Below are 72,089 nucleotides of genomic sequence, written 5' to 3'. Positions count from 1 at the left end.
CTTTCTGCTGAGTTCAATGGAAATAAAAATTGTGAGACATGTAAAATAGGTGGCCAATTCACTATTTCAGAATGTCGGTATTACATCCACAGTATAATGGCCACAGCATTACAGCTTAATCCGGCAAAGCTGGTGCTAGAAGCTAAGAATTACTACACCCGTGCCATTCTAAATTAACCTGTGTCTTTTTTTAAATTGTCCACAGGATGTGAGTGTTGCTGACAGGGCCAGCATTGCCCTGCCCATCATTAATTGCTCTTGAGGAGGTGGTGGTGAGATGCCTTCTTGAGCCGCGACATCCTATGTGGTGTAGGTACACCCACAGTGCTGTTAGGGAGGGAGTTCCAGGATTTTGACCCAGTGAAATTGAAGGAATGGCAATATAGTTCCAAGTCAAGATGGTGTGTTACTTGGAGGGGATCTTGCAGGGGGCAGTGTTAGATTTTTTGCCAATGGTAATCCCTAGGATGTTGATGGGGGTGGATTCAGTGATGGCAATGTCATCCACCTCGGCCTTAAAAATATTCAAAGGCTCTGCTTCCACCACCTTTCCAGGAAGAGAGTTCCAAAGACACACAACCCTCTGAGTGAAAAAAATTCACCTCATCTTTGCTTTAAATGGTAAGCTTTGCTTACTTTTAAATAGTGACCCCTAGTTCTAGATTCTTCCAAAAGAGGAAACATCCTCTCCACATCCACCCTGTCAAGATCCCTCAGGATCTGAAAGGTTTTAATCAAGTTGCCTCTTTTCTAAACTCCAGCAGGTACAGGCCTAGTCTGTCCAACCTTTCCTTATAAGGCAACTCACTCATTTGAGATATTGGCCTGGTAAACCTTCTCTGAACTGCTTCCAACGCATTTATATCCTTCCTTAAATAAAGTGACCAAAACGGTACACAGTACTCCAAGTGTGGTCTCACTAGTGCCCTGTATAACTGAAGCATAACCTCCTTACTTTTGTATTCAATTCTCTTGCAACTGAACCGGTTTTGTGTCACCGAACTAAAGGGTTATTAACCCTCTGTGGTCTGGCATGTTATAAATTTATTTTTGTGGTTGTTTAATGTGTATGTACATTTGTATTATGTTTGAGACTTTAAACTGGTTTAAATTCTATTTTGTTTTTATTTCTCGCCCCCCTGGAACTCGCAATTTGGGGATACGTTTGGCACTTTGAGTTTAGCTCATCACAGGAATTCATATTTCTAGGGTGCATGGAAATATAAAAGTGTGAATGTGACTGGTGAGTGTGTCTATGTCGATTTAATATAAGGTTTAATTGTGGATTTGTGGGAACTCAATGACCAGTTAAATGTGATAATTATAAGCATGGTCTAGAGGGATGTGGAATTAGTGTTGGGGTTTTGGTTATCACATCTCTCAAAGATTAAAAAAAAAAGATTGTGCAGGATGTCATGATGTGGTGGGTGAGAAGCGGTTTGAGATTTTGAATCAGTACAGAATGGGTAATGCAGATAACATCGAGATATGGAAGTTGGTTCAAACGGGGAAAAAGAGAATGGAAAATTCTGTGTGTTTTTTGTTTCGTTAAGGGGTTGTGAGGCTGTATCGTGTTCTGTCTCTTTAAGAGCCAGCCTGTAGCCTGTAGCTGTGAGAGAAAGCTCAGACTTGACTGCTTGAAGTTTATAAACTGCGAGGAAGATTGCTTTTGTTTTGTGTGGAAGCTTAAAGGTTTTTTTTTTATTGTTTTGCACTAAATGTGTTAAGGTTTTCTTGCGAATTAACCTTGTTTTGAGTTTTAATTACAGGCAGTTCAGAAGTTTAAAAAAAGAAAGATAAGTAAACAGCACGAGCATTTTTTTGTCCGTGTGTGTGGAATAAACTGATTTTTGGTTGAATAACGATTGCATGCTTCAAGCTTTAATGTTTTTCTTCTCGATATTGTGATTCTGTGATAGCAGTTTCTGTGCTTTAAGTTGAAAAGCTAACAAAATGGAAGTGTAATTAATAAAGTAAAATTTTCAAGTCAAGGACCTGGAGTCATAGTTCCTGGACAGAATCATGATTCCAGAGTATTTTGAGAAAGGTGGGTATTTTAATCCAGATAAAAATACACACGTCTGAGGACCAGGTAGTCTTAATGTTTGATAGGTTGATTGCAATTGAAGTAAATAGAAACTTGTGGCAAAGTTTAAAGATTTGTCCCTGGCACAATTGTCACGAAGAAAAAGGAAAATTTTGCAATTGGATACTGCAAAGAAACAGTTTGAAAGGAGAGATTAAGGTTTTCCTTCGTTCAAAAATACACAGTTCACACTGGCCCACGAGCCCCGGACCATCATTGTTTTCTTTTTTAAAATTAAAAAAAGGGTGGTGACATCATTATGTCCACTTGAGAACTTTTGCTCCACCCCTTTCCAAGCTAGCGGAGAATTAACGTTTTTTTGATAACAGCTTAAGCTCACCAGAGCTTTTGCTTTGCTGACTGAAAGTGTATTCGTTTAGTTATATCTGGCATTACAAAATCTTAAGGCAGAACTTTTCGCTCGCCGGTTGGTAACGCACCCAGTCCAAAGGAACGTAAAATGATGCACGGTGACGTCGGGCGAGCGTCCTGACATCATCGCACACTCACACGATATTTCGGTCGGCGGGCGCGCACAGGAGTCCGCAGCACGCCTGCCGACAATTAAGCGGCCTATTAAGGCCATTGATCAGTTAACTGACTCAAATTTTTTGTTGCCCAACCAGCCGTACAGTTGGCGGGCAGGTGAAAAGGCCAAGCGGCCTTTGCAGTTTTGGCGAAACCTCATCCACGGGCAGGATTTAAAAAAATTAAAAACTTATAACACTCATGTTTTACATGTCCCTGCTCATGAGACAGAGTCACATGAGGGGACATGTTTTCATTATTTTTAATATCGTTATTTTTATTGTTAAAAATCTTCAGCTCCCTGAGTCAGCTCTGTGCCTTCAGGGAGCTTTTACTGCGCGCACCCCCACGCACGGGCGAACTTCAGCGCTCGCGTTTGTCCCAGCCCCGCACAGGCAGCGCTGCAGCCCGTGTTTCATGCTGGCTGCCCGCATAGGCAGCGCTGCAGCCTGCGTTTCATGCTGGCTGGATGTTAATTGGCCCACCAACGTGAAATCACAGTCAGGGCCCGACATAGTCATGGACTAAAGGCTTTTTTCTACAAAAAACACAAAAACCAAGAGGATCTTTCAATAAGATCACATGAGAGTCGAGAAGGTGTGGCATGACATTTGGGACACTGCATATGCGTGTGCAGAAGAGTTATCTGTGAAGTAACTAACATGCAGTGAATCAGTTCAAAAGGGCCGGGTAAAAGGTTGAGAAGTACTTGGGCCAGAATTTTGTCACTCGTCGGTCGGGCATGCGCGCGACCGGAACGAACGTAAGATGACGCGCAATGATGTCGGGCGAGCTTCCCAACCTTATCACGCACTCGCACGATATTTCGGCCGGCGGGCGCACACGGGAATCGGCAGCGCGCCCGCTGACAATTAACAGGCCATGAAAGTACCAGTTAAATCAAATTTTTTGCTGCCTGTCCAACCTTACGGTTGGCGGGCAGGCGAAAAGACCAAGCGGCCTTTGGATTTTTTTTGGGAAACCTCATCCACAGGCGGGAAGAGGTTCCCAACTGCAATTAAAAATGAAACAAAAATGTTAACATTTCATTAATAACATGTCCCTGCTCATGAGACAGAGTCACATGAGGTGACACTTTTCTTTAACCATGTTAAAATTATTTATTTATTTTTTAAAATCTTCATCTCCCTGAGGCAGCTCTGTGCCTCAGGGAATTTTTTATTGTGTGCACCCGCGCACATGCGTGAAGTTCCCTGCTCACCCTCCTCGCCCCCTCCCCCCCACCCACTACACAGGCAGCGCTCGGCACTGCAGCATGCGTTTCATGTTGGGCGGGCCTTAATCGGCCCGCCAGTGTGAAATTGCGGTCATGGCCCGACCACGGGCGGTGGTCAGTTTGCCGATCGCTCCCGCCCACCCCCTCCGAGCCCGCTTAACGCGGGCAAAATTCTGCCCTCGGAGAAACGCACTGAGGAACAGGCCTCAGGCATGTGCACTACTTGACAAACGGCCTGGCATGAATAAGTTAATGTGGCCAGCAGAGAGAGACAACAACCTTAAATCATCAAGGCACTGACACACACTCCATAGAGAATCTGACATTAAAACAGTTAGGATAGAATGAAACACACTGACACCTGTCAAAGCGAGCAACATTAAAGCAAAAGGGGAGGAACATTTTGATTGGAATAATTAAGGGCCTGGGAGTGAGTACATGATACAGATGTAGGCAAAGCCGGAGAATCTTTAAAGCCCATGCACTATGTTATTTTAATGTTACCAAGCGAGGTGATCTGCAGGTGGGGAGTGTCAGACCAAAAGGAGCATCAATTTAAGCTGATATTATTCAGAGATCACGTTCAAGATGCAATGGTTAATGGAAGTTAACACAAGTAATGGGAAGACGAAACTGAAATCTAAAAAAACAAGTAGAAACATTTTCTGTGCAGATCACCCCACTCATGGGCTAGAGAAACAGAATGGTCAAGAACAATAATGAGACAAGGGATGAGGGAATAAGGTCGTTCCCTATGAAAACTGAAGATCCCAAAGAATGGTTTAGTGATGATGGCCTGAACCTTCTGGTTGGCGTGCAGGGGTGAGCCCCGCTTGCCGACATGTAAATGACATGCGGTGATGTCGGCCGTGCGTCCCCATGTTACCGCGCGTCATTCTGATCCTCAGTTCGGCAGGCGTGCAGCGGAGTCAGCTGCGAACCCACCAAACTGTCAATGGTCTATTAAGGCCATTAATTAACTAATTTAACTGATTCTCAGAGCTGCCCGTCCAACCTTGAGGTTGGCGGGCAGGTGAAGAGCCCAGGCGGCCTTTGCATTTACCGTGAACCCTCATCCACGGGCAGGGTGAGGTTTCATGAAGTGTTCATTAATTAAATAAACATTTTTATTAAAACTCATTGACATGTCCCAGCTCATGTGACATTGTCACCTGAAGGGACATGTCTGAATAATTTTTTCTTTTTGAAGTTTTCATAAAGAAAATAATCTCTCTTAGGCAGCTCCATGCCTCAGGGGGATTCCTGCACTTTAATGCGCGCATGTGCAAAAGACCACAGGCCCTGACTCTCCCTCCTCCCCCTGCCCGCACAGGGAGCGCTCAGCCTTAATTGGCCCGCCCACATAAAATGGTGGCACTCAGCCGATCACAGGCAGCGATCGGCTGCACACCGACCCGCGCCTGCTCCCGCCCAGCCCGCCCGACGGGGAGAAAATTCTCCCCAATATCTCTTGGTGAAATATTGCATCGTGATGTGGACCATGAGGTGGCACTGGTGATATTGGACTTAACAGAGTCAGGATTATCGGATCGTTGTGGTAAAAAGATGAGAGGCTGTCGAACCAAGTGTTGAAGCCATTGGCCTGGAGACCGGGGTAGTGGATGGGAAACAGTATTACAAGTCTGCCAAAAATGGGTTAAAATGAAGGGAATAAAGAGATCTAACCAATGATGCTGCCATGAAATTTAACATAGGGTACCTTGCTAATGAATAGTTTGGATTTGGCCTCCCAGAATGATACCACCCAAGACTCTGAGCTAACAGGGGACCAAATTATGACTGTCCACCTGAAAAGGGTGGTAGAACAACTGGAGAATCATGCCAGGACTATTAGTAAACTTATCTGGAAGGATAGGAATGCCTCTGATGAGGCAGCCCGGAATGATGCGTGTGTTATGTATTGGCTTCTGGTCGGGAGAGCAGACCCGGGAAAACAATAATCATCTACAAGCCAAATATGGAAACAACATCACTGCGTGCCAACTCAGAGGGTTGTAATGTACTGTACAGACAGACTGTAAAAGGAGAGAATCTTAAGGGTGATTTAAAGGGAACTTAGAGATAGTATGTGGAAAAGTTTGGGTATGACTTACTCCACTACATGAGCATTTGACTAGTTTACAAGGGACGATGGATAAGACCCAGAGAAGCATATTATTAAATGTGACAAGCCAAACATCCAATTTTGCAAAGACTTAAAGGTATCCCGGAAACACGTTGATGTGATGTTGGGGCTAATTTTGCAACACGTTCCTGCATAAATATAATATTGCATGTGCTGGTAGTGGTACAGCTTACAATTGTAAGGCATTTAGTATGTAAATCTTGTACTTAGTCAAGAAAAAAGTGTAATAATGTTCTCAGGTGAAATTATACACTTAAGGGTGGATGCTGTAAGCCGACGTATTATTTACCTTTCCATGTACAATCGCTTCTTAACTATGTAGCTGTTTCTTTATTTCTTTTATATTAGTTAGTGTAGACTGATTATGGTGTAACCCTGTGTGTGGGCTGGGATTTTCCATGCCAGCCAGCATCGGGCGTGATTGGTGGTGGGAGCGGACAATATGGCACGATCGGCTTCACGACAGCGTGAAACCAGTTTGCGATTGTCCGGTCAGCCCGCTGATGGCAGGCTGCGTTCTCTGCCATCGGACGTCGGGAACCTCATCGTAATGCATCAGCATATCATTATTAGGCCTGCCCGCCAGAACTGTCCCCTACCACGTCAGCAGGAAAACACACCGACGTGTTTCACAACAGCACATAAGTGACATGCGCTTGGCAGACTGCACTTCACTTGGGGCTTCAAGGTTTGTTTGCCTACCTTGCTTCGGTCAGCACTCGCAGTCATCAGCGCCAGGCTTCACAGACAGCACTACATCACTTTTAGGGGCGCTCATGGATAGGTCTCTACCTACCAGACCAGCCACACGTGGGCAGCTTTTCAATGGCTGCAGGGCAAGGGTTTGCTTGGTGAAGGGGGAGAAGTGGCCTCAGGCAAGGGAAGCATCTGCAGGACGAGGGCTGTACTGGGGAAGGAGGGTATCCCAGGATGTGTGTGGGGGCAGATGTTGATCTGTGCAAGTGGCCTCAAGATGGTGAGGGCTGAGGAGGCAGTCTCCAGAGGGGATAAGGCCAGATGGACATGTGAGGGTATGTGTGTGAGAATGGGTGGTGATGTCCCTGGGGCTGGCAGTGAGTGAGATGCCAGTGACTGTGTGATGGGCTTGAGTGTGTGAGTTTAGAGTGATGAGATGGTTGCCTTACCCTAGCTGCGCAGATGAGATCATTCATCCTCTATCTGCATTGGATGGCCAACCTCTTCTGTGCAACATTGGCACTGATCACCGCTGCCATCACCTACTAAGCCGCAGTGGTAATGCTGCTGCCCCTCCTGTGGCCAGAGTGGGGGTCGATGATGTCACAGCGGGCCTCCACGGCGTCCAAAGTGCGCTCGGGGACTCCAGTCTTCTTCCCTTTCGTGGCCATGTCTTCTTTGCTGCAGTCCTGGGCTGGAAGTCCTGAGCGCGGCTGAACTTTAAATGTGGTACCTGGCGTGATGAAGTGGGGAGGTGACAGTGTGGCAGGCAAATCGGCACCCGCCTGCCATGGAAACGGCGTGTACCTTGGGAATGCATAATTCACGCGGCGGGTTTGGGACGCTACGGCATGAAAAGCTGCCATTGGGGTCAGTGGGTAAAGCATCGTTTTTCCCGCCCGCTACCGCACTTAGTGCAAATCTGGGACGATTCCGTCCAATGGTAAATCAATATCCAGTAATTTTGAAATATTTAAAATAATTAGTCTTTCACACTTCAGATGTCACACTTTGAAAGTATCAATAGAAAAGCAGTAATTCTATGCTGATTTCCTCTGACTTGGAACTAGAAACTTGCTAGCACCTGACAATCTGGAAACCCTTCTCTGCCATTCCAATTAACTTGTAGTTGACCTCAGGATGTTTAGTGGAGACAGTAATTACACCTTCTCGAGATAAAATATAAAAATAAATCAGATTAAACACAGCTGGGAAAACAGCAGAGAAATACATTGCAGGGAAGGCTCAGAGGAGATTAGATAGAGGTGTTCAAAATCATGAGGGGGCTGGGTGGAGTAGATAGGGAGAAACTGTTCTCATTCATCAAGGGATCGAGATCGAGAGGGCAGGGATTTAAGGTGATTTGCAAAAGAAGCAACTGTGACGTGAGAAAATAACTTTTTCACACAGCAAGTGGTTCGAGTCTGGAATGCACTGCCTGCAAGTGTGGTGGAGGCAGGTTCAATCAAGGCATTCAAGAGGGCAATAGATGATTATTTGAATAGAAATAATGTACAAGGGTACAGGGAAAAAGCAGGAGAATGGTATAAAGCCACAATGCTCATTTGGACAGCCAGTGCAGACACGATGGGCTGAATGGCCTCCTTCTGTGCTGTAACAATTCTGAGATTCTTTGATTCTGTGATATTGCATAATATAAAGCTCTTAGCATTACAAAATGGTATATCATCTGATAAATCATGATAACTGCCACAGTAGGTCTGGTTGTGTCTTATATTTTAAGCTACAACAAAAGCTTGAAACTAATTCTGAAGGACAGATAAAGAGAGATTAATAAAATGTAGACAGGTTACCCCAGTGTTCAGTTTTTAAATGGAGTGTGTGTTATATTTTCTAAACACCTACGAATTGTTTTATTGCTTTATGACAATGAGTCTATTTATGGCAAACTGCTCAGTGATCAAAATTTACTGAATTTTAGCAATCAAGCTGAACTAAACTTGACAGATTGTAACTGAGGAATATGTGAACACGAGAAGAGAGAGAATAAATGGACTTTGGCAGTCCTAACACGGTGTCACTGTAGTTTGAAGCTTTGTCTGCACAATTATTAGTCTGACAATAACTGATTGGTCAGACTTAGATGTGCCCTGACCTGCACCAGTTTGACAAACTCCCAGCAGCATCTATGTCAATAACATGTATTCAGGCTACAGAATAGCTTTCTGTTTATGGTTGATTTTTTTTTTTAACCTCAGTAGATCGGATTTAGCAACCTGAGTCCACATCCTCTCTGTATTGATTGCTAAAACCCAATATCAATGGGACTAATAGAAGTCACAGGGTATTGCTCACCTTTCGATAGTATGACTAACACAGTACTTGTGGCTGATCAGTGATAATACGATATTGCCAGCAAAAGGCCAATGAATCTCAATTATAATACAGGCTGTAGCTGCAGGTGTCAAAATAATTTCAATGAGAGGACATTTTTAAGCTGAACTTGCTGCATGATTAGATTTACTTTTCAGAAAATGCTGTTTGTTTACTATACCTTCAATACTACCATCAAGAATTGTATTTTCTTTTCACGTTTTTTTTCTGCTTTCAGTCGTGTTTATCTGTATAAACACTGATTCATTAGTAGCGGGAGGAAGGTCATTAGTTATTACAAGTAATTTGGTGTAGGATTTAACCTTCACTGCCAGACCAAAACTTGGCTGTTGTGGGTTGGTTGCCTGCTAGGCACCCCGTCAATGTGCCCTTTATTTTATTTTTGATGTGTGCAATGCGTGGCAACTTTAACATTTTTGTGTAGTAAAGGGGACAACTTGTAAGCACCTTGTGCTTTATCTCCCTGGCTGCTGCCCTGCCAAACACACCTGCACATAGTTTAAGGGAACTGTCTGACCTATGCCACCTTCAATCCAAAACCGAAATCACTCCAACCTCAGTCATTGAGCTTCAGTATGCAGATGACGCTCGTGTGTGTGCTCATGCACAAACTGAGCTCCAGGTCATTGTCGACTCCTTCCCTGCAGCACATGAGAAAATGAGCCTTTCACTAAACAGCTGGAAAGCTAAGGTCCTCTTCCAGCCAGCACCCAAAGCACAACACCTGAACCTGTCCATTAAGATCAACAGTGAGATCCTGGAAAATGTGGACCAATTTCTGTACCTTGGGAGCCTTCTTTCAACTAATGCAGACATAGACGACAGAATTCATCATCACCTCCAATGTGCCAGTTCCACCTTCACTTGACTGAGGAAAAGAGTATTTGAGGACCAGGATCTCAAACCCGAGACTAAAGTCATGGTTTACTGGGCAGTTGACCAATGCACTCCAATATCCTTCAGGGTCTTGGACAACCTACAGCAGGCACCTCCAAGCACTGGAGAAGTACCATCAGTGGTGCCTTCACAAGATCCTCCAAATCCAGTGGCAAAAAAAGACGTTCCAACAGCAGCGTCCTCCTACTAGTCAACATGCCCAGCATTGAGGCGCTAATCACTCAAAACCAATTCTGCTAGGTAGGGCATGCCTTTACATTTCTCAGGAAGCCACATCCACGGGCAGGATGAGGTTTCCGTTATTAAATTTTTAAAAATAAAAATGTACGGACAGAATTTTCATCTTGTATATGTTCAGGTGAGTGGTTCTGATGCTGGGAATTTTTTCCGGATTTTAAAATCTGTTTTTATTGCATTTAAATTCTTCAGCTCCTTGAGGCAGCTCTCTGCCTTCAGGGAGCTTTCATTCCGTGCTCCCCTGCACCCACGTTGACTTCAGTGCTCGCCATCCTCCCGCCCCCACCCCGGCAGCGCTGAGCGTTTCAGCGTGCGCTTCATGCTGGCTGGTCGTTAATTGTCCAGCTAGTGTGAAATCGCGGTCAAGGGCCGTTCGCAGGCCCACTGATCGTTCCCGCACGCCAACCTAAAAATCCTGCCCATAGGTACGAGGAGACATTAGATCTCTGATATTTGGGCTTGACTATGGGCCTACAGCTAAGCAAAACCTGCATTATCCACAGAAGTCAGTTAATCATATTCACACCTCTTAAATGCTTCCTAGATTCCTTCTAAATTATCCATGCATCTTGTATTAAATTTCTTGAACCCTCTTTCTTGTCAAAGCATTGCCTTTTCTTTATAAACACTGATTATTTATTTGCACAGAAAGTCTTCTCTTGTGTTACAGACAGGAGGGGGTTCAATTTAAACAGCCTTGATTTCTCCTCTCACCGCCCATCCATAAACAGAAAGATGTTATGATTTTGATTTCCCCCTTTATAAGCGGTGACATATTTCCAAACCCTTCAGTTCTGGTGTCATCCAAATTCTATTCACAGCAAACTCGAGTTATGGTAAACTCAAGAGTGTTAGTTTATTTTGCACACACTCAAAATGCAGGAGGGGGTGTTACTACGTGGCCCCCAGTGCATTCATACAATAAACAAGGGATAGAGAAAGGGGATAGAGAAAGAAAGATTTACAGGGCCAAGACCACAGAATAAAGAATTATTATTTCACTCGAATTCAGGGACCGGAATCAAAGCCCAATGGTGTATTCCTTCACAGAGGTTGGCAGGTTGAAAACTGATGCTAAATAATTCCCTTTTCCAGGAGAGACGACTTCCATGATGAAATAGTCATGCAGAGATAAGTTAGTCTTGTAGGCAATGATGTAGAAGTTCAGGGGTTCCAGTAGAAACAGTGTAGATGGGGGTGAGGCATTCAAACGTGGACAGAACCCTTGTTCTGTGCTGCTGCTTGTTAGATGAAAGATGGCAGACTGATTTGCAGTACAGCAAGACAGTATAATTGGTTCTCCCAGCTAGGGGGATCATGTCACATAACTCTCACCTCTCCACTTTGGCTTTGGTATTCCTTTGTCTGGGTTCCTGAGATTATCAATGTTCTAACAATTAGGAATTTCAAAGGAAGGTTGCAGAGCTCTTAATCCTAGCAGACTAGTAGTCTCTGGTGGCCAGGCCTGGTTTATGAAATGTAGATGGCCTTTGTATAATTCCCTTTGAATTTGGTCTCTGCAGCCCACAGGGGTTGTTAGCGTATCTTCATAGATAACGAAGCACAAGGTGCTGTGATGCTGTCCAATAGCTCTTATTGTTCAAGGGTCACAGCCAGACAAAGCTTCAGTCATTTTAAAAGGTCATTGTTCAGTTTTTAAAATTTAGAAAATAGCTATGAGGATATGTATATGTATATATTTTTTTAATAAAGATATAGAGTGTGAGGTCTTAACCCCTTTACATTCTTCACATTGTTTTTCCTCTAACAGAAAACTATAGTTCCCTCCCTAGTGTCTGAATGAATATGCTACACTCTATTCTTTTAAACATATTGAATCTTTACCGCAGCTATGTTGCATGGAAGCCTTTAGCCCTACAATACTCCACCCAAGAACCTGTTATTTATGTTTGAGTCTTGGCAGGGAATGTTGACAGGCTAAGAGATTACAAATTATCCAATCCTCACTAAACACAAACACAAATATTTGCAATAGAGATCTCTCAGTAGCATCCAGAAGCTGAGGCAAATTATAGTGCCCAACCATCATTCTGGCAGCAACTGGCTAACTTAGTTGGTCAGTTATCAAGGTATGACTTATCCATGTGCACTGAATAAGTTCACTGATCCACTGGGGTAAGGAGTGGTGCTGAAATTGCCAGTATACCAGTGGTCAAAGTTACCAGTGGAAGCCAGCAACAAAATTGAAGAGTGCAAGGTAATGTTTATGAGCTTAACCGCCGTGGTCCGAAGCTTATTTCTGAACTTACCATTTTTAAATATTAGTGGTTCCACAATGTGCATTTTAATTTCTACCATTTTTGTAAAGATATTAATGTCCTGTCTGCAATTCTCAATTGGAAAAAATTAATCTCAGTCTGAGACCAGTAAGCAAAAGAAAAGGGAAAAAGATTTGCCTTTATTTAGCACCTTTCATAACGTCAGAACATCTCAAGAGCTTTGCAGACAAGGAAAGATTCTGAGGTATCGTTACTATTGTAATGTAGAGAATCCATCAGCCAATTCAAGTACAGGATAATCCCGCAAACAGCAATTATGACCAGAGTATCTTTTTTTAAGTGATGTTGTTTGAGGGACATACATTGGCCACGACACCAGGGACAATTTCTCTGCAAATCTGCCAATTAGTATCATGGGCTGTTATCACCTACCTGAGAGAACACACAGGGTCTAGTTTTAACATCTCATCCAAAAGATAGCAACTCCAACAGTGAAGCATTCTCTCAGTAATAGGCTGGAATGATTGACTAGATTTTTGAGCTTAAATCTCTGGATTGGGACTTGAACCCAGCTTCTAACTCTGAACTATGAGTCATTACAAGTAAGTATTAGAGAAATATACAGAGCTTTATATTAACCTACAAGATTTTTATTAGGTAAGTATTAAACATTATGAGACCAAGTAGAGTAGATGGAGTTGGAATACAGATCAGCCATGATCTAACTGAATGGTGAAACAGGTTTGAGGGGTTGAATGGTTAACTCCTGTTCCTATGTTCCTAAGTAAACAATAGGATTTCAAGCGAGTACTGTAACCCTGGCTGTGCACTTACATCCTGTTCAAGTACACGACAATACTTAAATATGAGATAATTCTAATGAGTCCCTATGTATGACCCTTCTGGCCATTTTTCACAGAAAGAATCATCAATAAAAGAGAGCTGTAAAATTAACTTCACCATTATTATGTGACTCCTACAAACCATGAAGTTATGTGCTTTGTTGCTATAACACCTGGTTTATAGGTCTTTTTAAACCAGTTTGTGCTCTGGCATTCAACTTAAGGCAAAGTGCGAAATATAGAGAAATTATGATTGGATGAATGTGTAAAACTAGCATTTACCATCGGACACTAAACAAAGTAAGAATTTCAATGAAGCTGAATTATATATGCAATGTGCTTTCCTTACCTCTGTGCCCAATTATTTACTTTATGCACAGGAGAATTTGGCACAGTAGTGAACACTCAGAAGGTAGGAACAATTCATTTCTGCAATTTAAAAGTTTTAATTAAAAAGATTCCACAAAAAGAAATTTATTTCCGTGCTTGAGTTCCATTTCTTCTGAAAACTAACATTGGACTCTAAAGAAACCTAAGGATCATGTATCAAAACATGCATTTATATCACGTGAAATGAGCTTTCCTGAGCCTTTGTGCAAGCATGAATTAATACACTGTACTGATTCATTTCAGAGCTGCCGTGCTGTTTATTATGGAATGAAGGAATTTACACTTACGCAGTGCCACTCACAAGCTCAGGGCAGCCAAAGCGTTTCACAGACAATGAAGAAGTTTTGAAGTGTAATCACTATTGTGAAGTAAAGATATTCGTCAGCCAACTTGCACACAGCAAAGCTCCACAAACCAGACAATCTGTTTTAGTGATACTGGTTGAAAGATAATGTTGGACCGGTTATCAGGAAAACATAGAAACATAGAAACTAGGAGCAGGAGTAGGCTATTTGGCCCTTCGAGCCTGCTCCACCATTCAATATGATCATGGCTAATCCTCTATCTCAATGCCATATTCCTGCTTTCTCTCCATACCCCTTGATGCCCCTAATATCCAAAAATGTATCACTTACTTTCTTGAATATACTCAGTGACCCAGCCTCCACAGCCTTTTGTGGTAGAGAATTCCATAGGTTGACCACCCTCTGAGTGAAGAAATTTTTTCTCATCTCAGTCCTAAATGGGCTGCCCTATACCCTGAGACTGTGGCCCCTGGTTGTAGACTCCCCAACCAGAGGAAACATCCTCCCTGCATCTAGTCTGTCTAGCCCTGTTAGAATTTTATACATTTTAATCATTCTTCCAAACTCTAGTGGATACAGGCTCAGTCGAACCAATCTCTCCTCATACAACAGTCCTGCCATTCCCAGTATCAGTCTAGTGAACCTTTGCTCTACTCCCTCTATGGCAAGTATATCCTTTCTTAGGTAGGGAGACCAAAACTGCACAGTGTGTGGTCTCCAGGTGTGGTCTCACCAAGGACTTGTATAACTCCAGTAAGACATCCCTACTTCTGAACTCAAATCCTCTTGCAATGAAGGCCAACATACCATTTGCCTTCCTAATTGCTTGCTGCGCCTGCCTGTTTACTTTCATTGACTGGTGTACAAGGACACCCAGATCCCTTTGTGCATCCGCATTTCTGAATATATCACCATTTACATAATGCTCTGCCTTTCTGTTTTTCACACCGAAGTGAATAACTTCACATTTATCCACATTATACTGCATCTGCCATGTGTTTGTCCACATCGCCCTGAAGCCTCCTTGCATCCTCCTCACAACTCACAACCCCGCCCAGTTTTGTGTCATTAGCAAATTTGGAAATATTGCATTTGGTTTCCTCATCCAAGTTATTTATGTATATCATGAATAGCTGGGGCCCAAGCACGGATCCCTGCAGTACACCACTAGCCACAGCCTGCCATCTGGAAAAAGACCCATTTATTCCCACTCTCTGTTTCCGGTCTGTCAACTAATTCTCAATCCATGCCAGTATATTACCCCCAATCCCATGTGCTTTAATTTTGCCCACTAGCCTCTTATGTGGGACCTTATCAAAAGCCTTCTTGAAATTCAAGTAAACCACATCCACTGGTTCTCCCTTATCTATTCTACTAGTTACATCCTCAAAAAACTCCTGTAGATTAAGCATGATTTTCCTTTCATAAACCCATGCTGACTTTGTATAATCCCATTAATGCTTTCCAATTGTTCTGTTACCACATCTTTTATAATAGGCTCAAGCATTCTCCCCACTACTGATGTTAGGCTAACTGGTCTGTAATTCTCTGTTTCTTTCTCTTCCTCCTTTTTTAAATAGTGGGGTTACATTTGCCACCTTTCAATCTGTAGGAACTGCTCCAGAGACTATAGAATTTTAGAAGATGACCACCAATGCATTCAATATTTCCAGGGCCACTTCCTTTAGTACTCTGGGATGTAGATTATCAGGCCCTGGGGATTTTTCAGCCTTTAACCCCATTAATTTCTCTGGCACCATTTTTTTTACTAATACTGACTTTCTTCAATTCCTCCCTCTCACTAGACCCTTGGTTCCCTAACATTTCTAGGAAATTATTTGTGTCCTCTTTTGTGAAGATAGAATCAAAATAAGTGTTCAATTCTTCTTCCATTTCTTTGTTCCCCATCATAATTTCCCTGGTTTCTGAACATCCATGGGTATTCAATATTTAGAAAGGATAGACAAATAGGGAAAGGAGGTGAGGCAGCATTGTTAGTAAAGGAGGAAATCAATGCAATAGTGAGGAAGGATATTGGCTTGGAAAATCATGATGTGGAATCTGTTTGGGTGGAGATAAGAAACACCAAGGGGCAGAAAACGTTGGTGGGGGTTGTCTATAGGCCCTCAAACAGCAACGGAGATGTAAGGGAATGCATTAAACAGGAAATTAGAGACGTATGCCAATCTATTTGTCCAATCTATATGTAGATTAAAGTCACCCATGATTACAAAGACATTTGTCTTTGCTAATCTTTTTCTCTTTACATATTTATAGAAGCTTTTACAGTCAGTTTTTATGTTCCCTATAAGTTTACTCTCATACTCCGTTTTCCCCTTCTTGATCAGTCTTTTTGTCCACTATTGCTGAATTCTAAACTGATCCCAATCCTCAGGCTTGCTGCTTTTTCTGCCAGTTTTATATGTTTCCTCTTTAGACCTAATACTATCCCTAGTTTCTTTTGTAAGCCATGGCTGAACCACCTTTCCTGTTTTATTCTTGCACCAGACAGGAATGAATAATTTAAAAGCAAAAAACTGCAGATGCTGGAAATCCAAAACAAAAATAAAAATACCAGGAAAAACTCAGCAGGTCTGGCAGCATCTGTGGAGATGAACGCAGTTAACATTTTGAGTCCGTATGACTCTTCAACGGAACTAAGTAAAAATAGAAAAGAGGTGAAATATAAACTGGTTTGATGGGGGGGGGGGGGGGGGGGGGGGGGGGCGGTGAGGGGGTGGTAGAGCTGGATTGAGGGTCGGTGATAGGTGGAGATAGCCAAAAGATGTCATAGACAAAAGGACAAAGAGGTGTTGACGGTGGTGATATTATCTAAGGAATGTGCTAATTAAGGGTAGAAAGCAGGACAAGCAAGGTACAGATAGCCCTCGTGAGGGTGGGGTGGGGTGAAGGGAAGGGATCGAAATAGGCTAAAAGGTAGAGATAAAACAATGGATGGAAATACATTTAAAAATAATGGAAATAGGTGGGAAAAGAAAAATCTATATTAATTGTTGGGAAAAAAAGGGGGGGATCGGAAAGAGGGTGGGGATGGAGGAGAGAGTTCATGATATAAAATTGTTGAACTCAATATTCAGTCCGGAAGGCTGTAAAGTGCCTAGTCGAAAGATGAGGTGCTGTTTCTCCAGTTTGCGTTGAGCTTCACTGGAATAATGCAGCAGGCCAAGGATGGACATGTGGGCATGAGAGCAGGTTGGAGTGTTGAAATGGCAAGCGACAGGGTGGTCTGGGTCATGCTTGCGGACAGACCGAAGGTGTTCTGCAAAGCGGTCACCAGTCTGTGTTTTGTCTCTCCAATGTAGAGGAAACCGCATTGGGAGCAACGAATGCAGTAGACTAAATTGAAGGAAGTGCAAGTGAAATGCTGCTTCACTTGAAAGGAGTGTTTGGGCCCTTGGACGGTGAGGAGAGAGCAAGTAAAGGGACAGGCGTGGCACCTTCTGCAGTTGCATGGGAAGGTGCCGTGGGAGGGGGTTGAGGTGTAGGGGGTGATGGAGGAGTGGACCAGGGTGTCCCGGAGGGAATGATCCCTGCAGAATGCCGCCAGGTGGGATGAAGAGAAGATCTGTTTGGTGGTGGCATCATGCTGGAGTTGGTGGAAGTAAATAATTGAATGAATAATTGTTGTAATTCATGCATGCGTTCCTTATATATTAGCCATTTCCTATCCACTGTCAACCCTTTTAGTAAGGTTCTCCAATCCATCATTGCCAACTTGCGCCTCATACCCTAGTAGTTCCCTTTATTTAGATTCAGGACCCTAGTTTCATATTCAACTTCGTCATCTCCATCTTAATGAACAATTCTATCATTTAATGGTTGCTCTTCCCCAAGGGACCCCACACAAGATTGTTAATTAATCCTTTCTCAGTCTAGGATAGCCTGCTCTCTAGTTGGCTCCTCAATGTATTGGTCTAAAAAAACCATCACGTATACACTCCAGGAAATCCTCCCCCACAGTGTTATTGCTCGTTTGGTTTGTCCAATCTATATATAGATTAAAGTCACCCATGATTACAGTTGTACCCTTATTGCATGCGTCTCTAATTTCCTGTTTAATGCCTTCCCTTACATCTCCGTTACTGTTTGGGGGCCTATAGACAACCCCCACCAATGTTTTCTGCCCCTATCTCCACCCAAACAGAGATTCCACATCATGATTTTCCGTGCCAATATCCTTCCTCACTATTGCATTGATTTCCTCCTTTACTAACAATGCCACCCCACCTCCTTTCCCTATTTGTCTGTCCTTCCTAAATATTGAATACCCCTGGATGTTCAGTTCCCATCCTTGGTCACCCTGCAGCCATGTCTCCGTAATTGCAACAATATCATAACTGTTTATATCTATTTGCGCTGTTAATTCATCTACCTTATTGCAAATTCTCCATTCATTAAGAAAAACAAATTCTCCATTTGTTTTTCCCCCTTGTTCTTTCTGCCTTCCACTTTTGCTTCTTACTTTTCTGTCTTTTGTTTCTATCCTTGCTTCCCCCTCCTCTATCTCCCTGCTCAGGTTCCCATCCCCCTGCCATTCTAGTTCTCTAACTCTATATTAAAATAGCGAAAGGGCAGACTTGAGCCTTGGCTTAATATCTCATTTGAAAGATGGTACCTCTCTGTATTGCATTGATGCTCAAATCTCAAGTCACCTGCAAGAATCCATGACCTTCTAATTCAGAGGTAGGAATGCTACCACTGAGACAAGTCCAACACTTATACTGTAAATGGGGTACCTCAGAGCTGACAGATTGATACCTGGAGTAAGTGATTCCAGGTTCCTGTGCAAACAAGGATTCCTTTAACCTATCTGCATATCTGTTTTCACTCAGACACATACCATTAAACAATCTATATTAAATAACTCTAATAAAATATGTTTCAAGAATTAACCCTTCCAAGCATAAGTTTAATATAGCTGCCAAACACAGTTTCAGTAATCACAAGCCCCCTTTTCATTCATGAGAACAACCACTTATTAATAAAATGCAATCCAATATAAATACACAGACATCCATAACGTTGCAAATCAACGCAAAATATCAAACTTGGAAATGTATTTCAATTTCAGCTAATGTCAGGTAATAAAATTAGCAGTTTAAACATAGAATTCTATACTGTCAGGCATTAAACCTGGAGGGCAGGGCATATTATTGTGCTGTCAGGCATTTGTCCCCATAATTATTTGAAGAAAAGTTGATTGTCCTTTATTTTGTTTGAATTTTTAATTAAACCTAATCGTTAGTCTGCAACATGTTAATTTCTGACATTTGTTCATATGGATTTTTATACTTTCAGTAGGCTAATGTTCAATAGCATATAATTGGTATTCTTGTAAAATAATGGAATATAGGAATGTGCGGAAGTGGAACAGACATTGCAATCCATTTTTCCAATCCTTTATGAAAGCGGGTTGAATATCTTGCTGTATTTTTAACTGTTAAATTCTGGGGCAGAAGGTAACTACCAGTTTGTCATCTGTAACTGAAAATTATGAATTGGCCTTTCATTATGTACTCCACCCAATTTCCTTTTTCAAATCTGCATCCCAACTTTTGCGCCAGCCGACATATATGGGAACCTATATGTGATAGTTAATGCTATGTGTCATATAAATCCCGTAGATTTATTTGCATAGTATCAGTTAGATTAGTGCTTGGCAATGTTGTTAGTCTTTGGTGTTAAGCACAGTTTTAAGAAAATTATCAGGGCAAAGGGAATAGCCGAAGGTATATCACAAGTAAAATGACCAAAAAATGTTGCTTTTTCATATTTTGCATAAGCCAGTAGCTTTAAACCCTCAAAGGTTTATTCTTTAGATTGCAAAATGCCAATACAATAGTGGGGAGATATGCTTTCTGCACCTTTTAAAAATCAAAATATTGATGCCATTTAGTGGTATTAAGCAACAATGACATCAATCCGTTTACATATCATTTTAAAGTTTGTTTCTATTTTCCATTTTGTGCATCATGCTATATTTCAGGTGCCACATATATACATATGCAACTGATTGGGTAACATTTCATATTCATAAAATAGGATGAAACTACATGTGAAGGCATATGGAAAGAAAAAAAAAATCAAATGTGAGGAAAATGGGTAGAAATACTACCAAAGAAGAACTAGTGATGAGTCTATCAATGAAATGGAGATTAAATCAATGAACTGGTCGTGCATACCCATATCAATATACATACAATTATACATATACAAATATAAGCACATGCACATACACACACATTAAAGTCCCAAATTTAATTGTTTAACTAGAACCATTTAGACTGGTTCCTGAATGAGAGGGTTGTCATGTGATGAGAGACTGAGTAAATTGGGCCTCTGGTGTTTAGAAGAATGACGGATAATCTCATTGAAATATGCAAGGTCCTGAAGGGACAAAAGCAAAATACTGCAGATGCTGGAAATCTGAAATAAAAATAGAAGATACTGGAAATACTCAGCACATCAGGCAGCATCCATGCAAGTGGAGAGTATTCTATCACACTCCTGACTTGTGCCTTGTACATGGTGGACAGTCTTTAGGGGGGGTCAGGAGGTGAGTTACTCGCCACAGAATTCCCTGCTCTTGTAGCTAAAGTATTAACATGGCTGGTCCATGTTTCTGATCAAGGTGTTGATAGTGGAGGACTCAGCTATGGTAATGCCATTGTAATACCAAGGGGAGATTGTTGGATTTTGTCTTCTTGGAGATGGTTACCCCCAATCCTGTCCTTATGATGGAGGGAAGGTCATTGATGAAGCAGCTGAAAAGGGTCGGGCCTAGGACACTACCCTGAGGAACTTCTACCGCGATGCTCTGGAACTGAGATGATAGACTTCCAACAACAGCTATCTTCCTTTATGCTAAGTATGACACAAGCAGTGGTTGTGGGTAAAGATGAAAAACATGTTTATTGAGCATAAAGATAAAGGCTGCAAAACTCAGCTCCTTAGTACCCACTTTTCGTGGTACTATGAATGCTATATTTTCTCCAAAATGGCGTCTGCGGTGCATATGCAGCTTTGTGCTGCGACCCACACTGGACACCATATTGGTGAGGCCATTGGCGCATGTGCAGCAAGCGATCTCCAGAACTATGCAGAGTAGGAATGATCTTGATGTCAATCAGCGTGTAATGCTGATTTGACACTGGCGCTGTCACTTTGGTGATTACCTGTGCCTTCTCTTAATCCTGTACAACTCCACATGCATTCAGCAGCAGATGAACACCCAGCAGTGCTATTGAATGAGATCATCAACCATTTTCAGGTTAATTGCTGATTGACCTCCAGCACTGGCTTGTGCTGCAATCGTGAAATGTTTTAGTGGTTTCTAGAGTTCTTTTAAGTTGCTGATGTTTACAGGGAGTGGCATGACAGGTTTTGCACAAACCATTGTTTCTAGATAGTTGCAGTGGTAGGCACTCCCCTTGGGCATTCTCCTTGGACATTCTCCTTGGCATTCTGCTTGAGCTACAGCATGAGAGGAAGAATAAGAGAGATAACGTAAAGACAGACAAGCTAATGGAAGAGGAAGAAGGAGTTGGGGGGAAGGGGCACTCAGCAGGAGACCATATCGGCCCAGAATGAGCAGGGAGCAATTCCTCTACCTGAACCTTAGCAAGAAACAGTGTGAGATGTCTCCGCTTCACTAGGATGTCCTCACTGAAATCTGTCACCTGTCGCTGCCACAACTGCAGCCTCAGAGCAGGATGAGGGAAAACCTTGCGAACAGCTGTGAAGGTGGCCATGGCCATGAATCTTTATGTGTCTTCCAGGCTGGAACAGGTCTTATTTGCAACCTCCCCTAGTTTGCCATTCATTCTTGCATATGGGAGGTCACTGAGACTCCGTATTCTGAGAGAGCTGAATGTATTTCATTCTTTCTTGCCAGAGAGAAGCAGGCAGATTAACCACATGGGCTTTGTGACAATGTCAGGCTTCCCCATGGCGCAGGGTGCCATTGACTGCATGCACATTGCTTTGCGGGTGCCGCATTTCAACTCCGAGATGTAACACAACTGAAAGGGATTCAACTTGCTTAACATCCAGCTAGTGCGTGACCATAAACAGTTTTCATTGCAGAGCAATGCCTGATATCCTTGCAAAAGTCATGATGCCTTCATTCTGTGGCAGTGCACTTCACCATCTGCATTTGAATCACCAGGACAAACCAGAGGGTGATTTCTGTGGGACAGGGCTTATCCTTTGATGACGTGCCTCATGACTCTGGTGTGCAATCCATGCACACTCGAGAAGCAGGCTTACAATGAAAACCATGAGGCCATTTGAAATGTGATAAAGCAGGTCTTTGGGGTGATTAAACAATCCGTCCACTGCCTGGACCACTCTGGAGGAATTCTACAGTATTCAGCAAAGTGTGTCAAGATTAATCGTGATCTGCTGCATGCTACACAGCCTCAAGATCATGAGGAATTAGTCCTTACTGTCAGCTATGTGGTGAGCAGCTGAGGGGGAAAAGGAAGGGGGAGGCAACTAATACGGACCTTTTCTGACCAGGCTGTCTGTGATCAACTCATCCGACTGTGATACCAGTAAACACAACCCCAATTCCCCATTCACCAACAGTCCCAGATCCTACCTTCTCTCAGTAACTGACAATCACAGCCTCTTCTTGGGCACAATACTGAAATAAAAGCTCCCTAAACTAAATTTATAATTCAAACCATGCATTATTGCATACAGACAGCAACTAATCATCTTTGTGCATTCCCTTAGTGTGTGTCTTCTGTGTGTCTTTGCCTGTCCTGGTGCTCCTATGCAGTGCTACCCCTATGACTGCAGCATGGCTTGTGAGAGGCTGCTGACCTTCAGTGGGGGACACTGCAGATGGACTTGCAGGATGCCCATGAACAGCTAATGTTCGCCTTTGGACCACACCATCTCGGCATGGGTGACAGCAATCTGAGCCGGCTCACAATAGCATGGGCACTGAGTGGAGTGACAATGGTGGGCAGACAAATACTCTCATCCTGAGAGCAACAGCAGTTTCATGCTCCATGTTGCGACTGCCACTCGCCTGGTGTGGCACCTTAGTATTCCTAGTGATCTGCTGGAGGACAGACTCCTGTGCCACCTCACAAGCCTCTTTAAACATTAGTAGCAGCTATAATGACCACATGGAGCTTGTGTGGCAGCAAGCTAAACTTGCATGATTTCATTCTGAGTTACCGTTGCAGCAGTCACACACTGCTGGCTTCTGCTTGTGCTCCATTGGAAGCCGAGATGTTGGCCGTCAGACACTGCGTCATGGTTGGGGTTGCAGGTATACTCATTGAATTGGTCAACACTTCCACACTGGAATGAATGGGCACCAAGCTCTGTAAAGAGCTCTCTGCTGTGTTGGTGCTAATATCCTCCATGTACACCGACATTGACTGTTGGATTGCTGGCAGCTTACCAATGCACCAAGGAGCATCTCATTGTACATACCTTCATCTGTATGCTGCCCCATCAAAGTCCGCATCTGAGTCCTGCGCATCAGACCCCATGTGCAATCTCATCCACTGGCGAGCTGGTACCTGCAGTTTCCTTGTTCCCTGCTCTGGCTGCAAACCACTTATGCCTGGTCACATGCTGATTCCAACTCAGTTATCCTCCAAAAGAGACACAATGCCAGTTTCAGAACTGGCTATGAGTCTGGGAGTGAATGACAGTGTTTCTTCTTCACTTCTACACATTACAGTCATCAAGGGAAATGGGGATGGTGCAGGGCAATGGCCTTGAGGTAGAAGATCAGCCATGATCTAGTTAAATGGTGGAGCAGGCTCGAGGGGCCGAATGGCCTTCTCCTGCTCCTACTTCCTATGTTCCTCGTTGCTGTCTTCCTGCTCTTCTGCTTCTTGCTCTGCTGCCTGTGCCAGCTAGGTTGCTGCCCTTGGGTATCTGAAGGGAGAAAGGCACAAATGTAAGATTTTGTGAGAAGTGGGAGAGAAAGTAAAAGGTGCATGCTTATATCATCTACAGCTTGTAAATCTGAAGAGGTTATGGGATAAGTGGGATGTGGGAAGAAGGATTAAGCATGAAGATCCCATCATCTTCAATGGTTTCAGCCCCACCATTGGCCATGGATTCAGTCATATTTGCCCCACTGAAAGCAACCAGCATCTCCCCCAGTTGGGGTAAAGACATACTGCTATAGCTGTCCCCCAACAGTAAGGGGCTGCTGCCTTCAGTTATGTGCTAACTTGTCTTACGGGAGAGAGAGGGGAACATGAGTGAGCGTGGTGCAGTATGCTAGGATGATGTGGCTGTCATGGTTGAATAGCTGATGGTGTATGCAACCAGTGAGGTGTAAGTGTGAGGCTTGCCAGAGTGCAAAATGTATGAGGGTGAGATGAGCTGATGAATGTAAGGTATGAAGCATAACTGATAGAGATTGTTGGTTGGTGAGTGATGGGGGTGTGGTGAATTGAGCAGTGTCTGAGGCTCATGGCACAGTTGGTGGGATATGGCATTTGAAGATACATTTGCTGACCTTGGCCACTTGTGTGAGGACATTGAACTTTTTGCGGCATTGCGTTCAAGGCCTTGGAGCTGGTCTCCTGGCATTGACAGCCGCAGCTATCTGGTCACACTGCCTCTGCAAAGCATCGCTGGAGGGCCTCCTGGTCCTCTGTGGATAGATAATTTGTCTCCTCCTCTCCAGCTCTAGCTCCTTCACCAAGTTCTCCAGTGCAGCATTGAGAAACCTTTGAGCCCATTGTCCACCATTATTCAGTCATTATTGAGTGTTCTCCATTCAAAATCACTTTTAGAATATTTTCTGGCACCTGTTCCAGCCACAATGCGCCTCCCCTTTAAGGGTTTCAGGTTGGATTTAAGTAGTGCGGACTAGCTTCTTGCAGACTAGTTTTGTGCAGAGTAGTTTTGTGCAGACTAGCTTTGTGCAGACTAGTTTTGTGCGTATTAGTTTTGCGCTAGCCTCTCACAATTTGGCACCCCACCTGCTGAAGCTTGCAGCCATTCCACAGTGTGCTTGGTACTGACTACATGCTACACTTTGAATCAGCAGCCAGAATAAAGTTTGCATGCTGCTTGCATCAGAAGCTACAGGCAAAGGGTACATGCATCGCAATTCTGCAGTAAAAATGCCAACCATATAAAAACGCTTTGGGCAGAATCTTGTGGAAGTGACAGGTTCTTGACCACCAACTGGAAAGCTAGCGAGACCCCTGCGTCTGCTCTTTTCAAGAAGGCTTGTGCCACTCAGGCGCTTAACAGGCCAGCCACAGGCCTTTCCCCGTGATCAAGGACCAAGGAGGGCGGAAGTCCAGCCTGCCGAGTGTTGCCGGTCAATCAGAGGCAGGTAGCTCTTCTGTACTCGGCAGCACCACTGGGGAGGCAGGACCACACCAGCACTCCGAGGCCTCGGATTAAAGAGGGTCCCAGGCACATGTGAGTGATGGCAGTGAGGTGCTGTTGAGCGGGGTGGGACATGTGGGGGAGGTGCAAGGGGGGTTGGCAGCAAGGGCCGAGGTTGGCGTTTAATGGCACCTCCTTCCTGATGTTGTGTCCGTCGATCAGGCCTTTAAACGAGGCCCAACCCCAAACTCCACCCCCACAAGAAGCCTGCAAAAAAACAGCCCGGGGTTTGCTTGTCATGCTCCCCGTAAGGTGAGCTCCCTGACCATTGCTGGTTTAAAGCAGTGGGCATTAATTGCTCACTTAAGGGCCCTAATTGGCAGTGGGACAGGAAGGCCACAGACATAATTGGGGCGGAGGTGGGAAAGTGGCTGGGTCTCCAATCCACTACCCTCCTGCACAATTAAGTGCCCCCTACCACAAACTCACAAAGGGGGAGGGCACAAGATTCCCCCCCTTCATTTTTCAGCTAATCTATTAAAAGCTTCTTTCCAAAATCCTTTCAGTAAACCCCTGCCCATTTCTATTTTCCAGCATTTCCACCCTACAACAAAAGCAGTACAACAGGTGAACACCTAATGAGAAAAATTCCTGCACTTAATGGGTTTTCATCACACCTTAGATATTATAGATCAACGTTTTAAAAATATGACTTTAGGGGACTTTAGCTACAGGTTAAGTTGGAGAAGTTGGGGTTGTTCTCCACAGAGCAATGGGGATTGAGGGGAGATTTGACAGAGGTGTATATGATTATGACAGGCTTGGATAAGGGATCTGAGGCAGTCTTGTTCCCATTAGCTAATGGTGCAAGAATAGGAGTCACAGGTTTAAGATTCTGGGACAAAAGATGCAGGAGGAATGTGAGGAAGAACTTTTTTGCACACAAGTGGTAATGACCTTGAACTCGCTGCCCACAAGGGTGCTGAAAGCAAAGCTGATCAATTATTTTGAAAGGCAATTGGATGGGCACTTAAAGGAAATAAACTTGCAGGGCTACAGGATAGAGCAGGGGGAATGGGACTGATGGAAATGCTCCATGGAGGGCTGACATAGACATAATGGGCTGAATGGTCTCCATCTGTGCCGTAAATGACTCAGTGTGAATGACTCTATGAAAACAAATACCTGCAAATGATCTCAAGAAATGGCCTTTCCCCAAGGGTTGGAACCAACTTACAAAAATATCCCTTACAATAATTCACTAATTAACTTCAAATGCATATATTTAGAACACTTCTCAACAAGGAATATCAGAACAATGACCATACAGGGACAACACATGTTAAATATAACTCTATCTTTGTAACTACATAACGTAAATATTGCTTCATAGTTTCAACAACTAATGAATTAGAACATAAAATATTGTATATAGAAAATGCTGAGGTGAGGCTGTCACACACCCAGTGCCACACTTTTTAAACATGTAAATTATTCTGCCAAATTTGCTTTTTAAAACAAAGCTGTCAATCTCCATCCAAGGGAAAACTTTTCCACCAACAAATATTATATACAAATTGACTTCAGGGTTGATGTTCAGAAGATTAATTAGCTGCTAATTAACCTCAGCATATGAACAGCAGTTAGACATTGGGACCTTAAGGAGACAAAGTTACACAAAAAATTCTTTAGCGGCAGAATGATATATCATAAAATACACATTGAAAGAACCTTCCATTGTGTTATGTGGTACTACCACTGTGCTAAATGGGATAGATTTTGAACAGACCTAGCAACACAAGACTGGGCATCCATTAGACACTGTGGGCCATCAGCAGCAGCAGAATTGTACTCAAACACAATCTGTAACCTCATGGTCCAGCATATCCCACACTTTACCATTAATACCAAGCCAGGGGATCAACTCTGGTTCAATGAAGAGTGCAGGAGGGCATGCCAGGAGCAGCACAAGGCACACCTAAAAATGAGGTGTCAACCTGGTGAAGCTACAACACTGGACTACTTGTGTGCCAAGCAGCATAAGCAGCAAGTGATAGGCAGAGCTAGGCGATTTCACAACCAAATATCAGATCTAAGCTCTGCAGTCCTGCCACATCCAGTTGTGAATGGCGGCAGACAATTAAATAACTCACCGGAGGAGGAGGCTTCACAAATATCCCCATCCTCAAATGACAGGGCAGCCCAGCACATCAGTTCAAAAGGTAAGGCTGAAGCATTCACAACAACCTTCAGCCAGAAGTGCCAAGTGGGTGATCCATTTCGGCTTCTTCCAGAGGCCCCCAGCATCACTGATGCCAGTCTTCAGCCAATTCAATTCACTCCACATGATATCAAGAAATGGCTGAAGGCACTGGATACTGCAAAGGCTATGGGCCATGACAATATTTCAGCAATAGTACTGAAGGCTTGTGCTCCAGAACTTGCTGCACCCATAGCCAAGTCGTTCCAGTGCAGCTACAACACTGGCATCAACCAAGCAATGTGGAAAATTTCCCAGGTGTGCCCTGTACACAAAAAGCAGGACAAATCCAACCCAGCCAATTATTGCCCTATCAGTCTACTCTTGATCGTAGTGAAGTGATGGAAGGGGTCATCAACAAAGCTGTTTCCTTTAAATTTTGTTTTTTGTTTTTGCAGTTTCCCTTTAAGAGGCTGACTTTTACTTTGTCCCTGATTTCGTTAATTTAGTTTATTTGTTTGTAACGCAAAAGAGTCACATCTTCTTAACCTTCCTAACACTGCCACTACATCTTGGTGCTCCCCGGACATCCACAGCAGAGGTGGAGGCAGCCTGCTGACTGCGATACCCTGTCTGCGATGACCTTGGCGGGCGTTCTCTGAAGGGCTGAGACTTGGAGATCCCCAGCCTGCTTTCAGGGTCGTGCTGTATGGCAGTGGCACCCTCCTTGCCTGTGGAGCTGGAGCTGCTGAGGTCACAGTAAGAGGGGATTCAGATGGGCTGGGCACTCCCTGGGTCAGCTGGATAGATATACCTGCTGATTCTCCTCCCTGTGGGTACCCAATGGCCCCTGGCTGACTCCTTGGGAAGGGGTAGCTGGAGTAAGATTGGACTTCCCCGCACCCCTCTCGCGTACACACTGTTGGAGGCCAACAATGGCATCAGCGATGGTGTTCAGCCTGCGCAGTAGCGCAGGAGTGACGTCCTGGACAAAGGTCTCCATGGCAGCCGTCATTCTACCAGTGTTGACCTCGGTGCACTGGCGTGCCTGCGCTATTGCCTCAGTCTGAAGGTGGATGGACTCCACCATCGTGCCTTGCAATCTGAGGAGTGCAGCGGACATCCTTTCCTGATGTTCCTGAGCTTGCCTTTGCAGCTCCAGCAACTGTGACTGTGATATGACCGAGTCCAGAGGCTCGTCATCTGACTCGGAGTTAGCAAGTATCTGGCCTCCAGCAGTCCTCCGAATGTCAGGGACCTGGGAAGTTCCTGCCGCCGCCTGCTGTGGATCAGAAAGTGCGATATGCTCACCAAGTTGTGATTCCGAGACTACTCTAAATCTAGGCCCCACCTAGGTGTGTGTCTCTGCGCTGGTGGAGGGCGTGGGTGAGCGCTGTGACGGGACTTCAAGGAGGGTGCCTTCAGATTCCTCTTCAGAGATTTCTTCGGTGCCATGTGTCATGAACTCCGTCGGCTGTTTTCCAGATGTGCCTGCGGAAGCAAGGAGAGATAATTGGTGCATGGCAGTGGCCTGTGAAACAGAACACATCACTCACGGCATGGTTGTCTGATGGATGTTGCACTGCTGGACCCTCACTTGATAGAGCACTGCTGACCTCACTGTCAGCACAGGAACGGTCCAGATCGTCACCAGCCAGCTGGATGACTCTATTTTCAAAGTCCGTGAGGACCTTGAAATCAGGCATTCCTCCACCAGTCTGTGACCACTCCCTCTTGTCATGTGCCAGCTTGTCCTGCATGAATAGAGATGGAGAGAATGTAAGAAGGACACCTGCCAAGCTAGATGATAAGTATGCCTGGCACGTGTGGGTGATGAGTGGTACCATGAATGGCATGAGAACAATGAAGGTGTGTGTGAGAGAGTGAAAGGTGATGTCCCTTGAACTGGCAGTGAGTGAGGGCCCTGTGGATGTGCGATGCGTGAGCGTGTGAGTTGAGAGTGATGAGAAGAGTGAGTTATCTTGGTGGAATGGAAGAGATCATTCATCCTCTTGTGGCACTAGATGGATGTCCTCTTTTGCAGGACGTTGGTGCTGACCACCACTGCCACCACCTCCCAAACTGGATTAGTGGTTGCTGCCCATCCTGCGGCCAGAGTGGGGGTAGAGGACATCATGTCGAGCCTCCACTGAGTCCAAAAGGGGCTCGAGGGATGTGTCATTGAACCTGGTGCCTACAGTCTTTTTGCCTTTCAGGGCCATGTCCTCTTTGCAGCAGTCCTGGGCTGGAAGCAGAGTGGTGTGCGTGCGGCTGCACTTTAAATATTGCGCGCGGCGTGATGAAGCAATGAGATGATGGTGTTGCGGGAAAATAAGAGCCAGCCAGCCATGGGAATGGCATGTTTCCCAGGAATACATAATTAATGCAGCGGGTTTGGGACGATATGGCATGAGAAGCCGCCACTGCGGCCAACGGGTAAAACGTCGTTTTACCCACCCGCTACCACACTTAGTGCAAATCTGGGACGATTCCGCCCTCAGTTTTGGTTCCGGCAGGGTTACTCAGCTTCTGACCTCATCACAGCCTTGGTTCAAACATGGACAAAAGAGCTGAACGCCAAATGTGAGGTGAGAGTAACTGTCCTTGACATCAAGACAGCTTTGCCCAAGTGTGGCATCAAGGAGCCCTCAAAAAACTGGAGTCAATGGGAATCAGGGGGAAAATTCTCTGCTGATTGGAGTCATGCCTAGTACAAAGGAAGGTGGATGTGGTTTTTGGAAGTCAATCATCTCAGCTCTAGGACATCACTGCAGGAGTTCCTCAGGGTAGTGTCCTCGGCCCAACCATTTTCAGCTGCTTCATCAATGACATTCTTTCTATCATAAGGTCAGAAGTGGGGATATTTGCTGATGATTGCACCATATTCAGCACCATTCACAACTCCTCAGATACTGAAGCTGTCCATGTCCAAATGCAGCAAGACGCAGACAATATCCAGGCTTGAGCTGACAAGTGACAAGTAACATTTGTGCCTTGCAGGTGCCAGGGAATGACCATCGCCAACAAGAGAGGACCTAGCCATCACCCCAGCATTACCATCACTTACCCTCCACTGTCAACATCCTGGGGGTTACCATTGACCAGAAACTGAACTGGACTAGCCATATAAATACTGTGGCTACAAGAGCAGAGACTAGGAATCCTGCGGTGAGTAGCTCACCTCCTGACTCCCCAAAGCCTGCCCATCAAAGGCACAAGTCAGGAGTGTGATAGAATACTCCCCATTTGCCTGGATGAGTGCAACTCCAACAACACTCAAGAAGCTTGATACTGACCAGGACAAAGCAGCTCACTTGATTGGCACCCCATCCACAAATATTCACTCCCTCCACCACCAACACACAGTGGCAGCAGTGTGTATCATGTACAAGATGCACTGCAGGAACTCACCAAGGCTCCTTTGAAAGCACCTTCCCAACCTGTGACCTCTGCTATCTAGAAAAACAAGGGCAGTAGGTTTATGGAACACCACCACGTGAAAGTTCCCCTCCAAGCCACACATCATCCTGACTTGGAAATATATCGCCATTCCTTTATTGTCACTGGGTCAAAATCTTGGAACTCCCTCCCTAACAGCACTGTGGGCGTACCTACACCACAGGGACTGTAGCTGTTCAAGAAGGCAGCTCAGCACCACCTTCTCAAGAGCAATTAGGGATGGGCAATAAATGCTGGCCTAGCCAGCGATGCCCACATCACATGAATGAATTTTTTAAAATGACATTAACATAGTTTTCAGAACCACTTTACACACTGCCCCAAGGTATATGCCCAGGCTCCAGTGCTGAAATGCATGGCAGAAGGTACCAGTCTAAGTGGATTTGGGTTATAATAGTGAATAATAATATGCCATGATTAATCTTGTAAGTCTCTTTTTTATGGTGTCCTTGTATCATTTGTACTGATCACCCTGATGTTTTTTGCCCTGAGGCAGTTCACCATAGAAGATTTACTTGGGGATTCTGCAGGCACCCATGTGGGAGACATGGTCGGCCCATGTAAGTTGCATTTCCTGGAGTGTGATCTCTATGCTGTTGAATCCAGCAGGATAAAGGGTTTTGTTTTTTGTGATTTTGTCCTGCCATCAAATTCTCACAATTGTCCTCAGCTGTCTTTGGTGATAGAGTCCAGAGTTTTGATGTGGTGCCTATAGCGGATCCAGGAGTCTACACCATACAGCAGGGTGGGATGGACAATGGTATGGTAGAGTTTGATTTTAAGTCTTCAACTTAGTGCCATGCTGCTCCCCGACATGATCGTGGAGTTGGCTGTAGGCAGAAGTTGCTTTTGGGATGTGTGCACTGATATCTTCATCAAGCATGACACCCCTAGAGAGCACACTACCAAGGTATGAGGATTTAATAGACATCCTGGGATAGTGCAGGCGCAAACACCAAAACTGGTTTGGTAAGAATCATGAAAACATCTCCCATCTCCTCAAACAGAAACATTTCACACATACAAGTCTTCTAGCAGCCTCACAGCCAACAACTAGGCATCAAGCCTATAAAAATGTTGAACACAAGTTTCTAATTTTAAGAGTTATAGAAAGTTTATGGCCCCACTTTCTTGTTAAATGACCTCTCGTTCATTGGATGAGCAGAGTGCCTTGTGCTAGGGCAGGTAATAGTTTATTTGATTTTTACCAGTAAAAGAACCTGCCTAAAGCTGATCAAGGCAATGAAAACTATGAGGGCACAGCTAAAAGGGCATCTTTAGTTGAATGTGCAAAAGTTATAATCAATAATTTTACTTTCAGGTATTGATCTTGTATTGTGTGGGTAGTGACCTACAACTTACCCATTAAGAGGTTTTCTGTTACACCTTTAGGGTCTAAGCAATAGATTGGCTGGAAGCAAAGTAATACTCTAGAAGAAGCTGAGAACCTGGTGGAGCTGCAACCAACTGCGACCAGAATGAAAATCATCTTGATTGCTGCACTTTGTTCAGTATTAATTGTAGATACCTTGCGTGGTAAGTGATCGATCGTCTACTCTCACCTTTTCCACTCATTTTTACTTTTTATCTTTTTTAAAAAATTTCCCCTTTCATCTCTGAAAATTGCATCTGGTATCATCCTTGTTTGCTCCTTATAGAAATGCTGGAAGATACTAATGGCGATTTCCAGCTTAAAGATAAGCGAGGTAAGAGGCATTGGGTGCCACTAAAGAAGGTACTCACACTGAGATCTCTACACCAGAGTTACAATGATTGCTCAGTACATTGCATTGTTTCATACAGAAACATTGTTCACACTCCTAACTCTCTGATATTCACCAGGAAGCTGTGAGCTCCCTCGCGATATGCAAATGTTCCATTTGATTGCAATGGACCTATTGCCAGGAGTTCGCAGCTGACGGAAACACCAACGTATACAGCCTGGTAGCAAAAGTAGAGCTCCAATTATTATTTATTTTGGAGAGTTTGGCATTTTGAGCTTCTTTGGCTTCATATAGGTTGACATTTCACCATGCAACCTTACATTATAAAGAACTTCTGCATATCAGCAAAGACCTGGGTTTTGTTTAGAAATGGCAGTATTTAGTAAAATGTAGAAATAATTGGAATAGCCTAGGCACTTAACCGTGACTGTAATCGTCTTCAGGCTATATATTGCGATTCAGCCTGTAAAGAAAGGTGTGTGGAGATAAATTAACCTTGATTTTTTCCAACTGTTGAGATCTTGATTTAGAAGTCAAGCATGTTTATACCTTATCCGGTTTCCTTAAAAAAAAAAGCGACTAGATAGATATTGAATATGACGGATATCAATAGAAAGAGCTTTAATCCCAAATTTCTAATGCTGCTTTGTATTGATGTTCAATGATTGTGGTTATTAAATGAACAGACCCATTTTATTCTGATGCAGGGCTGACTACAGTCAGGTCAGGCTACAGTCGCTTGTGGTCAGCATGAAATAGCAAAACCGAAATATTTAATTTTAAAATTTAAACAAGCTTAAGTTCAGTGGTAGGGCTGCATTGAACCGTGTACTGAAGAGGGCATTGAATGTCTCAAGCATGTTCAATGCTGGGATGGTGGGTGGCGCTTGGAATGATTTAAAGCGGAAATCGAGTGCTGAGCTGTTCCACTCAGATTTTTCTCTCCCCTATTTTCTTGTGCCTGGCCTATTGGTTTCTTTCGACTACACTACAGCCACTCTCAGGAGAGAATGCCTTAAGCGCCCATTGTCCTGGGCGAAAAGAAAGTGCAACGTGTGTGTTGATGTAAGAACGGAGTGTTTGACAAATTACCTCGCCTTAACTTAAGATAAGACAAAAGGTTCAGCATCACCAACTGCAACTTGACTTTGAGAAAGAAAAATAACTGACGGCCGGGCTAATGACTTTGATCAATATTTCCACTGGAGCCCAAGACATAGGTTAACATATTGACAGAATGGACGTTACATTGTGAACTGATTTGTATCCGTGCCTTTTAGTCCAATAGCTGGGTTAGCTGACAGCGAGGGTGGTGGATCTAATTTAAGGGTTGAGCTGCCATTGGTTGAAATGCGGCGCTCACACCTCTGACCTCGCCTATTTAGCTCTCGTCCTAAGTTTCCGAATCAATTGATCTCATTGATTGGAAGTGCGTGACTGGTGTCGTTCGGTTTCACTGCGGCGGTCGTTTGTTAGAGATTGACGTGGTGTAAGCCATGTGGCCTGTTTTGTTTAAAATCTCTTCTTCCAAAGAAACGAGACGCTGGCCTGCGAGTTAGGGCAGAGAGGGGGGGGTAGGGTTTCTGCTGATAGCGGCGGCACGAGTATAAGAGGCAGACCCAGAATACAGCCCGACACTACTTACAATAAACTGCGAAAAGACACAGTGGCTTTCGGGTGCTTTAAATATTTGTAGCTTGCACGCATTCTGTGTCGGAGTGAATACATATCCACGCATTAAATACACGGAATGATTATGGTTTATATCAACTTCACATTTCACCGCTGTACTAGGTAAAATAAACCAACTGCAACATTTAAATTAATCTGTGGCCCAATCTTCAGTGCCAGCTGCAGTTATTCTAAACTGATAAATGCATAATGGAGGCTAAGTGGGTACATGATGGAATGTAGTTCCCTCCCCCGCCAAAGTAGTACCGTGTGTCCCAGATCCGTGTAAATGGTAGCAAAAGTGCAGTTGAAATAAAAATACATTCTCCAGCTTTAGCGTCCTCTCCAATTGCTGGAAATGGAAAGGGCCACGCCCAATGCAAGACTCGGAAGCAGTTTGCAAAATTATTTTTTTATTTGATGGGAGATAGTAATCAGATATATTTAAAACATCCCAGTCTTGCTGTCATATTATTCCCAAGGTCACTACTTAACTGGAACGCGAAACACAACAATGGTCTTCAAATAAAGTTCGCCAGTTAGATGCAGAATGAAATTAAGAAGCTAAGTGCGTATCTTGTAATGCTGGGGAGTCTGATACTGGGAATGTTTATTAAACATGCGGCAAATTGTATGATATGCGGTGTGTGTAATCCATGCAGTGTGGATGAAAGCATGTCAAGTGATAGATACCCGATCAATAGAATCTGTTACGAGTTAATTTGGTGAATCCGTCTTTTTGAAATATTTTATTAAGTGGTATCATGGGCAGTTTTTTTTTTCACTGTGTGTTTAGTAACCTGATTTGATTTGGAATCTATTTCAGAAAGAAAGGTCACAAAGATGGCCGTTACTAATTCAGCATTCCCATTTGACGATATCATGCGTTCCTGTCATCCGTTGCTTCAATCGGCCGCGACTGTTGGAGTTCGTTATGTAAAATGCATCCCTTTTGTGCCAAAAACTGTAACGTGAACTATTGTACAGTGGTTCTGAACAATTACTCGTGTTTGGAAATCATGGTTAATCCATCTACAAATGTCTCGTTTGTAGCTCAGCCCGCTCTGGGGGCAAAATAATAGGACTTGCGGCTCACGAAAATGGACGTGATTCAAATATTTCCAAATAATATGCTTGCAACACATGTACATTTTTCTTGGCGTTTATGTATAGCCACTATTTAAGTCACAATAACAGATTAAGTTGCACCGTTTCTTGGCAAAAGTTAATGGTAAGTGTTCCAGACTTACTGCAGTTTTAACACTGCACAATACAGCACTTGAAGCCCAAAGGAATCTTCGTCTAATATTTATTGGTAATAATGATCGACACCTCTCAATTCGGTTGTGCAGGCAGTAGGAAGCCTGGCCCCCACTTTCCCTTTCCTTACCTGGCCCCATAGTGAGTAAGTGCTGCTTTAGTCTGACCTGTCAATCATAGCAGCAGGAGAAGCAATTCAACCTTGGATCAAAGCTGCTGCTTGCCCTGAGTCTGGGATAAAATACACATCTGAGGGGGGAATAAAAGTAACAGGCATTGTTGTGCTCGAAGCTAATGACGCCAAAGGCTGGAGCAGCTTATGAGTGCAAATGTAATTACACTTAAATTGCACAATGCAGTTATTATGCATAGGGAGTTACATCGGTTGCAGGTTTCAGTAGAATTTCTTGCTCATTGCGATTTGCTTTAACTGCGCAGTTACTTTTCTTTTTATTATCCTGCAGGATGAAACTAATTAAGACAACAGAAAGGATTTAATATAGAGAAACATTCGTGGTTGTGGGGCTTATGCGTGCTCCTTTATCAATTTTATTTGTTGTGACTGTAAACGAATGAATAATTCCCGTAAGTCTTGTCACAGAGCCCTTTTCAAAGAGGGACACCACTAGAAGCTTAAAGGGACATCAGAATAACCGTGACGGTAAAACGCTTTTCAGTGTATTATTGAGTTCAAATGGGAGACCGATGGAAATGGACTGGCTTTTCCCCTTGTTATGTAACTATTACTGTGAATCAGGTAATCCCGAGCTTAATCTTTCTCTTGCATTTTGTAGACGATGAGCGGGAAAAGTGTTTCCTTTTTTGGGGTCCGGCGTTTATCAAAATTAAGTAATTGTCCTGAGGCATGGCCTAAGAGGGAATTTTTGACTTTTGTCAGTCGCTAAGGTCGCGTCAAATTTTTAGATTTGCGAGTTATATTTTTGATCTCACATATACCTTTAATGCGAAGGAAAATTCTAAATATTAACATGTCCTTGTGTGGAATTCCATAGGTGTAAGAATGGTTATTCACAACAGGTCTTGGTGCTGTGGCTGGCAATTTTATATGGAAGTATTGAGTTAGTGACAATATAGATAGATTTGTGATTTGTACATTTCCTGCATAAGTACAGCCACCCATTATATAAATCTTCTGTTTTGCTGCTATAGTTTTTGTTCACAGCGAAAGTTGTAACACATCAACTAAGCAACATTATACGATTGGTGACCTACACATTCTTTAAATAAATTGACCTGTTTAACTTGTAGATTATAATTGTACATTTTTTTTCTATTGGTTGACCGTGTAACATAAAGCACAAAATCACCTCGCTACAATTAGAGCGATGAAATGAATGTGTAATCCTTTCATTTTTTTTCTCTCTCTCTGTGTAGTCTTTGAAGATTGGGAGGAAGTGAGACTGATCTGAAGCCCTGTGTAAGGCGGGGTTCCGCTTGTGTTCCGCTTTGTGCCTGAGCGGCAGGGGGCGCCCGCGATCCGTGTGATAAGGACATCGTGGTCTGGCCACTTCACAACGCTATCCTTAAATAGCACTGCTGCAATTCAGCAAAGATAGCGAAATCGAGATCATATGGACCATTAGCTGATAGTTTATTTTTTCGTAAATGCTACCGTCAGATGTGCAGCAATCTTACATGTATTGCGTTTGGGTTATGGGAATAATTAAATGTTATTATACCTCGTACTGTCAGTGAATGTTTATAGCTAGTCTGCCAATTGTTGTTGTAACCAATAAACGTGTTTGTTCAACAATTTTTAAAGTCACGCCTATATAAATATGCAAGGAATAAGAACATACTTTACTGTTGGTAGTTTTAAATATCTGCAATAAAATATTTAATCTGAGTTTTGTTGATCCAGTTAATTTATTACAGTATATATCCAGATACAACTTGGTGCATCAGTTTGTTCGATAATTCTACGCACAATGGAGTTACGTCCAAAAAGCTATGTCCGTCCACTCCTCTAACATACTCTCCTAGCTATTCAGGCTTAAAAAAAAGGTGGGATTTAATGGAAAGGGGGCGAGAAGATTCGATGGAAAGATTGAACAATTTATAGCCTGACTAATATTTTGAGGATCCGATTGCTGCTCACTCTCAGTAGTTTATGTGTTCTCCCCAAAGGCTTATACAGATTGTTGCTGTGTCCGTGGTAATTGGAAAGAACCCGAACAAACCAGTCCATCTTTAACGTGTAATCGATCAAGAAAGTCTTACTATTCCGCAGATCGATGGTCGGAACGTAATGACAGATTACCAAGGGAACGATGACGCCAACTTGATGGGGGATTGAAGCGTTTGGGAACCAGTGTTGTATCGCATTTTGTGAAATGTAGATTAGACAGTGACACTAATAAAGTCCTTTCATAGCTCAGACGACCAAAGGCCACTCCCTAATAGCGGCTGAAATAGAAGGTGACACCAGGAATGATTAGCAAGATGATTTTGGTGGGCTGGATTCCCAATGAAATAAATCCATATTATAATATTACAATTTATTGAGACGCACCAAAGCTCGATTTATTTCAATGTCAATGATATTATAGCCTTTACAGAGGCTTCGATTCCCTGAATAGGAAAATACATCGCATTTTTTTGTGTTTTGTTTATACTTTATGACTACACGGGAATAAATATAAGCATCTTCAAAATGGAATGTTTGTAATAACTTAATCCAAGGAAGCAAATCATATAGTTGGCAAAAAAATAAAAATAACAAGGGGGACGGGAGGCGGCGGTTCCTGTTCACCATGTTTATCAAAGTAGTTCATCCACTTACAAGCACATGATCCCTCACAAACAATATATTAGATTAGTGAGAGGGCAACGTCATTATACTGAATACATTGCTGGGCTGGAGTTTTCAATGGGAATATCTAAAAGTCAGCCGGGCGAAAAACAATAGAACGATACAAATCTCGCCTCCAGATGGCAGTAGTTCGACACGCCTGGCGCCTGGTTAAAAACTAACGCAGCTCGGTTGCATATTGGCCCGTATCTAATAAAGGGCTACAAGAAGGACAAGATTTTGTTAATATGTTGTCCATTGCCTCTGAAGATCCGGACTTCAGTTGCGTAACTGAACGCGCCCTTTTTGCTTAAGCTTGTTAACGGCGACAAATGCAATAAGTAGGCGGCGAATTTCCGCTCGCCCTCCTATTGAGGTGAATGACAGCCCCTGTACCGGGAGGTCTCAGATCTGAGAAGCTTCGGTTAGATGTGAAGAACGGGACACAGCAGCTGGCAGAGAGCAGAGTGCTCATCTGGGGCTTGAGCTGAAGATGCAATGTCAGGGGGATTGCAGAGAGACTGTCATTGCTTACAGCCTTCGAGGGAACACTTAACTGTCATGGATACAAAATGGGGAGGAGGGGGGTGGGGTGGGGGGATGGGGGTGAGTGGCCACCTTTAACTCCCGCCATCCCTTTCATTTCGAAGCTCCCTTTCCAAAGCGAAGGCCTTTTTTTTAAATAAATAAAAAAAAACACAATTTTACGAATTCACATCCAACCAGACGGAGTCAGTCTCATGTTAATGAGCTAGACTGTCTGGCTGAACTCGGATGTCGTAAAGCAGATATGCACAAGTACTGCAGTATGCGTGTGTGGATAGATATCTAAGCCCCACACCGTGTTTACCTGTTGGCACAAGGGGCTGGTCACAATTCTTTTGTGAAGAATTCAAACAATAAAAGAAACCCCATTTGCAGTACCCACCAAACCCCCATCACCCCGAGAACAGTTTCAGATTTAGCTGTGGAATTTGCAAGGGTGACCTCTGCACACCGATAAATAAATAATGTATCCAGCATCAAGTTTGACAAATGGCTTTACAGAGCCAGTCAATATAGACCTTGAGCACGATATTTGAGGGGAAACTGGCTAAACACGTAGGTTCACATCTTTAATTTATATTTCCCCCCAGATTGGAATGCAGCGCACATTGGCACGCCTTCAGTTAGATAAAGTAGAGGAGAAGACAGGACAAATAAATAGAGGGAATTAAACTTCACACAGGTTTTTAAAAGAAAACCTACGGCATCACTAAAGATGCGACTCCTGGTCCATTCAAACGCGGTGACATGTACCAGAAATTTCGAAATCTCAATTGCCAAATCATTGCACCACCTGGAATCGAAAGTGTCCGATCCCTTGTCCCCACCCACTGCTTCCCCCCCCCACCACCATCATCCTTCCCACCCCCTCCCTCCTCCCCCTCCCCCCACCAAAAAAAAAGTCATCCCATTTGCGGTACGTCAATAATTTAGGATGAAAATGCATCGGCGTTAATCCTGCTGAAATGTCTATCCGGTGGCCTAACACAGGTACAACTGATGGGCCTCATTACTGATTTCAAAAGCGAACATGTCCCATTCCAGAGAGAGAGAGAGAGAGAGAGAAAAGCACTCGTGTCTCGAATACCGAGAGGTAGTCGCACCTCATATGAACATGACATATTTGAAATAGAAATCTATGTAACTAAACAGCATATAGATTAGGTTAGGGGAAATGTTAACTCTATACGAGGAGGTGACTAGTTTCAGATTATGAGGAGAAAATCCCTTTTATTAAACTTCATTCGGCATATGTCAACGTTCAGTTATAGCGGAAGCCCTAATCCTGAAGCCATTCCGAGCTGCCGTTGACTGCACTGTATATACAGGAACTGAGTCCCAAAGGTACTGAACATCTCCTACTGGGAACTCATGAATAAGAGACTATGAAGTAGACACGTCAGATCGTCTTCAATTAATCGACCATTAGCATGTTTGGGATCCACGAATTATGTTAAATGCTGCCTAGATCTAATCAGTTCTCTCTGGCAAATAAGCCCTTTGCAGATCTGGTACCCAACTGATGTGGGTTTTTATTTTGTGTGGTGCGGAGTTACAGTTGATGCGTTGTGGCAAACGACAACTGGTCGTAATTGGAAGACTTTGATTAGATATTTCTGTTAAAAAAAAAATCTCTGCTGCCCTTGTAGCTGAGAGCGGTTGCAAAAAGCAAAATATATATAGGGGAGAGGAGAGGGGTGGGGGGACGTATCGGGAACAACCTTTTACCCAAGGGTCGATGGAGCTGCAGTCAGCCCCCGCACCCCCACCCTGCCAAAAGTAAAGCAACCTCGATACCAAGGGGTAGAGAAACACATCGATACTGCTTCGCGACCCCGGAGGAGATTGCGTTTGAACCTTCACTGAATAAGAGGTAAGCTGTGTCTTCAGAGAGAGAGAGAGAGGATTGAAGTGTTAATGGCAACACAGAGTTTCGCCTTCCCCCTTTTAGTTTTTTTTTAAAAATCCTGCTGCTGGTTAGCTATGCAGTGAGCTTTTTACACCAACCCGTCTGTCCTCGCTATTTTCATTTTCTGTCATTGTGTAGAGCGCGCACAATATCGGGGCTGTTTCAAACGTTTGATTTTTTTTTTAAAAATAGGAGGATCAAATAACAGAGTCCGCGTTCTTTTCTCCCCCTCTCTCTCTCTGCAAAGAGGACGTGTTAAATGACCAGTGTGGAAATCATTGCCCCGAACCGCTGTGGATCATTGCAAAAATAAGAGGAGCTGACAATAGGCTGTTCAAAATGCACGGCTATGTCGCGAGAATGAGTGAAAAGGCGCCGACATTATGCTGGGGTACGTACATTTCGAATGAAATGTGAATAAAAATCTGCTCGTAATGGCTAATCGCATTATTGAAGGGTAATTGCAATGCTATTCTGACTAGATGCAACGTGGGAATCAATGAACAAAGGTATTTAGCATATGATGTGGCTTGGCTGGTACTGCGAGATATTTCAGTGCTCAACATAGGGTTTGCCGTGCCCTGACTGCCAGTGCCCTGCACAGTCATTTTTGGGAATACCATAGCCTGGGGAGGTGGGGGAGGGGGGAGGGAGATAGGGGTGGGTGGGGGGTGGGGGGGGGTGGGGTATGAATATGCACCCAGAGGCAGCGGTCTCATACGAAATGGTGCTAGTAAGTAGTTCGCCTGATTCACTTTGGATTCACAAGAGCTTTTGTTGCGCTGAGCTTGTGTCGCTGCTGCCTGCGTCTGTTAGGATTGAGCTATCCATGGTGCTGAAAACGCTAGCTGCTTCTTCTCGGTAAGATGTCTATCCACTTTGCTGAGCACGATCGACTCACCGTTGTAATTTAGATTGAAGCAATTAAGTATTTTTTTTTTAAGTTGGTACCTCGGGCAGGCGAGTCTGTGAATACATGCGCATTCCATAATTTGGTTGTCGTATTCCTACTAGCTGGGGTGGAGAGTGCCGGTCCCCTCCCAATGATTAGCAGGCATAAGGAAACATTTTTGCAGATATTCTTGTGAGTATTAGGAAAGCATGTGCAATACATTGATTATTGTTTTCATTTAATGCACCGATGTAATTGCTATTACGATTATGAAGCCTAGTGTGATGTGTGCGACCAAGGTGCACATTCCCACAGTTGAGCCTCCCGTTTAGCATTTATTTGCTTTTAAATAATAATCATTTCGAAAACTATGATCAACAACACTTCTGCAGAACAAACAGGTTTACGGCGAATATGTTTCAATTGTTTTTCTGTAATTGCTGGCGGAACTCTGAGAGGAATCTAAATGTAGTGGGAGCGCTGTGAAGACAGTTCCCTCCAGTCGAAGATAAAATTGGATAAACAGCATAAGCCTACTGACTTTTTTTTGCCAATCCTATCTGCCTCTGAGTTTTCAGGGCTCTGGGTGCATTCAACCAATAGGCATAAATAGCGGTGTTACAATGTTTTAAGGATTAAATAACCATAAAGGAAAAGCTTTAGGCTTGTCTTTCTCTTTTTTTTCTGGGTTCCACCCCTTTCGTAAGCAAAATAATAGGGAATACGGCGGCCGGGAGTGGCGATGCATTGAGCAAAAAAATATATTCCCAGCCACCCCGTCAACCAACATCGACAGAGGAATTACACTAGTATCAATACTTAGGGAAAAAATGCCGCTTTTTAATCTAATTTTCCCTCATTGCAATGCAGTTATGAATGTGTGGAGGCCTGCAAAGGTTTCTTTGCCTAAATCACCAGCAGATTCATCCCGCTTCCTTCTGTCCATACCCATTGATGAGAGGGAGAAAAAACTGTCCTTATTCCTAAAATGACTGTTGGATCGTGATTTTTCTTCACTGTTGATTAAAGTAAAGATTATCCTTAAATATTTCGAATCAACACTCCCATTACCGACCTTTAATACTTTTAATACTTCTCTCTCTCTCACCCACACACAGTTGTTCCTCCCACGCCTAAATGATTTTAAAGCAAATGTATAATTAGATAAAGGGATTCACAACAAATGAATGAAATTATGTGTGTCCTTTGTTTTCACCTCCCCCCTCCACCCCCCATCGCCCCCCCCCCTCCCCCCCTCCCCCTACCACCCAGGAATCTAACTGTTGGGCGTCTTTCCGACTAAATGGTCAGGGGAATATTAGCCTTTGAGAATGAAAAGTCGAAAATCGAAGATTGCCACGAACTACACGACATTCTACAAATGCTTTGCTGCGTCAGGCAGGTGAGTTATTGGACTCGATATTTGGACTCTTTCAGATGGGCTGTAATTTCAAATACTCTACATCTGGAAACCGATATCAAATACACTAATGGTCACAAATTCCGTACAAGATCATGTACTTCAAAATGCATTTTATTCATTTCCCTTTGCAGAATGGCACTGATGGAAACTCGACTTGCTGTATACTGAGGGAACGACTACTCAGATTCATTCTTTGGATGCCGTCTCTATTGATAATGGGTGTGGATTTTTGGCATTGGCTAGATGTTGCTAGATTTATTCAGACTCTCTTCGGTGACGGGTATTCTTGGGTGTATAATACGGATTACGTTGTTATTGCTTAAGAATACGCGTAGTCGAGGAGAGTACAGTCTTCGGCACTTCAATGGACTAAAACCAAATGTGCTTTTTACATAAAGGAATTGTGGGTTTCTGATGGTCTACGACAGCTCTTCATAAGAAATGGTAACGTGATCACAAGACCGTGTGTCAGTACTTTATTTGAGTTGCAGCATTTTTCATTATTTAATATATTTGCTTTGCATATCAGCAGTAGAACAACTGCCCCCACCCCCACCCCTCCCCCAACCCCACCTTTGGAACAATCTGTTGGAGGAACCAACTCCAACGTGTCATTTGCTAAAGCTATCAATTCTGAGTGCGATCACGCGACAAGCTAAATGAGTGGAAAAAATAGACAACTTTGAAAAGCGAGTCGGTTCAATTTTAAGTGTATTTAGGTTTAAGGACACATAGCAGTGGCCGGTGCAATGCGTTTTGAAACATGTATGCTTTTATTTTAATGTCGATGTTCAACTGATTATAGCTCTCGGATGTACCTTTCATGTGGTTGTGGGATCCATCTGCTATTGAGATCTGAATGCAGAACTAATCAGACAAATAATGTAAAATTATGACAAATGAAGCCGGGACTAAGCCGTCATTTGTAGACATGTCCTATAGCCCTGTATCATAACCTGAAGAAATAAAACTTCAGAGTACACTTGTAAATTAACAACAGCTAGTCGCTGTTTTCTGTCCTTAAGGGCGAATTTTAAACCAAATATTCATCAGACATGTCAATACGTTGTAATTTGTAATTTTCTCCGATATGAGCCCGTGAATGGAATTATCCCCATACTCAGGGCTTTATTTATTCCCCCCACCCCCCAAAAAATGTCAGCAATTCCATGTATTCTGCGTCCAAGATATGATTTATAAACTGCAGGGAAGAAGTAGGGTTTCAGGTCTGTCACTGAATTAAATCCACCCAACACAATCAGGGTTTCCAAAATACTCTTGTAGTTTATAACACACAGCCAGAGATCAGTTAAAATCACAACCCTCCACAATCACTGAACAATACAATAGTAGACTAATATCCAAAAGGGGTTCAATTTTTTGCATCATCTCTGAGCCTAGCCCCAGCCTCTCCAGACCATTTGCCTGCTCAGCTCATCTTCTCCCAGGCGCCGTGCACCCTCCTCACCTCGACTAATCTTGGCATTGCTGGGGTAAATAATAGTGAATGCTGAGAAGGGTAATTTGTACAATCGCAGTGTTTAATCCCTTCAAAGAAACCCTGTCATTTCAATCACGGGTCTGCTGGTTTGTCTGAATAACTTATCCTTACTAGCCCCACGATCCATATTTTGAAGAGTTACCTTTTCTTTTTTCCAGTTTATACCAGACCGTGAGTATGTGTAAGGCTTGTGAACCAGAAACCAGTGGGGTGGATATGAGAGTAAAATGGCTTCTCATAATAGCTAGAAAATAATTGAAATTATACTTTACCCTTCTATAATGAGACCTCATCAGCCAGAAATAGGCAATTTCCACCCTTCTTCATATAATGGCAAGAATGTAGCAATCCTCACTATATTTTATCACATACATGCACTGGAAACCCATAGAAAATGATTCCTCATATTTTATTAAAGGGATATTAAATTGGCGTTGTGCTGATAACTACAGATCACTGGAGATTGTATGGGAACAGTGACAGGTTGTTCGTAAACTAACTGCTTCAAATTTTTGTTTTCCGGGTTGATCCTTTTGAACAGATCGGTTTACCACTTCTAGACGATTGTGCTATATTAGCAATAAGATTTTCCAGGAACCGCATAATCAAAGTGACATTTGCTTCCTTTTTATAATGGCTTTTCCTACCTGCATTTTATATCTGTAAACATACTTGTACCAAGTGTGCTTTCAATGGAGATAAAGGTGGAGTATACAATAAGCTGAATTAGTGACAGGTTTTGTCTCAAGTCTCTTTAGGGGCTCAGACTTTGTAGTTGTGCCACACCCAAAACTAATGTGAGCCAAGCCCTTATTTAACTGCGGAAGCAAAGTGAAGTGATGCATTAGCATGTACATTGGGATTAATTACTGGATTATACTTTCTCGGTTAATTGAGAGAAAGGTAACTAACATTTTAATCTGAGTTGCTGCATCTTTTCCATGCCTATCTAAATTTCGAGCGGTGCTGCCACTGTTTCTATGGTGCATGGGGCCTGGCAACATTTGTGAATGGAAACGCATCACGTAAAATCGCCTTGCGGTGTTTATTTTCAACGTGTAAAATAGCATTAATTACACGTTTATAATAGCCAAAAGTGTTTAACTAATTAAGCGATGTCCTGCTACCACCTACTATTGATCGTGCAATGAATTCCAATCTAAGGTGCTCGCATTTTAATCAGTGGCAAAAGAAGCTATTCTTTCAGTGAAGGAGCTCTGGATTTACTAAAGGGCATCACACTTTACACAATGTCGTTAACACCTTAGTACTTCCCTACCGATGCCTCGAAAGGCTTTATATAATGGCATTGTGCTTCTGAACACCAAATATGCCATGCACCACTTTTCCCCAAAAAAAACCAGCATTTAAATCAGCCGGAGCTTCTACAAAATGCCGCATCATTTCTGTTAGTTTTCCTATAGTTACCTCAACTTTGTTCAAGGGTGAATTTGAAGCGCTGCGTCATGCAGGCAAAATGCAATCTCCACACTATTGATTTTTCATTTCTATATATCAACCTGCTAAGTGCAGCAATTCACAGTGACACACGTGCGAGTAATTTTTTTTATTTTAATGTGCACGTCAGTTTATGAAACAAGTAGGGTTATCGCCATTAAAAGAAAAATAATCTTCAGAAACCGCAACACGACTCTTTCCATAAACATTTCAAGGCGAACCGGTTGGAAAATATATATTCGGCAGATGAGCACCAGTCCATTTCCATACAACGTTTGGAATCTGTTGAACTTCAAAAGGAACAAACGCACTGCCTTACCAGTCATTGGTCATAGTTCACTCCATTAGAGCGCTCTATTTTAATACTTTGCTTTTGGGAGACACGTTTCACATAAATATCCCTACGGTATTGAAATTTTCTGACGAAAACTTCGCGAAATACATTGTCGTTGTTCCTGGGCAGTGAAACAAATTGTGGTGACATTGGCAAAAAGCAAATTCAACGACGGAATTCAAAAGGGCCCTTGAAGCTTCCGCTCAGAAGTTGCCTGCACACAAGTATTCCCTTTTCATCCTGTACTAGGAGTAACACATGACAAACAGACCAACAGATTGCCCTAATCCAGTTGATCTAATAACTCAACAATATACCTTGGTAAAAAAATAAATAATCGCCGTCCCATACATAGCATTTCAGAGCAATATAAAACATTTAAACATACTGGAGTATGTAGAACCAGAGAGTAATGCAGAATAAAAATATAAAATGACCATCAAATAACTGAGGATATGTACCTATTAATACTGATATTTATCTATGAGACATCGTATCTACTAGCTCTTGTGTGCTTGAAATCGATCATGACTCTGTGGATTGTTATAACTAACTTCAAATGTCTCGACTTTGGTGAATAGAAACCAAAAGATAAATGAAAATTTTATGAAGCAATGGATTGCACATTAGGAAGTCACTTTTCTGAAGTGGCAGGAGCTTTTATTCCGGTGTCAGAACAAATGTCACTGCTGCCTCCACATAGTAACGGTAATGATAATTGTAACGAATGTATTGTTGAAGGAAGTGAATGATGGTGAAAACAGTGCCCTTTGAGGGCGGCAGTAGCATTTCTACGCCAGGATATAAATTATGAAATGATTTTCAGTTTATCTTGTTTTTCAGTTTGTTCAAGAGAGACAATGAGTTGGGCATCGCGTTTTTTCTAACATTTATTTACTTTTGTTATCACAAAAAAGCATTTATATCCCATTGATGCGATTGCAAGGTTCAAAGGATTTTCAGCACTACAAAGGTTCACTAGATCAAGCTGAATCAAGGGCCTGTTCTGTTTTGCAATTGAAGTTTAACGGTGTCAAATCGCATTAATGTATCAAGATATTCATTTTTGTGCTATGTATTAAAATGTTTTAAAGCAATGCAAATTTCAAAATCCAGACCACATTGCCATGGGAAATTAAGAAAGCAAGTATCTTGATTACATTTTAATAAATTAATCAATTTTTAAAAAATATATATAATACATAGCACATGACATTCAAATGCTACAGAATTTTAAGTACAGTATTTTTATAGCATTCGGATTGCTAATAACATTGATCTTTATAGTGAGCAGATGGGCATTAAAGGCATAAGCACTGAACCAATTCTGATCACAAGAGTTGTAATGTCATAGGAATTCTCCTTTGAAGCAAAGTACAATGGAAATATCTATCTATCTGCACAAAACATTTGCATAACATCCATATAAATTATGTTTAAAGAATTTGAAATGGAAAAAAAGCATAATAAAATACAACTGAAGAAAGCCAAATGGAGCCTAATTCTTACCTATAGGTTCATTGCTGAGCTAGTAATGTGCTAATATGATTCTCTGATGCTAAAAGATTGATGCCATAAAGGCATTCCTTTTGAATTTGATACAAATGTTAATGTTATCATGTGATAGGTAGAAAAAGGTACATGAATTAATTAATAAAATTAGCATATGCTAACTTTAATTGTGACAGTTACAAATCTTCAGAATATGAAAATGGCACTTTACTTATATTCCCATCGGATGACTCAATTTTCATTCCTGTGGGCAAAATATTAGATCTCCCTGTTAGTTATAGATAAAATAATACACATCTTTACAGAGGCTGGCAGGAATTGCAGCTTTCATTAAAAAACATGGTGATACAATAATTATAATATTTCAATTGGAAATATTTAGCATATTTATGGGAAAATGACTCCCTCTGTTAAAAGACTCATAATTGTAAAAGCGTTTTAAATATATCACCATTGAGTTTCTTGTAAACTGATTAAACCCCTACCAATCCTTTGCCAAATATATCAATTATACCATTATCACAAAATAACATTCAGAATGATACTTGTAGTTATGCTCAGAGTCTTTTTTAGAAATCATTAATAAAAAGTAACAGCTCATACAAAATCTTTTTTGTGTTTATATTTGGTTCCCATTGTCTCAGAGGTACATTAATGGTGGTAAGATAAGTACATTTTGGAGTTAAATAGTGAAGAAATATTGTTAGCAATGTTCATTATTCTTTCTCACCTTATAATATATCTGCAGTGCATTGATAAGCCAGGATCTATGGACCAGTGAAATTGTTTACCTCAGATTGGTTAATAAGGCAATAAGATCAAAAGTATAACTCAATATGTGGGATTCTGGGAAAACAATTACCTGAGCTGGGTATTATCCCTTCTTTCCTTGTAATGAGTACACCACAATGATTAGAAGGGAAATTGAAATGTATAAACAATTAACATACTTTCTAACAAAAGAACATCTATAAATAGCTGGAAAAATATAACATTTGTAAAAATGCAAAAAAAATGCAGTTGGATGTTCTGTGACTGTTTTTATTAAGACAAAGCATTTCTAGCAATGTGCTTCTCATACAGATGTAATTGAATAACTATTACAGTTACAAGACTATTCGTTTATTTGAGGAAACTTCAAACCTTTGAACAGATCATATGGATGAAAATGAAATAACTATAGTACATTCGGATGATTTTTCTTATTCAAATGATATAGCGGTTTATTACATAGTTCTCAATTAGCCTGTATGGGAATCCAAATATTCTAGTGTAAAAATTAAAATTCTTAAAACCTTTCCACCATATTTAACAACTCAAAAATATATGTTCATTGCATAACTTCATAAAAAATTATGTCTTCTATTGCAAAGTTATTTGAAATTTACTGAAAAAGGAAGAAAATTTTCCAGCTTCTTGAAGCATTGCGAGGTCACAAGAATAACAAAATAAGAGAACTGATTGACTGGATGATTCTTTTTAAACTGTTTATCTGCTCAACCTGGGAAATTGCTTCATAATACTTCTTTGTCCAGTCATTGGTCTGTCATTTTATTGTCCTGATATGTTGTTGCCAAGATTAATGGGCACTGAAGTTTAAACACTGTCATCATTTACACAATGGGAATATATTATTTCAATTTTGGACTAATATAGAAAAGATTGATTTGCAACAGTAAACTTGGAAGCATAAGGTTATTGAAATTTTATCATAGCTATGATTATTTTAGTCTTTGATGTACCTACTTCCAGAATCATGGTGTGATAAACCATAAGATATATGGATAACCTTCCCATTTATTAATAAGTAGTCTTACTATAAAGTTTAAAGTTTTGTATGTGGTATTTACCTGACATGCCTAAAGATTTTTACATTTTCCTAAGACACGTGGCCTGATGATTTCACTTTGCTAAAAGAAATCAATCCAAAATACTTAGGGACAATTATTTCCCTGTCTATCAAAAAGTTTATATTCACAAAAAGTCCAGCATCTCTGAAAAACAATTCAAAGTTCTTGTTGCAGAGATTTTGGTTTCTCACCAACCCTGTCCTGGACTTCTACACTTGTAACACTTCATAAATAAGTCAACTAGTCTGGAGAAAAACACTTCCAATACTTAAAATCACTCTACCTAACCCCGCACAGATATGCCTGTCTCTCAGGTATCTTGGGCTTAGTTTCTGCTCTGTTCCCAGAGCTTGCATGATTCACTTGGGCCTTTAATCCCAGTATGTTTTGAGAATTCACAACAGCCCAACCTTGGTTTCTTTTAGCCTCACTCATACATTGTGGCCTTGATGCAAACAGTCTGCTCATTAATTTTTTGTATCCTCGTCTTCCAGCTGTCTTCAGTCCCTGTCCCTATTCCCACATTTCCACCTAGATGTACATCTCCCCTTGCATATATGAAGCCTCAAAGGCTTCGACACATGCTCAACTCCTCAGTATTCACTTTTCCAACTTCTGTCGCAACCACTATTTCTGCTCAGATTACTCACGGATCCTACATGTTAGTTTTCACCATGAACAATACCAGACCAAGATCTCACCTTTAGTTTCAGGGCTCAGTTCCACTGAATGTTTCCAAACACTAAGCCGCCAGTTCCAGACAGAATTTTGCAGAAAAATGCATATGTCCCACATGTTCAAACTTCAGGTCCCTCCACTTATTTTCTCCCACCTCACTATTTTCATGTTCTACTTTCCTGCTTCAGTCCTCCTGGTATCCATTCCAAATTGGTATAGAATAACTATCATTTTGTTGCATGACCTGTGTTTTAAAAGTTGAGATTGAAACTAAATATATCTGTAAAGGAACAGTATGAGAGCCATGTACGGAAAGGAGGAATGATTTACACACAGAGTGAGAGAAAGAATGAGGAAAAGAGAGCTAGGAGGCACAATAGGAAAAATATGTGGTAGCAATGCAGCAAGGAAAACAGAAAGCAAACAGGATCTGAAATAAGCTTTATGGAAAGAAATAGAGTTGGAGAAAATGAGAGATAATTGCAAGAAAAAGACAGAACTCTATTTCTCGCCATGAATAATCAAATGAAAGATCAACTAGCATATATTAAAATTTACGATGTCTATTCTGGCCAATTTAGAAAGACAATTGCTTGTGTGAGAAGACTTTGCATATAGAGGCATTTGATATAGAGGATTGTAAGCAATAAACATTTTTTAGCACTTATGTCTTACTTTCCAGCCTGATGATATTTTTAAAACCAGCTTCCTTGAACTAATGCTTTCGTCACGGTTTCATTTCAGCCTATTGTTAAATGTGTGTTCTTCAACAGTCTGTGATATTTGTTAAAAATTAAAACCTCATTTTATTGAAATCAATAACAAGGTCAATAATATTATAATGCTGACAATTTTCCCTTAAAGATTATTAATACTAATATGACTGCCTGCTCTGGTGTAATTTTCCATCGGAAACAGTGATTTTGAATTTGCTTACTCAGCCATTCTTTGGTTTTAAAAATATAGCTGTAACTGTTGAGTAAGACATATTAGTGAGGAGGGTTCAAAGAGAGTCCCATAATGCTGTAATATTAAACATTTCAAGAGAAATGTGATTAACTTTAACATCCTTTTGTGGTTTCTATTTCTATTAATATTTTTGTATGAACACTTAGTTTTCTTGACAATATGAGGAATCAATCAGTATAAAGAAATTGAATCAACCTAAGTAGAGATGCATTCTTTGCCCAGGTTGTTTCAGCACTAGTCTCATTTGAAGTGCATATATCCTTTTATATGTATACCAGGACTCCTAATGCTGAGTTATTATCATAATTTGCACAATCTCACTGTCAGAGGGCATAAGGATGTCTGATGTAGAAGATGACAAAAATTGCACTGACAAAGTAACAGGTGGCCCTTAGCAACTGGTTTCATTTTAGCACCAAATTATGAAGAGTTTTAAGAAGTAAAATTAATACCTGCCAAAAGTGCTTCACTTAAGTCCCTTAAAGACATTAGAGAGAGGTTTTTAGTCCATTGGTACTCAAGTCACAGAGATGCAGTACAGTGTTCTAAACCATTCCACCCTCAGCTCTTTAGACTATATAAGAAAAAACAAATGGTATTGACAGGGTTGAGGGCCCATATCCCATAACGGTAATAAATATTTCAGGAATCCAGAACAATCACAAAGTATGATAAAAGGAATGCAAATTATGTTGTCAGATATGATACAGGATAAATTGTAAGTGATTATTATTACTCTTTAAAAATGAGTTATGGAAGCCATTCTATAAATGAAAAACACCTTAGAATATGCCATCACCTGAAATTACAGTCAGTTTATTCCATGGGAATTGATGATCTGGGGTTTAAAATAATTTTAATTCATAGACCATGAAAAATAATGATATTGTTGTTGGTGTAAAATATCCTCAGAATTTGTAAAAGTACCAGTATTTCCAAGAGATTACAGTTCTATTGGTAGATTCCAAACTTCAAATGGCCAGAAACTAAAATATGGTATTTACAGGAAAAAATGCAAATTAAGATTCATATGCTGTAACAAAAGTAAAGCTTTGCATCTCTATTTGTTCATTAGAATGTAACAAATGAACTGGTAAGAACTTAGTTATGGGGACACAGACAGGAAATCACTTTTTCCCCATATTGCTCCCTTATTTGGGATCAATCTTATATCATATGCTAATCCTCAACTGTTGATATGCTGATTTTACGGTATAAGTAGTTAATATGATCTCAACATCTCGTAGCTATTCCAATGGGTGGGTAATTTGGCTTAGGATTGGTCACACTCTAATTTTCAGACGCTACTTGCAATCTTCCATTTGTAATATGCCAAAGATTGTGAACTTGACCTATACAAAATTATGGGTGAAAATATATCTCTGAATCGTGGCTCATCATATTGGAGCATCAATGTTGTGGCAAAGGGTAGATTGGAAATATATTTTTCAAAGAAATTTTAATACAAGTGAGAAGCTTGTGGTAATTATATTGTAGTCATGAATGATAATCTTGATTATCTGTATTCAAATTTGAGTCTAATTGACTACATTTGGATATGATAATGTACTTGCATTTTTACTTACTATAACCAATATATTTATGCCATTTCATGTCAAAGTGCTTCACAGATGAATTTCTTTTGAAGGGCAGTAACTGTTGTGGTGTAAGCAATGGTAGTACAATGTGCTTGTTGTATTATGTAACAATACATACATGCATTACTGTTTTACCATATATATGAGCAAATTGTGCACAAGAATTAGAATTAAGATGAAAGCAAAACACTGTGGATGCTGGAGATCTGAAATAAAAACAGAAAATGCCGGAAAACGTCAGCAGGTCTGGCAGCATCCATGGAGAGAAAATCAGAGTTAATATTTTGAGTCTGTATGACTCTTCTTTAGAGCTGGAAGGTCAAACAATCAAATGGACTCGGAATCATATGGACTCAAAATGTTAACTCTGTTTCTCTCTCCAGAGACGCTGCCAGACCTGCTGAGTTTTTCCAGCACTTTCTTTTAGAATTAAGATGATTCATCTGGATATATCAATTTTAATGTTGTACAAATATATTATGCAAACTTGTATAAAAACGTAAATGTCAGTCAAAGGGAGGAAAAGGCAAGAAGAAAGTAATCAAACGAACAACATGCTGGGAAAATAGGGTTGAATTAGAATGTGGTGAGATAACTGCAATTCTGAATGTTACCTCAATGTTATCTCAAAAGGAACTAGTACAATAGCAGAAAGCATGTTATAGAAAGCAGATTAAGACTAAGTCCAAGGAATAACTAATTTCTGATAAAGGAGACAAAACCCAGGTTGGACTTTGTTAGAGAGGTTTTCTGTCACACCACAGATACTAAACCACCACCAGCCAATAGGTTTTAATTTATTGGTTGGATAACCTATAATGAGAAAGGGCATATAAGCCGTAATGCTGATATTCTATGTTAACTAACCACATTTCTTTGTCTTATTCTGAGAAATAAACAGAGCTGTTTATTGGAGAAGAGAGAGATAACTGAAAGAGTTCTTGGATTTGATTGTTTGACCTTCCAGAAGCAGTAGGAGTGCCCCACAATTTTATATTGGAGCAAGATCCACTTTTATTCCAAGCACAGCTGTATATGTTCGTTCCATTAGATGCTTCTTAAAAATGTACAGTTTGTACAGTTGTCATTGCACGAATCAACTGTCAAACATAGTCTTTATAATTGAATAGAGTGTTCATCCCAGCTATTTATAAATAGTAAGACTATATACATAATTTAGCAACAAACATTTTAAGAACCTGTGTAACTCAACATAGAAAATATGTGCAATCAATAATTGGTTCCTCTCAACAGGTGTTATATGCCAAATGTAAGAATTCAATAGCTTGATTCCATGTTCCTCCATCCCTGAAGTCTCTCAGGTAATGCATTAATTCGACCAGGAATGACAAAAGAAAGATCCCTTTTATGGTCTTGAATACAAATTGATCTAAAGGATGTACTGAATTTCAACGGCTGAAGGTGTCAATGTTACATATGTGAAAAATGGTGATGCTGATAATTCCCTCGACTTCAATGGAACTTTTCTGATGCAACCATTATAGGAGGAGTGGTGTGCCACATTTAGAATATGTCCAACATTCTCATGAGCAAACACCAGACGAAGAAACAAGTTTTGACATTTCTGACAAATTCAAAAGGTGGAATTTGCTATAGTCTGTAGTACTTTTAAAATTTGATTGAGTATTTCCAAAAAAAAAATGAATATTACCAACATTCAAAGTTGAATTCATTAAGGTTCTGTAAGTTAAGCAACGTTGCTTAAAAGCACCTAACAAAACTACTTTGGCAGAACGAGCCTCTGCATTTCATTTCTGAAACTTTTGGGACTGGATTTTCTTCATAAAAAGAGCTGACTTTCACAAACAGCCATCTGTTGCTCAGATTAAAACCTACAGCAACAAAGAACACTTTCGGTCCAAAGAGGATGAATAAGTCATTAGAAAATGTAAGTCCATCTGACAGACAACATTTTTCTTCCCTTTAGTTTTTGCAATATGAAAATTCAACCTTTTTCTGGACAATTTTCTCCTCTTCTCCTGAAAGCATTGATGAATTGCAGAAATATAATCCCATGGGTTTTAAATCAGCTCTCGGTACTCTGATTACATTGAATTGATAGTGAGTAACAGCATGTTTTTAATCCATGGTGTTCATCGCAGCTGATCCACTCTTGTTCGGGGAAGGCATTTCCAGCTCCAACATTGGTTGCTATGTAACAATCAGGAGCTAGAACCTTGGTTGAATTTCTCTTCACTAACTCAGGGTTCAATTGTAATAAAAACAGCAAGTGCTGGTAAAACTAGCCTTGTCGTGTACATGCCATTACTTTCAGTAGGCAGTAAGGCAAATGCAATCACCTATAATTTTAATATTTAATAAAAATGAGCAACTTTTTCAGATACGAAACAAATTTGTTTCTGTCACAAAAAGACTTGGGCACAAGAAAAAGATAATATTGATCAAGGATTGCAAGTGGAAATATGGTCAATGGAAATTATATCCTAGTCAAACATGTATGTGTGGATAGATTGATAACAAGCATACCCTGATTCAGTGAGGAGCACAGAAGAGCATGCTGGGAGCAGCATCAGATGTACCTGAAAATGAGGTGTCAACCTGGTGACTTTACAACAAAGGATTACATGGATGCTAATCAGCAAAACCAGCATGCTATAGGCAGAGCTAATCAACTGCACTACCAATGGTCAATACTCTGCCACATCCAGCCATAAATGGTAGTGAACAACTAAACGATTAACAGAAGAAGGCTTTATGAACATCCCTACCCTCAATATGAGCATAAAAAGCTGAAGGATTTGCAGCCATTTTTAGCCGAATATCATGGATGATTCTGAACTATTACAGATAACAGTCTTTGGTTAATTTGCGCCACTCCACATCATATCATTGATGAATTCACTGGATACAACTAAGGCAATGGGCCTCATCCACATTCCAGCTGTATCACTGAAAAGTCTGCTTCAGAACTAGCTACACCCCCAGCTAAGCAGTTCCACTACAGCAATAATACTTTCATCTATCCAACAAAGTGGGAAATTGCCCAGGTATGTCCTGACCATAAAAATCACGACATATCCAACAGACCCTATCAGCCTACTCTCAATTATCAGCAAAAAAATGTAAGGAGTCATCAACAGTGCTAGCAAGTGGCACTTACTCACAAATAACCAGCTCACTGATTTTCAGTTTGGATTTTGCCAGGACTACTCAGCTCCGGACCTCATTACAGCTTTGGTTCCGACATAAGCATAAGTTAAATTCCATAGGGGAGCTGAGAAAAGTTTAACATCAAGGCAGTGTTTGACCAACCCGCAGCACTAGTAATATTGAAGCAATTGGGGATCGGTGGGGAAATATTCTGTGGCTGGAGTCATGCCTGGGATAAAGGGCAATGGTTATGATTATTGGTGGTCAATCATCTCTGCACTCACCTGGCAGTGTGCTAGAACCAAATATCGTCAGCTGCTCCATCAATGACCTTCCGTCTATCATAAAGTTAGAAATAAAGTTGCTCAGCTAACAGTATCGTAGAAGTATCTTCATCACATGGACTACAATGGTTAAAGAAGAATGCCTACCATACCTATTAAATGGCATCTAGAGATGGACAATAATTGTACATTTTCCAGAGACACCAACATCCGAAGAATGGAAAAGAACAATTTTTGTCTTTTTTCCTTTTGGTGTACTGTGTGTACATGAAAGTGAGACATTTCAGTATATGAGATCAAACAGTTTATTACTTTCTCCATCTATACGAGCATCAAAATCCACTGCACAAGGAATGCACAGGCTAGGATCTTGCACATCTAGTTGTTCCTGGACAGTAAAACAAATTGTGGTGACATTGGCAAAAAGCGAGTGAAACCATCTAGTGGGAGATTTTTATTCCCACCATACAAATCTTGCTCTGTGAATCTGGAATGCCAACTGAGTAAATTGAATATAAGTTTTATGCCGTGAGCTTGAGATTTTCAAAGTTCATTTTAAGTGAGACACTTAGACAATGGAGAAACACTTCCATGCTATAAGTTAGTGATGGGTATAAATCTAATCTTAAATGTGCAATGATAATGTTCCAACCTAGTATGCAGCAATTCTCAGGGCTGCTGAGGCCCCAGGCTTCAGATACTTTATGAATGACCTTCCTGCCATTATAAGGTCAGAAGTGGGGGGTGTTAGCTAACGATTGTTCGGTATTCAGCCTGGTTTGCGAGTCCTCAGATAATGAAGCAGTCTATCCTAGCACGCAGCAAGACCTGGACAGTGTCCAGGCTTGGGCTGATAAGTGGCAAGTAACATTAGCAGCATACAAAATCCTAATAAATGATCATTCCTTAAAATAAAGAGCCTCACCAGCTCTTCTTAATAGCCAATGTCATTACCTTCAGCAAATTCTGCATCCACAACATCCTTAGGAATCCACTGACCAGAAATTCAACAGCACTAGCCACATCAATGCTGCAGCTACTAGAACAGGTCAGCGGCAGAATATTCTGTGTTAAGTGGCTTTCCTCCTGATTCTCCAAAGCCACTCCTTGCACAAGTCAAGATTGTACAGAATACCCTCCACTTGCCTGGATGCTGTTGAGCTCCAATAGCATTCAGGACAAAGCAACCACTTGATCAGCACCCTATCCACCATCTTAAACATTCACTCCTCCCACCAATGGCACATTGTGGCTGGAGTGTGTGTTAATCATGGGTTATAACAAATTTCCAAGGCATTTTCAGCACCATCTCTACCACCCTACAAAGGCAAGGGCAGTAAGTGTATGGGAACATGATCATCTCCAACTCCCTTTCTAAGCCGCACATCATCCTGACATGAACATGTGTTGCTGATTCTTCATTGTTGCTAGATAAAAATCTTGTAACTCCCTACGTAACAGTATTATAGGAGTACCTTCAAAACATAGACTGCAGTAGTTCAAGAAGCTGCCACAGCACTTCTCAAGGGCAACAAAGGATGGGCAATAAATCCTGGACTTGCCAGCAATGCCCACATCCTGAAAATGAATACAAAGAACTTAAAACTGCCCAATTCTTTGCATAATGTTCAACAGTAATAGTAGGAACTTGAAAAATCACAAGCTGACATAAAGGAAGTAGAACAAGATATTGCAAAGAATACAAATCAATAGAAACTTGACCTTATGGTTGCCCTGTCATAATGTTTGCGATATTTTTGTAAGAAATAGTAATTGGTTAAGTAAGTTTATAAAATGAAGGTATTGGTTATTCATTTTTCGTTTAGAGAAGATTGATTACCAGAACGTTTTTTTAAACAATAAAGGTAACTATTTTCCATTTAATATTCACAAAAAACTAAATGGCTGACAGAAATTCTGTGCTGTTTTGGTATATCGCATGATTTATTTTGTTTTGTGAATGAGGAATTGGTATTCTCGGGTGGGGTTTGCACCCGCTCTTTCCCCAGACTTTTTTCTCCTCTCTCTCAGATCAATCCTAAGACAAGGAAATCTGTAAGCAAAGGGACAAAAGCCACTAATGCCACTGAGCTAACTGTCAGGAGGTGAACACAAGTGATATAGTGGAGGTACTTCTTTCCCTACAAGGGGTCTCTGACCCACACTCAATAGCTGCACAACAAAGATCAAGAACTCCCAGGGTGGTTCAAATCTGTGTGCAGATACTCTGTGTGGGTTTGCCTGTTGGTTTTCCAATGCACTACCTTGCTGGCTGGATCCAATTTCTTTTGTAGTGGTTGGGGATGGGAAAGGATACATGGGGAATCACTCTCAGAGCAGTCCTGATACTATTATATAAGCTCTCAATTAGTCTTGTAAATGTATTTTCTGACAAATACCCTAAATTTATTGAAATCTAAATATATTGGAATAAACACATAAAATATTTCCACATCATGGCATCATAGAGCCATTACAACACAGGAGGAAACTATCTGGTGCATCAAGTCTGTGCTGCCTCACTGTAGAGCAATGCAATCAGTCCTATTTATCCCCTTTGCCCTGTAGGTTTGTTTCCTTCAAGTGTCCATCCAATTTCCTTTTGAAACCATTTACCATCTTCATTGTCTTCACGTATAATTAAAGATATTTATTGATGGTGGAGAAAGGAATTAAATATTTTAGGTAATATTTAATATTGTCATAGGCCTCTGGAGTCACCCATGGATCTTTTATTTTCTTTTCCCCTCCTATTTCTTATCTATATGCTGCCCCTTGATAACATCATCTAAAGGCATGACATTTGGTTCTACATATTTGCTGATGACACCCAGTGTCACCTCACCACCACCTCTCTGAAACCTCCACTTCCTCTGTGTTATCAGCCTGCTTGTCTGTCCTGGATGGGTCGCAATTTCCTCCAATTAAGTAGTGGGAAGGCCTTTTCCTTCTGCCCCCACCAGAAACGCCATTCCCCATCACCAATTCCATCCATCTCCCTGCCTTTTCCTCAGGTGGAACCCAACTGTTTCATCCATGGCTTCCTATTTAACACTGGGTTCAGCTCCTGACCCCACATACTCCCAATACAAAGACTGTCTACTTCCACCTCTATTATTGCCATTCTCTGCCTCTGCCTCAGCCCATTTGCTGCAGAATGCTTTATTCATGCTTTTGTTATCTCCAGTTGTTATCTCCATGACTATTCCAATGCTCTCTTGGCTGGTCTCCCATCTTCTACCTTCCATAAATTCGAGCTCATCCTAAATTCTGCTAATTCACACCAAGCTCCATTCACCCATCACTCTTGGGCTTGCTGACCTACATTGACTCCCAGGCTACCAACACCATGATTTTAAAATTCTAATCCTCATGTTCAAATCTCTCAATGGCTTCTCTTCTCCCTATCGCTGTTAACTGTTCCAAACATACAACCTTCTGCTTGCCTCCAACTCTGGCCTCTTATACATCACCCAATCTCTTCGCTACGTGTTGGCCACACCTTCAGCTCTGTAGGCACTAATTCCACTTCCTAAACCTCTTGACCTCTTTATCTCTCTGTCTTTATCTAAGACCCTCCTTACAACCTATCTCTGACCAAGCCTTCAGTCCTAAAAGCTCCTACTGTGGCTTGGTGTTAGATTTTGTACAATTATATTCATGTGAAGCGCCTTGTCAAGTTTTCCGACATTAAAGGCACTTTATAAATGCGAGTTGTTGTTATTTGTTTTACTGATGGAATATGACTGGCACTCCTTTTATAACAGATGGAAAATAGTTCGCAATATCATAAAAGCATAGCAACCATCATAACATTCAAAATAGTTCTCATCTTTGCTTGACAATATGATATGAAAAGTTTTGTTTTCACTCATTTATTGCAATTTACTTTACTTTATGGCTCTGTCTATTGATAGTAAACTATTTTGAATGCACAGACATTTAAACCAACAGCTTGGAATCTGTTATGCAATGTTATTCACTGAGGTCCCAGGTGGTTCAGACATTCATTTTACATTAATCTGTACCATGTACAGACAGCAAACAGTTTCTTCAGCTGTTGTCCCATGAAAATTTCCATATTTATGCATTTAAATGACAAAATGCATAAGTGCTGTGATACAATTCATGCAAGTTCATTGAATAATAATTAGCGGTAGACTGCCAGAAAATTATGTAATCATATAGTAATTCATACCAACATACAATTAATTACATTATATTATGTTAAAAATCAATATCTGTCTTACAATTACATGTGACAGGTGTTAAAAGCTTGCAGCACAGTTAATGGATAGTGCTTTGTGTTTTTCAGTTGAGTTTAGCTTTCACTCAACTCATATTACATATTAACTGCTGTTTCCTATTCTTTCAGTACTTATCCCACTTCTCCTACATCGGTTTCTGATTCTTCAAGTTCATACTGATATGGTTAAATCAGCCAAGCAACTTCTTGCATTGAGGAATCTGACAGAACATCACAGTCACCCTTCATTGCTCAACCTAACGTGTAGACCCAGAGGAATGAGTGCACCATCAAGGGATCTTTGGAAATTAACAAATACATGTGTGCATGTGTTATCTCCATCAGAGACTACTTACATTAACAGTACACATCCCTTCCAATTTGGAATATAATTGCATCCTGAGGAAGTGCACACATTTCATCAGATTTGTTAATAGTTAATTCCAGGTCCTAGGGCAAAACAAGGAAAAAAAAAATGATGGCATGAAAATCCAACTATGTTCAGTTTTTATTCCTTTGTCACAAAAATTGATATGGTGATCTGCCACACTAAGTAAAGCAGCTGCCACATGGCTCATACTATTAGCTATGGTAGACTAGCTGAGGTTTGCAGTAAAAGCTACAGGGAGCTGATAGGTACCAGAAGGATAGAAGGTGAGAGCAGCTGTCACCTTCACTGCCACCAGGAAGGCTGTGCTCATTATGGGGTCTGTTTGCAAATCATGCCTTTAGCTCTGACAGAGCTCAGAGGCTGTTTGCTCGGACAACTGAAAACTCTGGAGACAATGGCCAGATGTCAGTTCCAGAACACATAATTGGGACTGATCCGGCCGTATGGGAATATATCTCACTCTCCCCTGATCTCCTTTCCTGTTCTATCTCCACAAGTCTTCTTGGAAATAAAGTTTTTCCTTGTGATTAAATGGTGCACCACATTTTTATTTTCATTCATTCATGGGATGTAAGTGTCGTAAGCAAGGCCAGCATTCATTGCCCATTCCTAATTGCCTTTCAGAAGTTGGTGGGGAGTGGCTTTCTTGAATCATTGCAGTCCACGTAGTATGAAATTGATATTTAGGCTTGTCGTCTGCAAAAGGAAAAAGAAAATTGAGAAAAAATTACAATATAAACAGTTCTTCTGTGAGAAACAGTAGCATTTTCCCACTCTATGGAAATTGGTCATTATTGGCCACCCCTCTCTGTAGGGCACCACTCAGTTGACACCTTCTATGAGACCAAATGGAAGCAGCACTGTAGGATCCCACAGATCAACATCCTTTCTCTTCCTTCATGTCAATCCAGAAACAATGAAGTAAGTTTAAGTTCAGCCAAATACGCAGAAGAAGGAGGGGATAGAAAATTGTACTCCAACCAAAAAAACATTCCTGTGGAGCTACTCCTTGATGCTATTGTAGGTGATGTTTTCCTTAAAAAGGGAGAATATATATAATGGTGAGCCTCTTTTAGGCAGAATAATATGAGAAATAATGGCCCCACCCAGAGCAGATGAGTGGGTTGGTAAAGAATTAAATATGTGGAACAAGTCACGGCATTTTAAAATTTGATGCTATTTTCCTGCAGAGGATATTGGGACATCTGATGTTCTGGCCATACATAGGTGGGGCACTTCATTAACATAATTAAATTGCTGTAGTGGGCCTCATTTAAAATTGACTGTTGCTGCATGGGTTTTCCAGCAGTTAGGAAACCCAACAGTGACAGCGAGGTGGAAGGTGACAGCTCCACAAAACTGTCTCCTTTAGCACTCCTTCTGGGCAAGTAGGAGAAGGAGTGTATCCCACCTGACCCTCAAGGAATCAAATGGCATCTCCCAGTCCTAATCGCCAGCTTCTCCCTCTACCCCAACTACCATCCCAATTGCCAATCTCACCCCCATCCCTCCTGGTTGTGTACCTCTCCCCCACTCCCAACTGCAAGCTCTTTCCCCCTTCCTGATCACAGGCTCTCTCTCCTTCTTGATTACCGATTTCCCTCCACCCCTTTACAATCGTGGCCTCTCCTTTCCCAATTACAATCTACCCACTCCTGATAACCGCCTCTATCTTGTGGCCCCTTTCTCCCCTATCTCAGTTTCTCTCTCTCCCCCTTCACATCGCTCGTGTTACACAGGGATTATGCAGCTGGTGTTCCCTCCCAACTGCCAGCCAGGCTATCCGTTTTTCCGACTGCAGGACAGGAAACTGATGTAGAAATTTTTAATGAGCTGGTGTTATGATCGGCAGGGCCTCTCCTTCACTGGCTTTTCCAGACTCGTTGCCATTTTCAACTTCACCCACACACCCCAGCTCCTCATAAATATCGGGGCCAATGCAACTTAAGTCTAACTTCTAAATCCTTTTACTCATTAGCTACATGGAGGGAGCTCTTTATTTCCCCAGTGCTTTCTTCATTTTTGTGTACCTGCACACTTTCCTTCTCCTGCATGGCCTTGCGCATACATTTATTATTAGTGTCCTTAATGTGATCATGAAATCAGTCACCAAAACGGGTGGTAACATTTGAATCAATGAGTCTACGAAGCACAAAACTGGCCATCAGTCATTACTTCGCACAAGCTCACATAAAAAAAATTGCAATGAAAACATATGAGTGAACAATATTATCACTTACCTATGTGCAATAAGACCACTAATGCACATGTAAACATTAATCATATGTTAACCATGGGAACCAGATCCCTAAACATAATTGAGTACTGAACGGCCTTTTGAGTTAAGATGTGTGCAATGGGGTTGACATGGATATATACAATACAATCAGTGCAAGAAAGCACAAATAGGGTTTATGCATGTGCATGTGCCCTCTCTATCACATTATTTTGCCTCATATCTCAAGGAAATAAAAGACTACTTTATCGTTCAGTTATTTTTTACATTTTGCACACATAAACCCAATTTAAATAAACTTTATTTTGAAACTAAGGTGGAAATTGCTGATAAAATAGTCAATAAAGTATTCAATCCGTGCACAAACAAGGTAGAATATTGGTTGTGAAAAGTGGTTTTGTTGCTATACATAGTAACCCACATAAACTGATTAACCAGTGGCAGCAGAACATCAACCACTGTGAGCCAAGTAAAGTAAAATTTTCCACTTTAAATTACATAACAACAACTGTTAGACAAAAATACAAAAGAATGTCAATTTTTCCACATGGAAATTTGGCTGGGAATTTTACGGAAAAGAACCTACATATTGGATTGGAATGATTTTATTTCCCCTTAAGACATTTTTAACATTTATTTTCTCTCACAGTTTATCCTGTACAGAATAATTATGAAACTTTGAGCATTTAGTAGTTTTATAACAGAAAAAGTCACATTGAGAACCAAAGCATTTAGAATTGTAAAGGAATCAAAGCATCCACAGTACTTGAAACTCTGTTTCTAATGATCTACTTCTGCTTCTATATGCTATTATCTATTGATCCTCAATCAACAAATTGGAAAGCCTCAGTCAATGTGAACACAAATAACACATCAATGATACAGAAATATTTGTAACACTTATCTCACCAGGAAACAAATTGAGAAAACTATACTCATCTAGAAATATCGTGTAATTCTGAATGAATAACTTCAGGTTCAGGGTGATTGGCAGTTAGTTCAAATAATAGGAGAAAATAACAGTCACTGTAAAAAAGATGAAAAGGATTTAAGAAATTAATCTTTGTTGCAGATTCAGGCCTGGGACAAATGCATAATCTAAGGAGGACTTCCGAAAATGGGTATCTAACACTGCACATCATATTGCAATGGTCTCCACAAAGTTAGAATAACTCATATCAACTTGAATACCTGTGGCCCTGTTATTTTATTTGCTTTATTTATACAAGCTTAACATTAATTGGAAACTTCAGTGAATGATCAATTATCTTACCCAAACTGTTTCCCAATCTTCGTTCCAGCTTTGCTTTTGGGTATTGTCTCCTGATCTTGCACATAGGATGAAATAATATTCCACCTTATCTTTATTTCAAACTCTAGCTCAAGCTGTGTCAGAAGAGCATGGTTCAAGCTCTTTTAGGATATGTATCATAGGCTGAATCTTCAGTGCAGTGCTGACAAAATGCTGCTTTGGCAGAAGTGGTGCCTTTCAGACAATGGCCTTGATTTTCTTCTGATTTTGGGCAGGTAAACAGGGTTAAGTGGATTCTTAGATACTACATCCGAAAATCTGAATTACCCTCTTTAAGAAGTGCCAATCCCCTTTAGCATGATTGACCTTATGCAAATTGAGTCCAAGTGGTACAGCTATCCCCTCTGACCCATTTCCCTAACTTCCTGCCTAAATAATTGTGACATGACATAGGCATCAGTAGGAGCATATCACTGAGGTGGATATCATATTGGAGCCGTTTTTTGTGTTGCAACTGAAGATTGCCAAATTGCCTAACTCTACTGTTTTGGAAGCTTAGTTGAAACTTGTGCTGCTGGTTTTATTCAGCTCTGTTTAGTGTATTGGTGACATGGATGTTGCTATCAGAATACCTCTATTCATTTACTGTGAAGAGGAGGAGGAGGAAGAAAATATTGAATAGGGCTAGGTCTTTTAGAGTCAGGCATTACTAATGATGTCCCTTCCCTATATGCTCATACCAATTTACCAGTGTCGACAATCAAGAAGGTCTTACTTAAAATTAACTGACACCAATAGCATTATTGAAGTCTTAATTGAAGGGCTCCTTTTATTCGATTAGCAAAGCACTTCCAAGAGGAACTGGGAGTAAAGCCTGAGCCCTCTATGGCAATAGTCTGAGCATGTAGAAATAAAGAAGTAAGCTATTCAGCATTTTAAGCCTGTTCCCCATTCAATTAGATCTTGGCTGCTCTGTATCTTAATTCCATTTACCCAACTTGGTTCTGTAACCCTTACTTCCCATGCATCACAAAAAAAATCTATCGACCTCAGTTTCGAAAACTTCAATTGACCCCCTCACCAGTTGAGAAAAAGTTCCAGAGTTCCACTACTCTTTGCGTGGAGAAGCGCTCCCTGACATCGCCCTGAAAGGCCTAACTCTAATTTTAAGATTTGCCCCCTTGCTCTGGACTCTCCCACCAAAGGACATCGAGAGAAACTACAGACCCTATTAAATTCTTTAATATTCTAAATACCTTAATTGTATTACCTTTTAATCTTCTATACTCTCATGATTACAATTTATGAGCGAAGTAAAGACTGGCATTGGAGCCCGTGTTAGAATTGAACTGCAGTGTTTCTATCTTTTGCAATGGTATACAACATATGCAGGGTATAGAATCCTTAAACTGGCCAAGATTTGATGGAGTATTCCCATACACCCACCAATGACTCCAACAATCAATCACAATGAGAAAACATTCTTCATTTGAAAGCTGGGCCTCAAAGACCAAGATCTCTGCCTTCATCAGGTGTCAATGGATGGAATTTCATCCTCTGGTGAGTTCCGTTTGTACGAGAGAGATGTGATTGATTGCTGGAAAATCGTTAATGTAACCCCCCTGTTTAAGAAGGGAGTGAGGCAAAAGACAGGAAATTACAGGCCAATTAGCCTGACTTCAGGTCATTGGTAAGATTTTAGAGTCCATTATTAAGGATGAGATTTCAGAATAGTTGGAAGTGCATGGTAAAATCGGGCAAAGTCAGCATGGTTTCATCAAGGGGAGGTCATGCCTGACAAATCTGTTAGAATTCTTTGAGGAGGTAATGAGTAGGTTAGACAAAGGAGAGCCAATGGATGTTATCTACTTGGACTTCCAGAAGGCCTTTGACAAGGTGCCGCAAAGGAGGCTGCTCAGTAAGATAAGAGCCCATGGTGTTAGAGGCAAGGTACTAGCATGGATAGAAGATTGGCAGTCTGGCAGGAGGCAGAGAGTGGGGATAAGGGGGTCCTTCTCAGGATGGCAGTCGGTGACTAGTGGAGTTCCGCAGGGGTCAGCGTTGGGACCACAACTTTTCACTTTATACATTAATGATCTAGATGAAGGAACTGAGGGCATCCTGGCTAAGTTTGCAGATGATACAAAGATAGGTGGAGGGACAGGTAGTATTGAGGAGGCAGGGAGGCTGCAGAAGGATTTGGACAGGTTAGGAGAATGGGCAAAGAAGTGGCAGATGGAATACAACGTGGGCAAGTGTGAGGTCATGCACTTTGGTAGGAAGAATAGAGGCATAGACTATTTTCTAAATGGGGAGAGAATTCAGAAGTCTGGAGTGCAAAGGGACTTGGGAGTCCTAGTCCAGGATTCTCTTAAGGTTAACTTGCAGGTTGAGTCGGTAGTTAGGAAGGCAAATGCAATGTTGGCATTTATTTCGAGAGGACTAGAATATAAAAGCAGGGATGTGCTGCTGAGGCTTTATAAGGCTCTGGTCAGGCCACATTTAGAATATTGTGAGGAATTTTGGGCCCCGTATCTCAGGAAGGATGTGCTGGCCCTGGAGAGGGTCCAGAGGAGGTTCACGAGAATGATCCCAGGAATGAAAGGCTTAACATATGAGGAACGTTTGAGGACTCTGGGTCTATACTCGATGGAGTTTAGAAGGATGAGAGGGGATCTGATTGAAACTTACAGAATACTGAAAGGCCTGGATAGAGTGGACGTGGGGAAGATATTTCCATTAGTAGGAGAGACTAGGACCCGAGGGCACAGCCTCAGAGTAAAGGGAAGACCTTTTAGAACAGAGATGAGGAGAAACTTCTTTAGCCAGAGAGTGGTGAATCTATGGAATTCATTGCCACAGAAGGCTGTGGAGACCAGGTCATTGATATTTAAGACCGAGATAGATAGGTTCTTGATTGGTAAGGGGATCAAAGGTTACGGGGAGAAGTCGGTAGAATGGGGTTGAGAAACTTATCAGCCATGATTGAATGGGGGAGCAGACTCGATTGGCCGAATGGCCTAATTTATGCTCCTATGTCTTATGGTCTTATGGAGAGAGATGAGTTACAGGATGAGTAGGAATCGCTGTGTGAAGGGGGCAGGGCAGAAATTGTTGAAGTTGATACCAATGAGCAGGAGAAGTATGTTGACCCAGGGACTTATCTTGTATCTAGTCCCAAGAAATGTCAGAAGTGCTCAGAGAAGGGATATATTCTCTTGAAATGGGTAATTAATGAATGCATTCATGAAAACCTTCAGACCTCAATATCTATAATGGGCAGCATCTTCCCACTATAATGCAATCTTCCCAATGACACACCAAACTGCAGCATCCCCCTTTCCCACAACGCTCAGTACAGCTAAGGGAACAAAAGCTGAACAATAGCACCACTCAATTTTATTACATCAACATGTGTCACAAACCACAGATGTTCCTCAGTCCTCACCACAAGCATATACCTTTGTGCCTCTGCATGTCTTATTTGCTTTCTGCTTATCATGAACTTTTACGCAATTTAAGTGACAGAAGTGAAGAGGATGCTATTTGCTCTTTTTCTATATGGGACGTGGGCTTAAGGCAGCTCCTATCTAAAACAACCACAATGTTGTGAAGGACTAGTTGCAGGCTGCATCCTCAAATTAGGAGTCTGGGTAAGCTGGTACCGCTACTGCAAACGCAACAGGGTTAAGAATTCACGGAGGGCAGTGCAGAAGGTAGGGGTCACTGACAGATAGAATCAACAAACCTGAGAGAAAGGTATAGCCCACTGGTACTGCGTACATGCTGCAATGGGCTAATGATCAGCTTCAAAACAACATGGTCCCTTACATGGCATGGAAGTCTCTATCTATGCTCAGTTTAAGTGGCAGGTTTGGCTCGGTGGTAACATTCTTGCCTCTGTGTCAGGAAATTTTGGGTTCAAGTCCCACTCCACAGACTTGAGCACGTAACATATGCTTACACTCTAGCACAGTACTGAGGCAGCGTCGCACTATCAGAGATGCCATATTTCAGATGAAGTGTTAAACCGAGGCTTCGTCTGCCTTCTCAGGTGGATGTTAAAGATCCCATGGCAGCATTCAGAGAGGAGATGTGGAGACCTCCCTGGTAACCTGGCCAATATTTATCCCTCAACCAAGATCACTAAAAAAGATAAAAGCAAAATACTGTGGATGTTGGAAACCTGAAATTTTTTAAAAAAAGAAAGTGCTGGAAATTCTGAGCAGGTATGGCAGCGTCTATGGAGAGGGAAACGGTTAATGTTTTGAGTTGAATATATCTCTTCTTCAGAACTCTGAACTCAAAACTCAACAGCGGGTTGGAAAGCCAGGGAGGCGGTGGGGGGGGGGGTTCGGGGCAACCAGGCCTTGGTCATTTGGGGGACCCGGATGCATTTTAGGCCCCGTTGGAGCTCCTGTCCCTTTAAGGGACGCCTCCATGAGCAGTCGGCTAATCAGGGGGCCAGCAGCTGTTCAGTTTCAGCAGTGCCACTCGGAGCAGTGGTGACTATTGGGACTGCATCCAGCTGAGAGATGCAGCAATAGCCACTCCCACCCCAGAACAAGGTGAGTGTTTTCGGGAGTCGCCAGGGCCAATCAGGCAGGCCCCGTCATGGGGGCAGAGGGTGTTGGAGAGGGCTGCGGGGGTGTTGTCATGAGGATGAGGGTGACCATTGCCCCTGGGGGTGGAGGGGGGCGGTAGTGGGGGTGGGGGGGGAGGGGGGGGGTGGGATGGGTGGGTACTTTCCATGGGCCACAGAATTTCTCATCAGGAGGGATCCCCTTGTGCCTGCAGGGTAGCCGTTAGTGAGCAGGTGGTCTCCTCACACAGCAGAGCACCCATCCACAAAATGCCCATCCCCACAGGACTGGTAAAATCCAATCCTATAAATGCAAGTTCTTTCATTCCTTCTTTCAACGCAGATGCCAAAAACTTCCTTGGCAGCCGTGCGAACTGCCTCTCAGGAGTCTAATGAAATTCTAGAGGTCTTTTTCACACGGAAGTCCTCAGCATATCTTTCTTTAGTTGCCACCCTCTGGATTGCTGCAACCAGGAGAGACCTGCCCCACCGGATTCTTCATATCCTGATGATGGAATCCTCTAGCAGACCATTTTCAGAAACAATGCATAGTGCTTGCACATGGGTTGTCCAATGCCTCTGCACTCTCTGGTCAGTGATGGCATTTCCCTCTTCCTTCATCCCTCTTTCCTCCTGACCTCTTATCCTTTGTGGAGCATCCAGTGTGCTTTCCTCCTCATTGTGGCTCTGAAGCCCCGAGGTGGTCCTCCCATGCTGGCATTTAAAAATGATGGAATGACTAATCGCCTGGGTCATGAGGTTTGGGCAAGACTGAAGCCAGAGTACAAGAGTTATGATTTTTCCATGTTATCAGTGGCAGAGATTTATGCCTCATGAGTGGGTGCATGCTTGACCCGACCAGGCGTAATATAGCATGAGAAGACATCGGGCGAGCATCACGACGTCATCCCATACACGCGCAATCTTCAGGTCAGCAGACACGCGCGGGACTCAGAGCTGCGCCCGCCATCAATTAAGAGGCCACTTCAGGCTATTAAAAACCCAACTGAAGCCAATTTTACATTGCCTGTGCGATTTTGCACTCGTCGCACAGGCAAAACCTCATGCCAGGACAGGATAAATAGGGTCAGCAGTATTGCCATTGTGAGTAGTGAGGAGTTTAGGAGATAGTTTGCTGCTGGTTGCATTTTTGAACTTGACAGCTTCATCTCAGTTCTGAGCTTCATTCTTAGGATTTCTAGGCTTCATTTCAGGACCTATTGGTGTCTCCAAGGCCCATGGAGGATTTAGACCGTGTGGACCTTTCCAGGTATCAGACAGCCTTCTGCTACCCTGGTATTGGGCTTGTGATTTCTGAGGGTGGCACCTCCTCTGCGGAGGAAGAGAGGGGCAGTAGGGGGAGGAGGCCAGGTGTCCCAATGCAGCTTCCAGGGGGGCAACCTGTGGGAGGAGAGGCGCAGGCACAAGAGGTACAGGGTCAGCAGGTAATCCAAGGCGGAAGGGGCCGCAGAAGACACCACTTTCCTGCTGCCAGGGTTTACAGGTGGCGATGCAGCTACCTCAATATGTCTGAGGTGCAATGCCGAAGGAGGCTCTGCCTCTCCAAGGAGACTGTGATCTCCATTTGTCAGATGATTGGGCCTGAGATCACCTCCAACTGTGTGGGTGGAAACCCCATGCCAGTGGCTCTGAAGGTCACAGTGGCCCTCAACTTCTATGCCTCCGGCTCTTTCTAGGGGTCAGTGGGGGATTTTTGTGGAGTGTCCCAATCAGCTGTCCACAGTTGTGTCAAGCTGGTAACAGAAGCTCTGTTCAGGCAGTAATGATATTTATTCATTTCTGTATGGAGAAGGCCAGCCAGGCAGAGCGAGCCAGAGGGTTTGCAGTGATTGCTGGGTTCCCCCACATCCAGGGTGCAATCAGTTGCACATGAGGCCATCAAGGCACCAGCGGGTGAGCCCGGTGCCTTCGTCAACAGGAAGGGATTCCAGTCCATGAACGTCCAGGTAGTGTGTGACCACAGGATGCAGATTCTGCAAGTCTGTGCAAGGTACCCAGGCAGCTCCCATGACGCTTATATCCTCCGACACTCCCAGGTGCCAAGGCTCTTCAGTGCTCCAGCCCGGCTGGATGGATGGCTGCTGGGTGACGAGGGCTATCTGTTGAAAAGGTGAACTACGACGCCTCTCCACCACCCAAGAACAGAGGCAGAGCAACATTATAATAGGAATCATGCCTCCACAAGGGCAGTGATAGAGAGGACCATAGGTCTGCTAAAGATGCCCTTCCGATGCCTGGACTGTTTGGGGGAACACTACAATACCCTGCAGAGTGGGTGTCACTGATAGTGGTTGCTTGCTGCTCTCTCCATAATCTGGCACTGGCAAAGGGGGACCCACTGGAGGAAGAGGGTCTTGAGGCAGCTCTGCAGGCCACAGAGGATGAATCCAGTAGTGAGTCAGAAGAGGAACAATGTGAGGAGAACACTGAGGGTGTGGAGGCAGACCTAGCCTCAAGGGAGGCAGGAACACCAGGGACTCCTTGATCCAATGCTCCTTCAGCTAGGCTGCCAAAGATCTTCTTCCACCTCATGCCAGTGCTACCGCCTCCATCCCAGATGTCTGAAATGACTCTTTCATTTGAACTCAAATTTCACTCAGTGCTTGTGCAGTAAAGTTTAGAGCCAACTCACGTCCAGCATTACACACTGGTGTACCCTGCACCAGAAAAATACAAAGGTGAAGCATACTCAGGCCATTAAATACTTATATTTGCAAGTGCTACTTCATGGTGCACACTCTGTCCACACACCCCCACGCCCTCCCCTCCCCTCCCTGCCCATCGCTGGCAGCGGCATTGGAGACAGCCGGCTGACTCTAGTTTCTTGTTGGCCTTGATGACCTT

At 42.1% G+C, this 72,089-nt stretch overlaps 1 long non-coding RNA gene across 1 annotated transcript; it reads left to right on the top strand.

Annotated features, from left to right (window-relative positions):
* The first annotated feature begins 41,140 nt into the window (after nucleotides 1-41,140).
* Nucleotides 41,141-61,842, top strand: LOC144692734 (uncharacterized). Its single transcript, XR_013579373.1, has 3 exons — nucleotides 41,141-41,277; nucleotides 43,051-43,180; nucleotides 60,893-61,842. It is a non-coding gene; the product is annotated as an uncharacterized LOC144692734 (long non-coding RNA).
* The last annotated feature ends 10,247 nt before the right edge of the window (nucleotides 61,843-72,089 follow it).

Source organism: Cetorhinus maximus, chromosome 17 (assembly GCF_964194155.1).
Source record: "Cetorhinus maximus chromosome 17, sCetMax3.hap1.1, whole genome shotgun sequence".
Taxonomy (NCBI): domain Eukaryota; kingdom Metazoa; phylum Chordata; class Chondrichthyes; order Lamniformes; family Cetorhinidae; genus Cetorhinus; species Cetorhinus maximus.
The sequence above is the reverse complement of the archived record's forward strand: the minus strand, read 5'-3'. Positions and strand labels throughout refer to the sequence as shown.